This window comes from Hoplias malabaricus, chromosome 7 (assembly GCF_029633855.1).
Source record: "Hoplias malabaricus isolate fHopMal1 chromosome 7, fHopMal1.hap1, whole genome shotgun sequence".
In the NCBI taxonomy this organism is placed as follows: domain Eukaryota; kingdom Metazoa; phylum Chordata; class Actinopteri; order Characiformes; family Erythrinidae; genus Hoplias; species Hoplias malabaricus.
In genome coordinates, this window is record NC_089806.1 from 33,767,361 (window position 1) to 33,834,335 (window position 66,975).

The 66,975-nt window shown below is 40.1% G+C and overlaps 1 protein-coding gene across 3 annotated transcripts; it reads left to right on the forward strand.

Moving 5' to 3' along the window:
- The first annotated feature begins 14,762 nt into the window (after positions 1-14,762).
- Positions 14,763-57,714, forward strand: ptchd4 (patched domain containing 4). Of its 3 annotated transcripts, XR_010803915.1 has the most exons (4): positions 14,763-15,344; positions 18,666-19,146; positions 47,076-48,934; positions 56,390-57,714. XR_010803915.1 is itself a non-coding variant. In XM_066677459.1 (3 exons), exons 1-3 carry the CDS (start codon positions 14,793-14,795, stop codon positions 48,731-48,733), a joined length of 2,691 nt encoding a protein of 896 aa, XP_066533556.1. In that variant the 5' UTR covers positions 14,763-14,792; the 3' UTR covers positions 48,734-49,725. The 3 variants fall into 3 exon arrangements, 2 of the variants coding, with proteins under 2 accessions (XP_066533556.1, XP_066533557.1); XM_066677459.1 differs by lacking the exon at positions 56,390-57,714 and having other exon boundaries at positions 47,076-49,725; XM_066677460.1 differs by lacking the exons at positions 47,076-48,934; positions 56,390-57,714 and adding an exon at positions 29,020-29,086.
- The last annotated feature ends 9,261 nt before the right edge of the window (positions 57,715-66,975 follow it).

The window sequence follows — 66,975 nt, forward strand, 5'->3', positions numbered from 1 at the left end:
GGCGGAGACAAAGGAGGAGACAAGAACAAAACAAAACAAAGAGCCATGTGCTCCTTTAGCCCATGAAACGAAAAGAAAGCAGGAATATGCTAAACAGGGCAAAAATGCGACAGTCATAATAACATAATATTATAACATAATAACATAATAATTTTATATCACAAAAGAAAGGTGTATTTGAATAGAACTGCATATTTTACTGTTAAATAAATGGCTGTTACTTTTATAAGTTTTCCTCATTTGTATTTATATGCATCTAGATTACACCTGGGCGGCACGGTGGTGCAGCAGGTAGTGTCGCAGTCGCGGTTGTGGGTTCAAGTCCCGCTCCGGGTGACTGTCTTTGAGGAGTTTGGTGTGTTCTCCCTGTGTCTGCGTGGGTTTCCTCCAGGTGCTCCCGTTTCCTCCCACTGACCAAAAACACACATTGGTAGGTGAATTGGCGACTCAAAAGTCGTAGTTGTGACTATGTGTGTGTGTGTGTGTGTGTGTCGCCCTGTGAAGGCCTGGCGCCCCCTCCAGGGTGTATTCCTGCCTTGCGCCCAATGATTCCAGGTAGACTCTAGATCCACTGCGACCCTGAACTGGATAAGCAGTTACAGATAATGAATGAATGAATAGATTACACAAAATCAACAAGTATTCTGCAGTAATAACACATTTGTTTGTTCAGTAGCTTAACACATTTGGTGTGTAAAAGTGGATAACACATTTACTGTGTATTACTTGTGTATGTAGATGTGTTTCTGTGTCTCACACATTACCACCAGTTCACGGTTGTTTCTAGTTTTGTTCTCTTCAGTTTAGTCCAGCTCATGTTTAGTTTCATTGTTGGCTGTTGATTTCTGTTTGTATTAAATAAATCCATCCCTTGTGTTTACGTCCGCCTCTTCCGTCTCCCTGCAACCGTGACAAACTTAATGATTAAGTACTTAGCATAATTAAACTAAAACATAAAAGAACAATAGAATAAAACATCAGTATAGTTACCAGATTAGATGCAATTAAAATGAACAAGTCTCTTTGAAAAGATGAGTTTTATAATAGGATCCAGTATGTGGAAGTGTGGGTGGCACAGTGGTGCAGCAGGTAGTGTCGCAGTCACACAGATCCAAGGACCTGGAGTGAGTGTGTGTGTGTGTATCTGTGTGTATATATATATGTGTGTGTGTGTTGTCCCGTGAAGTATTGGTGCCCCCTCCAAGGTGTGTTCCTGCTTTGTGTCCCAATGATTCTGGGTAGGCTCCAGACCCACCGCAACCCTGAACTGGATAAGCGGTTACAGATGATGAATGAATGAATGTGGAGGTGTGTTCCAAAGCTTGGCTGAAGTATACGAGAAGGCCCTGGCACCCACTGTGCTTAGACTGATGGCTGGTAATGCCAAAAAAAAAAAACTGAGAATGAAGAGATGTGTGAAATAAACAGTAGAAAATTAAGAATAGCTTTAAATGTATCTCTACACACAATGTAGTGCACACTGTATGTCACAATATAATGGTTTCTGTACCGTGGGATTATAAAACCATTACTGAAACTTAAGTTGCTACATAGGGTGTGGGAAGACATTTAAGATTCAAGTCATGAGTTGGTTTTGGGGACATTTGTGATTGGCCATCATTATCTGGCTTTGATATTTAGCAGTGTTTTTCACACCTAATGTTTATATGGTTTTTCAAAGGTCCCTATTTTAAAATGTAAGTAGTTAAAACCATTCACTATCCATGGTCCTGCCTTCCACACTGTTATTAGGGGTAACCTCACACACTGTGACTCTCATCGGGATGAAGCAGTTAAGGAAATGATGAATAAAGACAGGAAGGAACATTTTACAGCAGTATCTTTCTGAATAGTCAAATGCATATTTGTGTTTAAAGACACTATTATTCTGGTATTGCTGGGGTATTTTATTTTATTTTATTAGCAGAGATAACCATATACTGTTGTCTGTAAACGATACCAGGAACCCATGACTTTAAGTGACTTTACGCGTTTAAAACATTAGCTTTACAGCTTTACTTCAGAACTAAAGTAACAATATTTGGACATCTAAAGCGTATTGGCTGATCCACTACATTTGGGGTAAACAGAAAACATTATGTGTGTTTGATTTTTCACCAAACGGTTCCTTTAAAGCGGTTCCAGGCTTTAGTTGCAACCCCTCTGTGAAACAGAGTGAGACATAAAGCACTATTTTTTTCGAGAAGCATATTTATTGGACTTGAATTTATTGGCAATCTGGACTCATCAAACATGCAGTGCTTCCCACAGTACGTCCAACATACTAATTGGTCCTACTGTCATTTCTATTGGACCCATTTTCTCTTGCAGGAAGTCTGGCAGATTGTAGCCTCTTACTCAGTGGAATTTATGTTTATTTACATTTCTCAAAGCTTTATGTCTGCTCATGTGTGTTTACATTCAGATCGTTGTGTGTGTGTGTGTGTGTGTGTGTGTGTGTGTGTGTGTGTATGTGTGTGTATTCACTGCCACCTTGAACTGGATAAGTGGTTACAGATAATGAATGAATATACGGTGTGTGTGTGTGTATAAATATATATATAATTTTATAATTAATTATTCATTCATTCATTGTCTGAAACCCCTTATCCAATTCAGGGTTGCGGTGGGTCCAGAGCCGACCCTGAATCACTGGCCGCAAGGTGGGAACACACCCTGGACAGGGCGCCAGTCCTTCACAGGGTGACATGAACACACACACACACTCACACCTACGGACACTTCTGAGTCGCCAATCCACCTACCAACGTGTGTTTTTTTTGGACTTTGGGAGGAAACCAGAGCACCCGGAGGAAACCCACGCAGACACAGGGAGAACACACCACACTCCTCACAGACAGTCACCCGGAGCGGGACTTGAACCCACAACCTCCAGGTCCCTCCAAGCGACACTACCTGCTTCGACTTTATTATTTATAATTATTAGTATTATTTTTACAAACTGTAGCGTTGTGTAATGTTCTGTCACAACAGTTTACAGCACTGTTTCTGTAACTCTTTTCTGAGTACAGTAAAGAGACTTTGAATATTTTTTTTTTTTTTTAAAGGACCAGTGGTCAGGAGTTTTCTTGGAATTACTATGAACCATGACAAATCATTCATTCAGTCATTGTCTGTGACCCTTTATCCAGTTCAGGATTGTGATTGGTCCAGAGCCTATCTGGAATCACTGGTCGAAAGGCAGGGACACACAGTAAAGGGGCATCAGTCCCGTCACAATTCAACATGTAGAAATGTTGCAAATATCTGTACTGCTCCTTTTAGCCATATAGGTAATAATTTTGTGGAAAGTTATCTGTTAAAAATGAAGAGTGTTTCAGGCCTGATGCCTCTTTGAATGAGACTCAATGCAGGGCAGCCAATCAAAATAGAGTTCTTAAATTGTAATGAGATTTTAAGAGAGTGTAAAGACCATTTAAGCGGATATTTATTGGTCCACCTATTAGAATGCTGTAGAATGATTGAAAATGGACATTCAGTGTTTTTCATTGGGTAGTGACAATCTGTCAGTCTTAAAGGCACAGTAACACAACTCTAATGGGAAAAGTCAGGCTGGAAATGCTCAGGTATTGGTCATATTTGTTACATAAACTCATAAAATGTTATAAGGGATATGATGTATGACCTCATGTCCAGACACCAAATAGGTGTGTGTGTGTGTGTGTGTGTGTGTGTGTCTCCCTTTCTCACGAGTGCAGCACCTGGCAAAGGCCACTGGCAAGGAATGCACATTAAGCTGTGACTGCAGGCCCCTATCCACTGAGACTGCATAAATCTGGGATTCCTCCCTGCCCCACTTTCTCTCTCTCTCTCTCTCTCTCTCTCTCTCTCTCTCTCTCTCTCTCTCTCTCTCTCTCATATTCCATATTCTTCAGCATCCAGTCACATTGCCTATGCAGAGCCTGTGAGCACCAGCCATTTAGCCATACTTATATAAAAGAAAACCTCCCGACCTATTGAATGCATGCTTTAAAATATAGTTTTTTATAGCCAAGTGAGCCAATGCTTCTATTTTAAACCCGAGGCTTAAAGGAGTACTTCAGCATTTCCAAACCTATCTGCTTTCTGCCATATCTGTAGCATACGATCAGTTACCATGGTCTATAACTTCAATATATTTTCATTTGCTCAACAAAGAGCAGGGAATTCATTGACTCCAAATGAGCTACCATAGATATCAATAGGTTTTTTTCTTTAGCACCTGCCCACTTTATTAATTATACATGTGCTATTATTTGATATTCAGTAGATAATGCCAGTGGAAGGTAAGTGTTGGACTCACGTCACCTGTCAATTGACTCCTGACTTGACACAACTTCAAGATTCACGAATGCCCTGTGTTTACAATGTTTTCCCCCCTCTTTCCTTTAAATGCTGCATTTATTGTATGTAGTACTGTAGTTCTGTCCCTCAGACTGAAGGCTGTTGTGTAAAGAAAGTTTAATGGTTTAAAGTAATTTCAACACGATTCATTTGAATCAATTGAATTTTTGTAGGTTTAATTCATCAATATGACAAAATAAAGCAACTAAAATCAAAATATCTATTAAGGAAACATTAGAATTATTTTCCCATGCCATTCCCTCACGTACTAAAGCCACCGTCCACTCATTTTCATACTTTTCTAACCATTATCTGGATGCTTAGGGGTAAAAGTGCTCTGAAGTGGTGCAGAGAGAATGATGCAGTGATTCTTCAGCAGTTTTCTTCTGCTGGATTGTAGCTGAGCAGGACTAAGTCTGACTCTTTGATGTTAGGTCTGCCAAAGAACCAATCAGAGTCACTTACACTTTAGGCTCTTAAGCCCTGTGGCGATTGGGTGAGTTGTAATGGCTGTTGGATGGTTGTAATGAAGCGTTTTATACGTCTCCTTACTGACAAAACCTATGCATCTGGGCTGTATTAAAATTGCTACAGGATGAGTGAGTTTCCCCAAATGCCATGAAAACCCCTAATCTTACGCCCAGAGTCTCGTCTGCATTTAAGCCTGTAGAAGCTGCACTAGGGCTCTCCTTGTCATTTTGTTCAACACAAAAATAACCTATAAATGAAGTAGTTAGAAAATGGCAAGTGAGAAGACGTTGAAGATGTTAGTGTTTTGAACATATTTTTAAAAATAAAATGACAATTTTATTTGAGACTCAGGGGACGGTCACCGTCACCTGAAAACTGATGTAATTATCTATCTACCCCAGTGATATGAGGTGTAGTCAAGGTTCTTTATCCATTTAAACATATTAGCAAAATGTTTCTATCTTGGTAACACCAGTTAGTTCCACTCAGGCTCTGTTTCTTTAAATGAGGAAAGGCCTTTAAATCCAAAGTTAGGAGTCACAGGAATAGACCACCATAACTGCTGTGAAGGTAACACATAGCTTAGCAGGAATACTGAGGAGAAGTCAGTCACCCTTTACCTGAATTGGTTTACTCAAAACTTGAAAGGCATGATGTGGATGTGTGGAATCATTTCACAAGGTAGAAATTACATAAGAGGCTGTTGAATTACTGTGTTCGGGTGCGTCAAATAAAAGAAAAGTGGGGCACTGACTTGGTCGGGGGGACTGGGAAGAGCGGCCAGGTACGAACAAGACACATTAATCACTAGCATACCCTCGTTAAGACACCATGGTAAGGGATTGGGAAGGGGGAGAGTTAAGGGAAGGGCAGGAGATGAATGTAGGTTTTTGCTGTGTCACCTTTACATCTGCGCCATTCATAAAGTCTACAGAGGAACCTTCAGAGATATGAGGAGCCAACAACATTGGAGGAATGAAGTCCTACATAGATTCTGTCAACTTCATTCCTTTGCAAGCCAGTTGATTGACAGTCCTCTTGCCCAATCAAAAAACCTTCTGTAGCCACAAGGGACCCATTGGATTGTAGGGTAATGACGAGTTGAGCTCCTAGTCAGGGCTCCAGAGGTTGTAAACCCAGTGGCCCTCCCATCCCTGTTGTGATGAATAGAGCTGATTAGCTAGTGGAGCTCTGCCTGGGCCATTGGAGCTGCCTTCCAGGATTACAGGCCATCGCTGGGGTGGTATGAGATCAGCCGTGCAGAAAATTACTTTCATGAGGGGGGGAATCCATTAAAATAATACACAAAGCACAAATAAGAAAAGATAAACAGAATGAGAGCCTGTCTTGGAGACAAGAAGAAAAGGTCAATATCTTACAGCAACTGAATAAATCCTATGCATGAAAGAATGGGTTTATAATGGGTTTATAATGTTGAAATAAGCATAGCAAAGACCAGGAGGCTACACAGAAAGCTGTGGTATTCAATAATAATATCAGGGGAATAACCTATACACTCTGTAAATCTTAGATACTTATATTTATTGTTTTCTATTGTTGTATATTTTCCTGTATACTGTATTTGACAAATTTTTACAATGTAATTACTAATTGATTACATAGTTATAAGCATAATGAAGTTATTTTGTATACTATTGACATTCTGCCCTTCTGTATTTTTGTTTGTGACTTTTCTTCATAGTCAAAAAGAAAAAAAAGACAAGAAACTGATTCTTTTGTAGATTTTGTGATGTACAGTTTCTAGATGTGGCCAATTCAAACAAGGTTTAATCCACAATCTAATGGATTCTTATCATGAACTAAAGCAAGTGGCTGTCACTAGTACACGACATAATGAACATAGCAATCGCCAATGAATGAAGGCTGGTTCATATGTTCGTCACATCATTAACCCTGAGAGCAAATCCCCATATCGCTCCCAAGGGATGCAAACTATATATTATAATTTAGTCAGCCCCTGCACCCTGGAGAAATAACCAACTTGTAATTAAAGAAAAGGACAAAGGTATTCATACAGCTTTAGGCCTGGATTAGGGTTGAGGGAATGTTCTGGCACCATGAAACATAACGGGTGATTCCATAAATGCCCTAACCAGATATTTATGGCTTCAATTCCTACCGGTTTCAGAGGATGACTCCTTCATGCTCCATTTTCCCATTTCACCTGCAAACTCCCATATTAGTTACTCTCTAAATATATAGTTGGACCCTGTGCTTGCCAGTCTGTCATGGGGCACAACTGTGCATCTAATAAAAATCGGGTTCAACATTAGATAGAATGATTTAACACTAAATTGGGTATTACTCTGTCATGGATGAGAAATGAAGGACAATTAACATAAAGAAAATTAATTAATTGCATTAATTTTGTTTATGTGCATGTCTCAGTTTTGCACCATTGTCAGATGTCAGCCACACTCTTTTATGTTTCTGTCCTGTTTTCCTGTATTTCTATCCATATGTGTTCTTTTGGTACATCCCAACTGTGCACTTAAAAATACTTCTAAGGGTAATGTGAAGCTTATATTGAATATAAATCATTTTATTAACAGACTGAAAAATGCACTTTTTTTAATGCAGAAACTGTTATGACCTACTCTGTGCACTGTGCAATGTGGAGGGAAATATTTGAGCTTCAGCCTCGAAACAATGGCACTGTTTCAGCTGCAGCTGACGTGTGTTGTCATAGCAACAGTTCATCAAATGTAGTTGCCAACTGAATGTAGTTTATGTAGTTAACAACCACATGTCAAGTCAAATTACATTTTCAATTACATTTCAGAAACATTTATTAATAATTATAAATAACAAATACTCTAAATAAAATATCCTTTTCTCGTTTTAGGTAAAATTTACAAATAAAAACAATTTAAACAAACTAATGACTTTTGTAGTTGCAGTTGACGTCACTGCTTTTCCATAACCAGCAATCTGATTGGCTCTTATTGCTGAAGGCTATTTTTCCTGTATGAAGCCCGGCTCTGTGTGTGTCACTCATTTGAGTCACAGCACTCATCATAATGCACAAATCTGATTGGCTGAGTAGCCTCACATGATATGCAGAAACGCACGTGATTAGTCAGGTAATTTCCTAGAGCACTAAACCTGAACCATGATGACTAGAAAAGTCATTCAAAATTAAAGTTCCCGTGAAGAAGTTCAAAATGAAACAGCTCTTAATAGTTTATCAGTTACTGGTCCAGGACCGGATAGTACAGCGTTTGGGTCCGGTCTGCCTATTCGTGATTCATAGAGTATTAGTTTGTAGCATACAATTCGGATAAAAAGCCCATGTGTTTTCTCTAGCCACGCCCCTCTTCCTTACATGTGACTCTCCCAGCTATTCCTTATTTGTTATAGTTTATAAACCCTACTCTCGGTCTCAGGGTTGTCAGTCATTCATGATTCGTGTTTTCAAGTTCAGTTTCTTTAATTAGTTAGTTCTGTTTGTTCCTCCATCTCTCTGTTGGGATGCTTGGGTGTCTGGTGTTCTCCCTGTCTGTTTAGGTTTTTACATAACATTACTAAAGACAAAGAAAGAATATAGAAACATGAACAAATACGAAAACAAATGTGAAAACCTAATCAGAATTTGTCCTATAGGTGTCTTTAGTTGTTCATTTCTTTCCTTTAGTGACATTGTTCATTCTGTTAACGTTTACTGTGTTGTTTTTGTTTTGCTCATCCTCAGGTTTAGTTACTCTCCTCGTCAGTGTGTTCAATCGCATTGAATCTCAGTCACAGTAGGTTTACTTCCACTTCTGCTCACACCTCTTTCCTTGTGCACCCCGGGTGACAACTGTTGGTGGACTTTTCTCAGTCAAGCAGTGACACTGAGGGCTTTAAAAACTTCAGCAGCACTGCTGTGTCTGATCCACTCATACTGGCACATCACACACACGTCAATGTCACTGCAGCGCTGAGAATGATCCAGCAACCAAAACATACCTGTTCTGTGGTGGTCCTGTGACGGTCCTGACCATTGAAGAACAGGGTAAAAGAGGGCAAACAATGTATACAGAGCAACATATGGGCTCCAGTCTGTAATTGTAGAACTACAAAATGATCCAGTGCACAGTGTAGCTGAGAGAATGTGTGTATATATATATGCTATATTATGCTTTTTTTCCATCTATTCAGCTGCTGTACACTCCTTAAAACAATAATAGAACATTCACCCATTTTGGAACTGCAAGTAAGTGAATAACAACAGCTATAAAGTGTAACACTGTGGAACCAGCTCAGCAAACAGTGATACTCTCAGAAAAAAGCAAACACATACTGTTAGAAAAGGCTACTATAAAATACTATACTGTACCTCAAGCCTTGCCTTATATAACACCCTGATTCTCCAGAGAGATCCCTTTCATCATGCTGCCATCCATATTTACTTTCTGATTTTGAATCTATGTAAATGATAGATATGCTTCCCCAGTTTTCATTAGAGGTCTTGTTTTTCTGCTTCGGTTGCTGGATGCACAATGATAATTAAATTCGTATTAAAGATGTCTCTCAGTATTTTCAGTTTAGCATTTCTCTTTAAAGCCATTAGGCCGTGTAGCTGTTTGTTCAATACTAACGTACCAAAGTGAGGCCTGCAAATATAGCACACTAATTAAGTAGGATACAGTATTACGGTTCATGTATTTTATACCTGGTCGTCTTTGTAACAAACCCAGTAAATTCACCAACTAAAGGTTTCCAAAGACTGTGGCATTCCTTCCTACTGAGTGGAATTGGATTCAGTTTAATTCTGTGGGAGTTAATCTAACGCTGCAGATTTTGCTGTGTAGCAAGAATCAATTATGGCAATTTAGGGAGCACTTTCAATACAGCTCCAAATGCGAAGGTAACGCCTCCTTGATTTTGGGTACTGCTAGTGTTTAAGCGCTCATGATAGCATATCCTAATTGAAACGCTGCCAAGATTGTTAATAATAATAATACAAATGCAGGATGCAGCCATTTTTTTAAGAAATATTAATTTACAGAATCCAAGGTTGAGGTTGAAGGAGCCCATTCATAAAAGTTAACTTAGGAGTTAAAAATCACAGTTAAACTGAGTAGAAAAGCTTTTCCAGATCCTTAAAAGGATGATTAGAACCTTGTGCTGTGGCTCAGTGGTAGAGTATAATATAAAGACCAGAGTATAACAATCTCTGTATGCACTGTAACACAATGAGAACAAGTAATGTCACTGTCACTCATGTCTTTGCCTTGTGATTGACAGGAGCCCTGTCCAGAGTATGTTTCTGACTTGCTCTCAGTGATCCTGTGTAGGGCCCAGACCCATCGCAACCCTCAGACCACACATCAGGGGTCAGAGGAAAAAAGCAGAGTGTGATAGATTTTTAATGTTTGTTTTAATAACATTTTACAGGGCAACAATTAGCGAAGTTGTTTATTTGATGTGTTTCTCAAACTTAGAGGGTGGCAGCGAGCAATGTTTGTTTACTGGATGTTTGTTAGTATAAGCTTTAGAAAGTAATGTTGAGCGATGTTTATATTTTTGTTCGTAAAAACGGTAGAGGGTGATGTTGAGCAACGTTTTTAGTTGAGTTCTGTTAGCAGAAGCTTTAGAGGGTGAAAGAACCTTTGGTTGATCTTTCTCTGCTAGAAGTTGATGTAGTGAATTTAAATAATCTCATCTACCCCTACTACAGACTCTAAACAGACATATCTACTTTGTACCTAATTCACAAGATTGAATTAATACTATTTAAAGAGATAAAGAGATATTTTGGGCCAAAAACTCCAAGAAAATTTGGCCTTGCCCTTTTAAGAGGGAATTCCTTGCACACATTACTGATATAAGATTCTTCCTGTTCCTCTGGGCTGAAAGGTTTCCCTGGCCAGAAGATTCCACCTTTTGAGTTTCCGAGTTCCAGGGGTTCCTCAGAGTCCTGGGGGCACAAGCAGACTAGTAAAACTGGATGAATATAATGAACAAAGAGGCATTTTAATTTTTCAACACAATAATTTATGGTAAAAAAAGTATGTTACAAGGTTTTGTTCCAACAGTGATGAATTATGAGTGAGTACACTGTGGCTACAGGCAACCTGAGCAATAATTGTACCTGGTAAATAATTGACCTCTCTACTTTAAAACACACAAAAAACAAAATCAATTAATTAACAATTAATCAACAACTCTTGTCACTGCACACTTGCTGTCACTGGGATCTTGTAGATGGTCCATAGATACGTCATACCCTGCCTTGAGCCCACCCTAACACAAAATTGCCAATCCACAAGCAACTGGGGTTTTAGCCCTTAATCTATTCACCTTTTAAAAAGCAGGCTCTTTATGGAGCACTTCATCTAGGTGACAATCTTGATTTTACAGGGTTTTTTTAATATGTCCATTTAAGTAATGTTGTGTACCAACCAAACCAAAAAAAACTAGCAACTTAACAGTGTAATGAATAAAACTATAACTAACAAAGAGCATCGTCAAGAATTTGTCAACAATTTTTACAACCCTATAAGATCTAGTGGTAGCTAAGATGATTTTAGGAGGCAGCTTAGGTATCCAAGATGGTGGCTAGTGTGTTGGTAAGTGGCCCCGATTGCATCCAAGGTGGTTGCTTGGGTGTTGCTAAGATGGTGGAGTTGGTGGTTATGGAATTCTAGTTAGTTCAAGGTAGTTCTAAATAGTCTATGGCTATTTGGTGTTTGCCGTTTTATGCTAATGTTTTGTCTTTAAACTAACATGAATGAATAACAGAAAGAAATATTAAACTGTTAAAAATGATTCTACCATTTTCTACTTCTTGATTTTTTTAATTTATCTTTTGTTGTAACAGTCAAATCAAGTGTTATTCACCACTGCAACTCACTCTAAACACTGTTTTACATGCTCTTAAAATATAGAGGTTCTTCAATGGGTTCTTGATCTCAGAGATGATCCTAGCAAAGTTCCAGTGGCTTTAACTGATATTGCAGATGGTTCTTCGCTCAGACCCTTCACAATGTTGTTGGCCTTCCATGCATTAACTCTTCATCCATTAGTAATCAAGTGCCAGCTCAAAGCTTTGCTCTCCACCAGACACCAGAACTCTCACTAGTCCCTCTTTTATACACTTCTTATAAAGGCAGGGTTCTTCAGGGTTCTTGATCTTTGTGTAGGTTACAATTCAGGAGAATTGCAATAGCTTTACACATCCACCAAACAAACCCCTCAATGAGGTCTTGGCATTTCTCCACTCTTGAGTCTCCACCTTTTATTCAGCCTGGCATACATTCTCAACCCTTCATGCATTGGTAATCGAGAGCCATCGAAGGAAAGTGTCATCCACAAGCACTGGCACACTCTCTGACTCTTGCAGGTTTTGCATAGGGTTCTTCGTCTGAATAAATATTCTGAAAATGTTCAGTAGACTGGAGGAACCAAAATATTCTAAATATAGATATCTTGTAGATATTTGCAACAGTACATTTGTGGCATTTGACCAATTTACTTGTCCGGAATTACTTTATAAGTCATGACAGAGCTACAGTAGACTAAAATATTAGGAGTATTGCCCGAGGACAGTGTGGTGTTCCAGCCTAGTTAGGATTAAAATCTTAGTCTGCTTTCCCGCTCCGGGTGACTGTCTGTGAGGTGTTCTCCCCGTGTCCGCGTGGGTTTCCTCCGGGTGCTCCGGTTTCCTCCCACAGTCCAAAAACACATGTTGTAGGTGGATTGGCGACTCGAAAGTGTCCGTAGGTGTGAGTGTGTGAGTGAATGTGTGTGTGTCTGTGTTGCCCTGTGAAGGACTGGCGTCCCCTCCAGGGTGTATTCCCGCCTTGCACCCAATGATTCCAGGTAGGCTCTGGACCCCCCGCGACCCTAAATTAGATAAGCAGTTACAGATAATGGATGGATGGATCTTAGTCTGCTGTTTGATGAGCATGAATGTTGCTCACTATGCTTTACCAATTAGCGGCCTATTTGTCCCGGTGTACAATAAAGACTAGTAGCATGGAAGAGATCCAGGCAATCCCAGATGTTGGTGGATGGCTTATTCTTGGACATCACTTCTAATAGAAAAGCAATTTTCAATGCTCCACATGCATTTAACAAAGAATTATGATTTTTCTGCCAGGAAACGTATAACATGGTTTTATCGCCATTGCCACCACAGCACCCTAGAAGCAGTTGTGATTAGGTGCCTTGCTCAAGGTCACTTCGGCTGTGGATGCTAAAGGAGGTGACAGCACTGTTCCTTCACAACCCCCTACTCTACATTTTGCCCTGAATGACAAAATTGACTTAAGGAGAGTTTGGCTACCTCAGCTCAGTCACAGGTCCACCTTATATGGGCCAGGTATATGGTGCATTGCAAACCAAATCTGGGCCAAATCAAAAACTGGGCCTTACAACACATGCTGTAACCCAGGTCAAGCCTGGATCACGACTGTTGGCACACATGGCCCACACAGCACTCATCCATGTTGTAACTAGTCCAGCACTGTGACTGGAGATGCTCACACACAGAGGTCAGAGAACTCTAAAGTGGGGTGGCCACTTCCATGACCCCAAAGATGAGAACATTATCCCAGAGATAACATAAAATATCTCAGTTTGGTGCAGCTCTGCCTTGAGAGTCAGAGCAGAGATTGGGCAGTACAATCACATAATGTTGTATCAACAAGTTCTGTAGTATTTGTACATCAAAATTACATCAAAATTAGTGTGATGCTTCATTGACTTGTAATAGGGAGTATAGAGCCTCTCTTGTTGCTGTTTCGGCTTAGCACTGCAGAAACTGAACTATGTAACTTTGGGAGATATGTAAGAAACTGTCCCCTCTTCCCCATACCCCCTTGGTTTCAGGACAGTACTGTAACTTAGACTCTGCAACTGTAGAGGGAGCCCAAGAGCAAAAATGTTAAATGTTACCTCTAAATTCAGTGTTTTTTCTGACATTTGTGTTTATAAAATGTGTGGAAATTTTAACTAATTTGCTCCAAAAAGGAGGACGGTGACGGACAGACATCTGGAGATGAATAACAGGACTGAGGTCTGGCAACACTGCTCTCAAGAGTCTGCACTTGACATAAGACACAGGTCCACATCAGAATGGCTTGTTTTATCTGATGTTTTGTGACATAGGCCAACCCCAAATGACTGGGTTGTCTTTTTCTAGTTTGTAGGCTGGTATAGGATTGTTGGTTAATGAGCTAATGCACTGAAAAAGTATTTATTTTTCATAAAATGTCCCCTTTAAGCCATGGAAGCCCCAAGTAAACGCACCACGTCAAAAGCAAAACAAGTTAAAGCCCCCTGCCACTCCAAGGCTAGAGAGAGTGCCCTGGTTGAGGGATGGGGGGAATGCAAAGTGAATTGTGTGAGATATGGTATGCAAATGGAGGGCGAGTTAAGTGTCATTCACCAACCACTGGGATTCTCGCCACAGAGCTTGCCCCAACAACCCCCCCACCCATCACACATTCACGCGCCCCCTCCCACCCCTTGCAGTGCTCGCGGTGCAGCTTCATTAAGCGAGGCGCCACCGCTTCGTGGAGTGCAGAATGAAGCACGCATGCACATCGGGAGGTGCTTTTGCTGCTCCCGCTGCTCTTGCGGCAGAACGAGTCTCGCACACATCGTTGAGAAACGTGGGGGCAGCTTGGAGGGGGGTGGGAGGGAGGGAGGGAGGGAAGCAAAGAAGAGGGGAAGGAAGGAGGGAAGATGAAACCAAACGGGGGCTGATCAACGCTGCGGTGCTGTAACAACAGGTATCGAACGGCTCTTTTTTATTTATTTCTTATCTCTCTTTTTCTTAAACGGACTAAGGGGGGCGGGGAGGGGGGCAAAAGAAATCAGAGCCACGTGTCACATGTGCTTGACAGCGAAGCGCGGGGCATCTGCAAGCCGGATCCAGAGGAGGAGGAGGAGTAGGGGAGAAGAGAAGCGAAGAGGAAGAGGAGAGAGACAGAAGAGCGAGGGACAGTAGGAGGAGGAGGAGGAGGATGCTGCGGCAGGCGATCCACCGCGGGCTGAAGGCGTCCTTCTACTGGCTCGGCCTGTTCGTGAGCCGCCACCCCGTCTTCTTCCTGACGGTCCCCGCCGTGCTGACGGTGGTGCTGGGCAGCGCGGCGCTCAGCCGCTTCCAGCCGGAGACCGAGCTCGAGGCGCTACTGGCGCCCGCGCACAGCCTCGCCAAGATCGAGCGCAGCCTCGCCAACAGCCTCTTCCCCATCGAGCGCTCCCGCCACAAGCTCTACTCGGACCTGCACACGCCGGGCCGCTACGGCCGCCTCATTCTGCTCGCGCGGGCCGGCCGCGGCAACATCCTCGAGCTCGCCGAGCAGGTGCTGCACGTGCACCGGCAGGTGCTGCAGCTGCGCGTCAGCCACCGCGGCTTCAACTACACCTTCGCGCACCTTTGCGTGCTGCGCCACCGCGACCGCCGCTGCGTGCTCGACGACATCCTCGCGGTGTTCGAGGATATCCGCGCCGCCGTGCTCAGCAACAGCACCTTCAACAAGGTGCCCGTCAGCTACCCCAACACCACGCTCAAGGTACGGGAAATACCCCCCACCACCACCACCCAGACACACACACACACACACAATCTCCCCCTCCCTAACACACGACACACGCTACATCATGCACGCCCCCCTTTTGTTGCCTCCTCACGCGCGCTGGAACTGTAACGTTACTTGGTCGAATGTTCAGTATGCTGCAGTTCCTCACAAGTTTCATGTAAGGTTACGTTCCCAGCGTAACGTTACGGCACCACAGCAGTTGCTTCAAGCCAGGACTGACTCTGAACATAGCGCTACACAGAACTCAAGGCCGCATATAAAATGGATGGAAACACTGAGGTCATTTCACGCTGAACATTCAAAAGTTTGGCTAGGTAATATTAGAGCAGCTTGACATCATTTTCCCGCCTCAAGCGCAGCAAGCATGTTCCGGAATATCCCAATATCCCTCTGTCTATTTCACCGTGCTTTATATTTAGCCTACTTCATATAAACGTGGTCGCTTAGGTTACACGCGAATTCAATATTCAGCGCGTTTACGTTTTACACGCTTTTTTTGCAGTAATTATAAGGCTATTTAATTAATATGGAATTACACATTTCACTCAAATATTTCAAGCACTGTTTTTAGCTGTTATTCGTGGTTTATTTTCTTCTCCAACGCCGTCTCCAAGCATTCTTGCTGCAGTTCCAACGTACGTTTTTCAAACATTCTCTATCCCTATGACACACACACACACACACGGTCTCCATCGAGTTGTAGGGAGCTGTTGAACCGAGCTCCATTGTAAATGGGGTGTAGAGGACACCGAGGAAATCCTGCACCTGCCCATGCTAGCTCACATTCATAAAAACACGCCACCGACTGATGTGCCTTGTTGGTAGCCTCGCTGCAAACGTTTAAAAACAAACACGCCAGAAACGTTCTAACGGTCAAATGAGGCGTTAGTTCCTTAGTGAGGATTCCTTAGTGATTTACCTCCCCATTCCTGTGGTATACACTAATTATGAAAACACTCCACTGCTACTGCGGCTCTCACTCTGTGTGTGTGTGTGTGTGTGTGTGTGTGTGCTGTTATGAATCAGCTGCAGCACTCGGGGAAAGCCGTGGAAACCACCGCCACATACACACACACGCACGTGAGTTTGTTTCCATGCATTATGGGGACATTACATAGGCTTACACTCATTTCGTAGATACTCACCCTAACCTGAGCCAAGTCTTCGCCGTAAAAAATAATGACTTACGTTATGGCCAGGTTGTGGTCCCCACCAGCAAGGCAATACCCCACAATGTGAGCGTGCGAAAATGTATTAGTACCCACAACGTGAGTGAAACCAGGTACACACACCTACCTAACACAGTGCGCAAACATCACTGCTAGAACACTGCTGCTAACCGATTAGTCCTGTTAGCATTGAGGCTGCTATTTAAACGTGTATTTTCCTTGGCTGCTGCTGTCTTTATCAATGTATTCCTGTAAAGGCTATATCCAAATCCACCTCATTCCCACCAGGTTGAGAAGCATCAATATTTGTAGAACGTAAACGTTTGGACTTTGTATTTTTCAAACAACGTGAGCATGTGCTATTTCAGGCTTGATTTGTTACAGGATTGGTACAGATTCTTATATTTCAACACCAAGCAATTTCTGCTAATGGCAGCCCAATATCAATACAACTCAGGATCAATACGTCCTTACATTTTAAGGGTTTATTCTCCCATACATTTTTAAAATTGTCTTTATCGATAAGCAGCTGCAGCAGTAAAGCCAATGAAAGAGACGTGTAATAACATACACCACTGAACAAAAGAGTCACTTGGCTTCTGAGAAACAAAAATGGGAGCTGAGTTACCTGAACATCTTGAGGCTGTTTTCCTGCATTAAAAAGTTTCACAGTTTACAGTGGCACTTCTAACACTGCAGTCTTTTTCCATTTGTTAAAGATGAGGTGTTGTGAATGATAGCTGGGTTTTTCAGGCCTTCCACTGTAAGAGCATTTTGCAGTTTGTCTTGAGGGCCTGGTTTACGTGGCCTCTATGTGGACACAGATAAATGTCTGACAAACAGTGTGGTCTTTGGGCTTTTTCATGGGATTCTGTGAGTGTGGTGATCAGTTTTATTAGTGTGAAAATTGTAATGAAAATTATCAGTGAAAGTTCATTAAAAATAATTATTGTGATAATAATACTAACATTTAGTAGCAATGTTCTTTTTCATTGATTTTGTTTTTCAGTTTCTGGCCTCCTAATTCCTGCAATGTGCTATTTCCAGTTGCGCTGTGGGTGAAAGTGGGGTGCCTGTCATTTTTTTTTTTCATTTTCATGATGTGCCAAAAAGCAGTTGCTTCGTTTGTCCAAGGCAACAATTTCTTTTTTTTTTTAACCTGAGGTCTGGCAACTCACGTCATACATCTCAGCTTGAAATATCTGTCATCTATCTTTGGCAGACCTCAGATGTGTCTCGAGTGAAAAATAATTTAACACTATGGTAGTTTCTGCTGTAAAACTTTATATTTTAAGTATACAATGACTTACCAAATGCATAGTGCATGTTACACCTTTCAAACAGACTTTAAAATGCATGTATTAAAGAAATATCTGAGCTAAGCTGTGCTAAATGAGAAGCAGTGTAAATCAGTTCTGGATGATGGAGTATCAGGGGGTAGTTTGGGATGAGTTAGAGTGAAATTTGTTTTAATGCAAAATTAAACATCATTAAATCAAAATTAAATTCATAGTGTCACTTTTGAAGTTTAACTCTTATAATTTTATATATATATATAATTATTATTATTATTATATATGTAACATAATATATATAATTCCTTGTGGATACTTGTGTGAATTAACACATTCACACAGTCACAACACCGACACTCCATATTTAAATGGACACTACCTAATATTTTATATTTTTGCTCCTGTGCTCCCCCTAGAGTTAATTTATTCCTTCATTCATTGTCTGTAGCTGTTTAACCAGTTCAGGGTCACGATGGGTCCAGAGCCTAGCTAATGGATTTTGATGTAAAAATACTACCCAGTGTTTCTTTGGCGAGTTACACAATGAAATATGTGTAACAGAACAAACAACAACAATTACATATCACGAAATTCAAATAATAATCTAATCTTCTAGTTCTTAATAGAAATGCTTGACTTAAAGTTTAAAATGTATATTTCTGAATTTAGTAAAAAATAATTAAATATTTGGGTACAGAACCAAATTAATACAATAATTCATATTAAAAAAATATTATCTACAATTATAAATAAAGATTCCATATATGACCCCTATATTAGCCATTAGGGCTAATCGACTGACGTTCTTATCTGGTCTGTTTTATCTCCAGGATGGACGAGTGGCCTTCATTGGCCACCAGCTGGGCAGCGTGGTCCTGGCCCCACACAGCCGAGACCAGCAGGTCAAGTCGGCTCGTGCTGTCCAGATCACCTACTACCTCCGCAATCTGCGGCCAGTGGTGCAGGACGCCATTGCCGAGAAGTGGGAGAACGAGTTCTGCAAGCTGGCCCACCGCCTGGCCACGTCCAGCCAGGACCTGTACATTCAGTCGCTCACCTCCTTCAGCCTATGGAGGGACTTTCACAAGACAGGCGTTCTGGCCAAGAGTGAGGTGCTGGTCAGCCTAGTGCTTGTGCTGCTGGCCGCCACCATCTCCAGCTCTATGCGTGACTGCCTGCGGGGCAAGCCCTTCCTGGGCCTGCTGGGCGTGCTGACCATCTGCATCGCCAACGTGACGGCAGCCGGCATTTTCTTCATCTCCGATGGCAAGTTTAACTCCACGCTGCTCGGGATCCCCTTCTTCGCCATGGGTAGGTGCACTGTATGATTGTTGTCTTCCATTGCTGTGCTGGATTACGTTAATTGCGAGAAGGAAGAGGGGAGAGGGAGGTAGGGAGGGGGCGCATAATTGTTCTGTGCCTTTCACACCATGGACTTTTGTGTTTTTGCCTGGGAAGTAAACAAACAAGTGAATAAAATTGAGCTGATGATGATTAGCGTCACATTTCTGCAGCGAGATAAATCAAACATGTTTTCCTCAAAACTGCATAATGATTGTAATTGGCTTTCGGTATACATGCTCCTAGAGAGGAGACAACTAGCAGATTTCAGGAAAAATTCTGGTGACATTTTATTGTATGTAATCACATACATAAGAATTAATGACAGCTGAACATGAACCTAACTTGACACTTAAACCTACATGAACATCTATTAGCTGTACAAATGTGTTTTTTTGTTTAATTGTAATTCCAAATTCAAATATGCTCCTGCTCCTTTATCATTTTATGGTAACTCTTGCATAGTATTAAAACTGACAGTTGTTGTTTCATTAAATAAATAAATAAATAAACAAATAAACTAAAAATTAAATAGTTTGAAAATGGCAAGTGAGAATTCTTTCGTCACTGCATTTGTTATGAGTTTCATCAAGGAAAAGTGCTGCTAAAAGCATTGATTTGTTCTGTTCTTGGGGATAATATTGTATCCAAAGTATGTGTGAGTTTGGTGTGACGATTTAAAGATGGTGATGTTCAATATTAACAACTGAACATAGCACATTTATACATAAATTTATTTGTATTTTTAAAAGCAAAATAAAAATGGTCATTTTAATATTACAAAGCACTTAAGATAAGAAAAACATAGGGTGAATGATTTACAAATGCTTTTGCTGAAATGCCACAGGGATCAAACAACACAGTGCTTTTCCGATTGAGAATGAGCCTCTGTTTACTCCAAATATTTTACTTTAACATTTAATTTACCCATATATATTCTTTATATATATTTATATATGTGTGTGTATATATTAGGGCTGCTTTAAAATAATGTAAAAATCAATATTGTGATAATTACATCATGCAGGTTATTATTATAAAGTAAAAACATATTTCATTTAATATAATTACTATTTATATAACGTTTATTTAGTTGCAATAGTGTGTTCTTGAAACTAATAAAACTATTTTTCAGTGTTTTGCCATATCATCAAGAATATCGTACACAGTTTAAATCAATTTATGGTTTATGATGCACTTAATGATCTATAACTCATATAAAGGCTCATTTACAAAAGCTGCTTTAGACAGTTTCACTCTGAAAATTATTATGAATACTACCACTTGCTGGAATACGCATTTAGAAAGGTTTATATAGGTATATGTCAGTTGTTATGGTATTTCATATAGCTTTATGGAGAAACACCTACAGTAGAGTGTTAACCAGTTCTTACAAGTCTTACAAAATTTTATTTTTGCGTTTTGAGATGGTCACTAACACTGAAGTTGATGCAAAACACATGAATAATGAGTAATATGAAGTTTAATTTTTGTGAAGTTGTCATTTTTCTGGGCTGTAGCCAGTTTAACTGAGGTTCAGTTGCTGTAGAGCAGATAAACAGGGTTTTTTTGTTTGTTTGTTTTATGTTTTTTTGATGTGCTGTGTCTAAAATCTGACGCTGTAATCTAATACATCCCTATAATATACATCTTAACATAAGCAGTGTTTTCTAGAGGCATTTTTGCCCGCTACTCCCTCAGCCAGTCCAGTGCAGTTCAGCAGCCACATGTCAATAACAAACTCATGTTAGTTAACTGTTGGTATAAATATAAATATGAGTAAGCATGGTGCTTGTATAAAGTTAGATATAATCACAGTAAATACAAAAAAATAATAATATAAAACAAACAAATATAATATAACCTTTTTTCTATAAAGTCGTAGGTGAGAGTGAGTTTGAAGAACAATGTTTTGTTTCTCCTTGATTGCATGAATTTGTTAAATCAACAGCAGACGTTATTTAAAATCATTATTTATTAACCGCTAAAACTAGATATTGGATGATAACCTCAAATAATACGGAGAGATTTGGAAAAAGTTAAACCAACACATTCACACAGAGAATATAATACTTACCGGAATAAAGTTATTTGGTTTTATTCTAATGTTGGCCATGAACATGTTTGTTTTTTAGCAAAGAAACACTTACTGCTCAGATAAATAGCTTCTTAAATCTCATAATCCCTAAAACCTTTGCACAGTACTGTGTAAAATAAAGGAATATATATGTATAAAATACATAAATATATAACAAGAGAACAATGTAAAAATGACTAAATTCCTCGGCTCCTCACTCCTGGGCTCTCATGCTTGGAGTAAACAGAGGCTCATTCTCAACAAGAAAAGCACTGTGTTATTTGATCCCTGTGGTATTTCGACCAAAACATGTCACAGACATTTCATTAGTCCCCAAGGAGCTGTGTTAATTTGTGGAAAAAGAGGTTTATATTGTTTAAAGTTCATGCCTCTTGCACACTTATCCAGCTGTCTCAAAACCTGCAGATTAAGGTCAATCAGCAGCTCAGAAAAAGACCGAGCTCAGAATTATATAACTGGGGGAAAGAGTCATGAAATGTAAGAGCTTCACACAGATTTTAGTAGGCCGTCATTATCCCATCTCTCAGTAATTACCCACTGCACTTATTTGGTTTTACATTATATTTAAGTTACAGAAGACTACGACCATCGAAAACTCAGTTGGTTCTCGCGCTGAACATTAATCTTACGCAGCATAACGCAGTCAGACAGATATGAAAACAGAGCGTGTTTGACATTCTCACAGGCTTAGCAGATGTCCACCAACATCCTGTCACGACAAGGTAACAGGACAGTAAATCAAACACGGAGCGCAGTCCTATTCTATTTCTCCTGTGGTGGTGTCCAGTTGATTAGAGGCCTGTCACTACCTTCTCTGACAAGACTTGCACAAATGCAGATGCCACATGCTAGACCTGTGTTGGTTTTATACACAAGAAAAGTCAGCCTGAAGAGAAAGTACTATAAATACTCTTCTTCTAATTAGACCCTGTTCGGTTCCATGGGACGCCCCCTGGCATTATCCGTGTGAACACTCAAATCTGTTGGGCCAATTAGGATCGGATGTGATGCCATATTGTTGTCGCTTTTCCCTCTCTGACATTTGTTTTTAAACAAAGCTTGTACCTTCACTAGTAGCAGAGTAAGGGTTCAATGTGTGTAAAGACATTATATACATTCATTCATTCATTCATTATCTGTAACCCTTATCCAGTTCAGGGTTGCGGTGGGTCCAGAGCCTACCTGGAATCATTGGGCGCAAGGCGGGAATACACCCTGGAGGGGGGCCAGTCCTTCACAGGGCAACACAATCACACATTCACTCACATCTACGGACACTTTTTGAGTTGCCAATCCACCTGCCAACGTGTGTTTTTGGACTGTGGGAGGAAACCGGAGCACCCGGAGGAAACTCATGCGGACACGGGGAGAACACACCAACTCCTCACAGACAGTCACCCGGAGCAGGAGTCGAATCCACAATCTCCAGGTCCCTGGAGCGGTGTGACTGAGACACTACCTGATGCGCCACCATGCTGCCCACGTTATATACAATGTGTGTTTTGATTTTTTTGGTTGGCAGAATGAATTCTCTCAGCACTACTAACCATACAGGAGCTCTTTTTAGCTCTACAATTACAGACTGTAGATGACTTGTTGCTCTGCACGCATTGTTCGCCCAGATTCCCCCTGTTCTTCAATGGTCAGGACCCCCACTGGACCACCACAGAGCAGGTAAGATTTGGGTGCTGGATCATTCTCAGTGCTGCAGTGACACTGACGTCATTATGGTGTGTCAGTGTGTTTTGCATTTGTACAAGTGGATCAGACACAGCAGTGCTGCTGGAATTTTTAAACAGTGTCCAATCATTGTCCACTCTTTTAGACACACCTACATCGCTGGTCCACCATGCAGATGTAAAGTCGGAGACACCAGCTCTTCTGTTGCTGCACAGTTTGTGTTGGCCATCCTCTAGTCCTTCATCAGTGGACACAGGACACCGCTGTTGGCTGGATATTTTTGGTTGGTGGACTACTCTCAGTCCAGCATGACACAGAGGGCTTTAAAAACTCTAGCAGCACAGCTGTGTCTGATCCACTCATACCAGTACAAAACACAACAACACACAACCACCACGTCAATATCACTGCTACGTTAAGAATGATCCACCACCCAAATCATACCAGCTCTGTGGTGGACATGTAAGGGTCCTGACCGTTGAAGAGCAGGGTGAAAGGGAGAAAACAAACTGTGCAGAGTCAAAAAAATGGACTACACTTTGTAACTGTAGAACTACAAAATGTTACTATATGGTCAGTGGGGTTTAGAGAAGGGACTGTGAGTGTAGAAACAAGCAGGTGGTCATAATGTTATGGCTGATTGTTGTGTATGCATATATATATATATATATAAATAAATACATTTTTAAACATAGAAAATCAACAAAGCATTCAGTCTGAGTGCTGCCCAGATTTGGGTATGACTGTACACATAAAGACACAGTGAACTTGAAATGGAACCACTCCTTCAGAGAAAAGGCTGACTGATAAATGACTGATAAAGTAATGGTGTTGTAAAATCCAGGTTAAGGGTATAAACCTGGTCAAGGTTACAGTGTCCGGCTCTTTGTAGAATCTCTGACCTCATACCCATGCCCATTGTGTCTCGAATGATCTGAGCTCCTTGGACGCTCAGTGTTAAATCGAGGCCAGTCCAGCGTGGAAGATTAATTGCAGCCTGACCGCTGGATTTTTTTGAGCCTTTAACCGAATGGCAGGGAGCCCTGATTTACGGAGCTGTCGCGTTGGGGCCGTACATGGGGGAACAATCTGGTGGGATAGATTTTGTCCCGCTGGGGAAGATGGATGTTGACACTTTACACTGCTGGCCACTGGCGTCCGGTGACGTGGCAAGGCGTCCCAGGAGATACGGCATGACTCTGATGGGCTGAGGAATTGAAGAAGTGAGGCAGCCACAGGGCTGATTGAATACTGATGAATGAAGTGGGGACGGTCCGATGCGTCTGTTCACATCTTGTCCACAGCAGATGTTTCTAGTAACTTGCAGAATTTACAGCAGTTTATAGGATTTAGGAAACATTACTTAAAGTGTGTTAGAAGTTTCCTTTCTGAAGAACTTACTGATGATATTTATTTATTTATTTCAATATTTGTGTTTTATTGTGTTATATTTCCAGGTGAATGGATCAACAGAAATTGATCAAAATACAACTTTAACTTCCATTTAAATTGTAAAATACAATGCCTTATCCCAATAAAATATGCAGAATGGTGCTTTTTTTATAGAAAAAAATAGCAAGACTATATTTCAGCAAGCATTTCTGTATGTTCTAGTCATATATCCGGTGAAAGAATTTAGTTCCATTAACAGATTATTTAGTCTTTTTCCTGAAATGATGAAGAATAAAGGTTATTTTGCTTGTTTGAAGAAAAGTTGCATGCACATAATGTGCCAATCAACAAAGCAATGCATAAAATGAAATGAATTAAATCAATTAAGGCATGCTGAAATATAGAATAATCTTATGATGTTTCTACAACAGTCTTACAAAGATCAAGTCATACTGTTGTGTTATTTATTTATTTATTATTTATTTATTTATTCATCGTTTAAATACAGCAGCTATCCTTTACATGGTGTGAAAAGCGTAGATGATTGGTTCAGCACAAATACAAATAAATTATTTCTATCTTTTTCCCTTCTCATGGAAAGGCACAGCATAATAGCACTGTCAGCAGTGATATTTAAGCCATGAATATACAAAGTAGTCTGTAAGAACTTGAACAGTGACTATAAAGAATTTCAGCTCAGGTTTTATAGCAATATGCCATTTTGTGATATATTGCAGTGGAATATTTTAGACTGTAAATAATTCTTCCAAACACTTTGTTCACTTCAGATTATTGAAGCAAAATGGGACTGTGAAGTCCTTCTTTGGCTTCCACTCACACCCTATATCCTTATCTCTGTTCACAGAGATGGCATGCTTACAGGTTATTTTCAAATATAAACACTCTAAAATCTCAAAAGTGAATTAAGTGTAATTCTGCACTTTTTTATATACACTTAGTACATGGAGATCTATGAATATTCAATGAATCCCAGCTTCTATCTCCACCCAACCTTCTGCAGACTGTGTGCAGCTCAAAAGCCTCAACCCACAGAATGACAGGATTGGTTCCTTAGGTTTGTGATGTCATAAGCCCTGGTTGTCTGAGTTTGCTCTTTTGAGACACTAAAACATTACCAGGTTATCACAACACTGCAGTTTTATAGCAAATATGCTCTGCCATGGCAGTGACAACAGGGTTTCCCTGGAGGGGGTACTTAAAGAAATGTTCTTATTCAGAGCAACTTATAGAGGCAGGGGGATATATCTATATGAATCTCAATCAATGATTCTTATGTCATATTATTGTGAAATTTTGATTGTTTCAATGTCAGTAATGTTGATAGAATATTCAATGGAAATGTGCATGATTCACAAAACAAAAGCCTATTCAACTACTTGTGTACACAGGGAAGTCAGCACTTCTTTTGTGTTCATATATTATCACATTTTATGACAGTGAAACACAGTTTGTGGTTTATTTTTAAAGCACAGATATCAGACCAATTTCGTCTTTCACTGTTCACTTGCAGCTCATAATATTTTATACACAATGAGCCCACAATGTTCAAGTTAATATAATAAGTGTTACCAAAATATATTATTTTGTGTACACTTTTTACAAATATCAGTCAATTTCCAAAAGGCCAATATGAGGAGGTGTTTAGATGGCGAAGGGACATCCAAACATTGAAAAGCATGAAGTGTGATGTGGATATTGCTCTATTCCTGCTCTATAGGTGGGTAATATTGTGTTATTATAATATAATATTGACTTATTTTTGCTGTTTTGGATTACTTAAAGTGGAGCCTACTCTAAATTGGGGAGAGTGCTTACTGAATGAAAGAAAACATAAACTGAAAATGCTACAAAACTAAACAACTTGAGTTACAAATGAGTTTCTGTGGTAATTCATACAGTGAATAAAACTTGGCGACAAGTTAAACTTTAGCCATGTACAAACAACAGTTTTTTTTTTATCCTCAAACGGTACCGTTCCAACTTAGAAGACGTTAAGCTTATGAATATAAACAAACCAGAGAGAACAGCAGCTCCCCACAATTGTAGATATTGCCTTTAAAAACAATAAATAAATGAATGGTGGTCTCTGACTTTTGCGCAATTGACCTATGTCAAAACCTGCTTGATGAAAAAACACTGGTGAACTTAACTCTAGCAAACAACATTGCAGACAAAGCCAGGCAAGCTGCGTACAACACACTTTTCTGAAACAATGGATGAGAAGACCTGGAGTAATATTGAAGTTATTTTCATTCAGACGCATGCGGAGGACCTATTTTTAGATCCACACAGAGGCTGTATCACTTCTTGGCAGCAGAAGCATGGATGTACTGTCTTGAATGGACAAATAACAGGATGGTGAATCAATGACACATTACCTATTCACCCCTTGATCCTAGTCTAAGCAAAATGTTTAGAAATATATTCTCATTTTAATCAGTATGAATCATCCCCAGATTCTTCCGGAAGAGAACACCATAGCTCAAAAGTTGCTCACTGAATGCTCAGGCATTTTTCTCAAATCAGTTTTCACATTATTAAACAGCCATTATACTGGCACCCATTTGTGTTTGGGGTTTATTATATAGGTGGATAAAATCTAGCCGGGTTTCCCACTATCACATGAAGCCAACAATAAATGTGCTCTTTTCAAACTGCCTCTAACCCAAGTGCACACACATAGCAGGCATCCCAATTTGGCACAGCCATGTTTAACATATGTTTAGTATACAGCCTCTGATACATCCAGGTCACTAGGTGTCAGTTTAATGGCTAGTTCATCACATGAAGAAGAATCATAGGAGAAAATGGCAGAAAATATGAAAAGTTTTCTTTGTCTATTCATATAGTCATTTTCTCTAAGTATTCTTCATACCGCGACCCTGACTCGGATAAAGGATTACAGACAATGAATAAGTTTTTTTGAAATACCTCGGAAACTCCTTTGTAACTCGAGTTGTTTAATTTGTAGCACTTTAAGTCTGTGTTTACTTTCATGCAGTTAGCAGTCTCCCCAATTTAATCAGTTCCACCATAAGTAATCTGAAACAGCAAAAATAAGTCAATATTACCCACCTATGGAGCAGGAATAGAGCAACATCCTCATCTGTGTTCATGTTTTTCAATGTTTGGAGGTCTCTTTGCCATCTAAAACACTCCAGATGCCATTTCTCTGTTGTAAACTGGGGCTTCATAAACACATTAGACAGAGTAAACTGAGTGCTTTTCAACAATGGAAGTCAATTCACTGTGTACTAAACCCATTTTAAAATCGTGGCTGTCCAAACTGGGAGACCTGCTATAGAAAATAAATTGGTTTACTCATGGACTTGATAGAAACGTTGTAAAAAATAATAATCAAACAGTTTCATAAATATGTTTACTAGTTTTTGGTTCCAAAGTCAGTTCTTTGATATCTGTCAGAGTAGCACTTCCCTTTGTTTGAGTACAACCGTTTCTTTTATGTTTCTTTAGGATGCAGGTTGTATGCTGACAAAGGCTGTTTTTAAGTTCTTCTCAAAGGAACTAGGTCATCAGGCACTGCTAAAGTAAAACTGCAGAGCCAATCATTCTGCCTCATTAGCGTGCCAACATTGTGGTGTCACAGCAAGTCAATTCTCATTCTAGAGTTGCGCAACCAAGAGTCAGTTGTTCCACCAGGGTTAAGAGGTTAACAGTTTGCATGTGCATTCCCATGGTAATATGAAACCATTTTGGTTCAGGATATCTCTGGTCTCAATGAAGAAAAGCTGTAATTGATGTTATTTTAGTTTGCAGTAATAAACTTGAATTTTCATGCTTATCTTTACAATGGAAACATAGGTGAAGGCATGTTTTAAAGTCAGGGTTAGTGTTAGACTTAGTGATACTGTAATGGCACATTTATGTAGGTAAATGAATACATCCATTTTAAACATTGTAACTGTCACTGCGGGCGGCATGGTGGCACAGCAGGTAGTGTCGCAGTCACAGAGCTCCAGGGACCTGGAGGTTGTGGGTTCGATTCCCGCTTCCAGGTGACTGTCTGTGAGGAGTTAGTGTGTTCTGCCCGTGTCCGCGTGGGTTTCCTCCTGGTGCTCAGGTTTTCTCCCACAGTCCAAAAACACACATTGGTAGGTGGATTGGCGACTCAAAAAAAAAAAAGAAATGTGAGTGAATGTGTGGGTGTGTGTCGCCTTGTAAAGGACTGGCGCCCCCTCCAGGGTGTATTCCTGCTTTGCGCCCAATGATTCCACGTAGGCTCTGGACCCACCGCGACCCTGAACTGGATATTCTATTTTTCTATGCATTTTTACGTCAACATTGATGTTAACAAATACATCCACTAGAGGGCAGTTCAGAGTCATGTGTTTCTGACGACAAATTCAAACAGGGCAACAGTGGAGAAGGGGCTGATAATGTAATGTTACTTACTACAAAAAATGACGAATGAAGCAGGGGTGTAAATCAGCAGTGGCCTGGGAGGCTGTTAAACACTTCCCCACTTGTGCATTGAGAATTCCTTTTCACTTATTTTACCAATGGGCATGTTTCATTTGACCTATCAGCTACACTACCTCCATGGTCTCCAGTGTTAATGCAACTACTCACCACATTGCACTACAGTCACGTTATATATATATATATATAACAGCATTTTTTTTGTTTTTTAGAAAACGAAGGGCTCCCCTAGACTTTGAAAAGCACGAACCCTCATGAGGATATTGCTCTATTCCTGCTCCATGTGGGTAATATTGACTTATTTTTGCTGTAGATGGAACTGACACTAAAGTCAGGAAAGTGCTAACTGCATTAAAGTAAATAGCAAAAGTGTTGAAAAAATAAACAGCTTGAGTTACAAATGAGATTCTGTGGTAATTCAAATTGTGAATAAAAACTTACAGACAAGTTCACCTTCAGCCACGTTCAAACCACCGTTGTTTTTTTTCCCTCAAACATACCATTCCACATTAAAAGACACAGAGCTTCTGAGCCTAAACAAACCAGACATACCCCACAGTGTATCCCCACAACCAAGGATCAGTGTTAATGAAAGGTAGATGTTCACAGGAATAATGAAAGCCTATATAAAATCCCCAACATGTAATTGTATAAATTTTGTGTATATGTGTCTGCATGTGTGTGTGTGTGTGTCTATGTATCTGTGTGCCTGTGTGTGTCTGTGCCTCTGGAACAGGGTGTGTATCTATGTGCGCATCTGTGCCAGTTCTTGTGTGTGTGTGTGGGTGGGTGTGTGTGTGTGTGTGTGTCCGTCTCTCCAGCTCAGCACGTCACTCTCATTGATGGAGCTCATTAAGGGCCACAGACTGTGGAGCAGCTTGTGCCCGCCTCTCTTTTGCCATTCTCTCCACGTGGGGCGATGGAATGTGCCTGGTCATGACTAACATGCTCAAGGTGCTCGTGATAAGCAGCATCCAACAAATATCGCCGCAGCATCCACTCCACTGCTCACCCAGCTGCCCGCCAGGGGTGCTGTCCTGTACAAAATATGGTGCAGAGCTATAGCTCGAGGATGGAAAGCTCCATTCAGGGAGCAGGGTTATTATTGATCAGCTGCTGAGCTCCGAGTCTGGGAGAGGGAGGGCCTTGGGAAGAGATTAGAGCAGAGCTGCTTAGCATGAACATCCTCAAGCATTACATATTATATGCCATTAAGCCAGTGGCTGTGTCGTTTAACACTGCCAGAGCAGAGGAAGTCAAGAGATTTCAGGCATTGTATGCAGCACAGGTCAGTTAACATTGGCTACGGCAGGTTTAGTAAAATAAAGGAAGCTCAAGGCATAGGATAGACCAGTTAATTGTTACATCTTCATTCTAGGTATGATTTGATGTCACAATACTTGCTGTTACGTTAGTAGAGTTAATGTAGTGTAGTGGGTAAATGCTCATTAATACATCTTTTTTTAAATGATGTAACACTCATTGCCCACATACTTCTTCAATGCCTCCTTTATTTTGGCATTGATGTTAAACAATACATCCATTAGAGTTAAAAGTGTCTGGCAACAAACATGACGATCATGAAGCAGATGCAGATTTTCTGAACAGCAATATAAATACCACCCCCCCTTATATTTGCAGAAGATCAGAAGCCCTAAAAGTGGTATTCAGGACAGCCCTAAATGAGAGCTTCTGGTTTGCTTTTCACTGCTGCTCACTTAGGGTCGTGGTAAACTGTGTGTGGCTCATTGTTTTTTAAAGGAACACGTTAAACTGGCTATTCAGAATTCTTTTATTACTGTGTGGAGAACACACCACACTCCTCACAGACAGTCACCCGGAGGAAACCCACGCAGACACAGGGAGAACACACCACACTCCTCACAGACAGGGACTCTGAGCGGGACTTGAAACCACAACCTCCAGATCCCTGGAGCTGTGTGACTGTGACACTACCAGCTTGTCACAAACATTTCATTAGGACTAGCGTCCTAGCACTGTGTTAATTTGTGTGAAATATTAATATGGACATTGAAAACAAAGTTTTATACACCTGATAAGCTTTTAATGTATCTTGTTCTCACACAAAATTTCATTTGTATTTGATTTAACACAGTTCTTATTAGCACATATGAATGTTTTTGTGTAGGTCTAAGTTATATTCAACTGACAGCTCTTCACAGTTGTACTTTATGCTGACAAAATATCTGATAGTTTCATCATCAGTGGCTAGTGTCTCAGAAGAAGGAGGTATCATTTTGAATATTTTCTGTTACAGTTTATATGATCTTAACCGCATGACGCTTTGGGGGAAGGACAAAAAAGAATAAGAAAAAAAACGGCCAAACTAGATAGCACTACAAACACCAATGCTTTTTTTGTAGGTATGCCTCACTTCTTTGTGTTCTTGTACTTGGATTCTCTCACTCTCTCACTCTCTCTCTCTCTCTCTCTCTCTCTCTCTCTCTCTCTCACACACACACACACACACCTGCCTCCAGTCTCACTTTTTTCCTCTCTGGGTTTCTGTGAAGGAAGCGAACTGCATACTGATGAATGAAGCGCAGAATGAACAAATCATCCCTGTCAGACACACTACATTCTCAGACCTAGTCTCTCTTTGGTCCCTTTGGGAACAAATAGGGAAATATATATATATATATATATATATATGTTTAGCAGATCAGTTCATGCATTTTTATATTTATTATCTTTAAGGTACATGCCTATAAATCAGGAAGTTTTGATAACGCTAAGCAGAGATCTGTACTAATATATTTGGGTGATTGTTTTTATTTTAGATTACGGTACACAATTTAAAATAACATGTTGGTAGGCGGATCAAATATTACCCTACCCTACTGTGAAAAAAGTGTCCATAGATGTTAATATGTGAGCATGCGATGCAATGTGATGGACTGGAGCCCTGTCCTGGGGGTGTCCTGACCCTGAAAATAATGAAGCAGTTATAGAAGACAAATGAATGAATCAATGAAAATCAATAGTGTATAAATATTTTCATTAAAACATAGATGACCCAGTCATCTACTTGTATGTGTTGACACCCCTAACAGAAGTGAAATAAGTAGAATGACTTTGTACATGTTTCAACACGTGTATTTTGTAAATGCCCAGAAGTTTCCAGCCTCCGTTTAAAGTGAATGAATGCTGTTGTCATTGTGACCTCACTAATTCTCTTGTGGCTTAGTACAATCAAATCCTCACATCATTTTCTAACAGCTATTATAAAGCCTTCCCAGATGAGTAGACACTCTTATTACTGCAAAGGGGGGCCTATCCTTGCCATGCTGGATGAGCAGATGTTCACAGATGTTTGGCCATACACAATCCTGTTCTTTCCCTGATATCTAGAGTTTCCATTCTATACTATATTGTCAGAAGTATTTGCTTGTCTGCAGTTGCATGCATGTAAACTTGAGTGACATCCAATTCTGAATCCATAGGGTTTAATATGTCAGCCCACCCTTTGAAGCTTATCCGCTCAAAATGTCTACTTATCTGCTCAAATTCATCCCAAAGGTGTTCTAATGGGTTGATGTCAGGACTGTGCAGGCCAGTCAAGTTCTTCCACACCCAACTCACTCTTGTCTTTATGAAACTTGCTTTGTGCACTGGGGCACAGTCATGTAGGAACAGGTTGAGACCATTCCCCAAATGGCTTCCACAAAGTTGGGAGCATGAAATTGTCCAAAATATCTTGGTATGATAAAGCATTAAGAGTTCCTTTCATTGGAACTATGGGGCCAAGCCCAACTCCTGAAAAACGAGCCCACACTATAATACCCCATCCACCAAACCTTATACTAGGCACAATGCAGTCAGCAAAGCACTATTTGTCACTCCAGAAAACAGCTATAGAGTCCAGTGGCGGTGTGCATTAAACCACTGCATCTGACACTTTGCATTGGGCTCTGTGATGTAAGGCTTGGATGCAGCTGCTTAGCCATTGAAACCTATTCCATTAAGCTCTCTACATACTAATCTGAAGACCACATGAATTTTGGAGGCCTGTAGTGATTGACTCTGCAGAAAGTTGGCGACCTCTACAAACTGTGCATCTCAGCATCCGATGACCCCACTTTGTCATTTTAGGTGACCTACCACTTAGTGGCTGAGTTGCTGTAGTTCCCAATCACTTCCACTTTGTTGTAATGCCATTGAAATTTGAGAGTGGAATATTTAGTAGTGAAAAAATTTCACGATTAGACTTGCTGCCCTGGTGGCATACCATCAGTACCACACAGAAATTCACTGAGCTCCAGAGAGCGACCCATTCTTTCACAAATATTTTTAGAAGCGGTCTACATGCCTAGGTGCTGTCGCCATGGAGGTGACTGGAACACCTGAATTCAATTATTTGGATGGTTGAGTGTATACCTTTGGCAATATAGTGTATATCAGTTGTGATTCGACTGAGAAAAAACGTGAGTTACCGCCAGGATTTGCATCAATTTTATTCATGTTAATTGAAATATAAATAAATAACATAATGGCAAGATATATTTTTTTAAAATTGTGATGTTGAAATGTGTCCCTCTTGTCCATTTGTAGCCTATTTTTATCATGTTTCCATAGGCCTGAGATCCTTGCCACCCTTGTGGAATAAAGCATTCTGTCGCAAGACAACACTGGGAATGGATATTGATATCTGTTATAGTGACTTCTGGTGTTTACACTAATAACCAATAGATCATTAAGTGTGATGAAGGTCTTCTGCATGTCCAGGCCCTGGCCTTTCTCAGAGCACAGGGGGCCACAGGGGCTTTATAGTGTGGTGCATTCTACAAGACAAAAAAACTCTTTCATCTGTTCATATCTGCTACAGTAGTGTGACCCAGAGCACTGTCTTTGTCCAGTATAAACTCACAGGTATCACTACTGCTCTAGGCAATAAAGAATAGCATGAGCTCTCTACAAAATTAGCTTTCACAAGCCTGCACTGTGTATTGCAGCTCTTTGGTGTGGGTGGGTGTGTGTGAGTATGCGTGTGTGGTTGTATTGCATTGCTTTGGGTTTTGTTGTGGTCTCTTGATGTGCTCTACTTATAAACTGAAGATTTGTGGGTGATTTGGAGCTGAAGAACAGACCTAGGATTAGCTTTGATATGGATAACACCGGTTCACAGCATGTTACTTGTTTTAGTTTTGTTTTTCATTCATCAAATTTGTGTCTGGTAAAATCTGATAGTAAAAGAATATTTCACTGACTGTTTTTTTATTAATCATTTTCATTGTAAGCATAACTCTACAACTAAACTTATATCTGTTACAAGTGCATGTCAATTTGAATGTAGCATTGTAACTACAGTTTGCCATTTAATTTTTTAATTAAATAATCAAAAATATTAACATTATCTATGATAAAAAATTATAATAAATATAGAAACCCTGCACCTTCCCCATGTTCTGTTTAAAAACATATTACATGTGTACTTTTTTATATGACTGATACCACCTAAAAAACTACAGATAAACACCCATGCAAATATTGCAGTTTATCATGCTAAAGTGTATTATTTTAGGAAAATAATCAATACACAATCATATAATTTTATAATAAATTTAAAAGTTTATTTTGCATTTTCCAGTCATTGTAATTTTAACACTATGAAGTTGAGTCAGAAGAGCAACAATACTTGACTCAAACTCTACTCTACAGGCATTTACTCCTGAGCATCTGAATTCCAACATTTCATTGGCTCACCACTGAAACATCTGCATGAATGGTGTGCTTCATGTAAATTATATGTAAATGGAGCACAGGCTGGCGGCACTTGAGTTCATTCACTGAATCTGATTCATCAAGTGCATCCAAATCTCCACTTCATTCCACATTGTACAATGGCTTCATGAATCAGGTGATTAATAATTTGTATGTTATTCTGTGTAGTGAGATCTGCACTTGTTTTTATTCAGCTTTGATAAAAAAAAATTTGGCTTTGGCTAAGCATTGTTTCAGTAGTCAATGTTACCTGGTGAAACTTGGTTAATATGATAGTTACATCTGCACTAATGGGTCAGCAACAGAAATCTTGCTAGATTTATAGATGGAGGGAGGGCTAAGGGAGGCTTAGCTGGCAGCAACATCAACAAAGTTATATTTGCAATTTATCCTGGTGTTACACAGTAACATGTAATTTACAATCATTCATTCATTGTCTGTTGTGCCGGTCCTTTATGTAATTTACAGTAAAATTTAATTAAATCTATTTAATGTCATTTTACTGCTGTTCAACACAGCTAAAACACCTAATAACCACCTACTGTGGGAAGCTCACCTTGTCTTGTATATTCCTCTGCATTAGAAAAGAAAGAGGTGTCTGCTCTTTCTTCCTCAGACACTGTGGCTGCTCCTGGAACTAAAAACGTGAATTCTATATGGTAGTTGCAGGGCTAAGGCTAAACCTGTCAAGTTATGACAGCAGAAACACAGTGTTGTACTACAAAATGGCTACTGAACGTAATGGAAATCTTGTGCTTTTGGCCATTAGCTTGTCCATCAGGTGACAGCACATACAGTGAGTTAGCTAGCTAGCTTTCTACACTACAGCATGCGTACTGTCTGGGACACTTCAAGATCACCTCTGGTCTGAGGAAAAAAAGTCAGAAGTTGCCAACAACTCCTCCCCCCCCCCCCCCCAATACCTAATTGGACTATTAATATCCAAATACAGGATGATTATATACCCCTCCTACAACTGGTCTAATCTAATGATGACACTGGTTAGCAGTCTAAAGTGGTGTAACTAGTGGATGCTTTTCCTGAATCCCTACCCTAGGGAGCTGCACAGAGTAGAGTTTTATGTGGTTTAAAGGATGTATGATTTGGGTGGTGGATCTTTCTCAGTGCTGCAGTGACACCGAGGTTGTGATGGTGTGTTAGTGCATGTTGCCCTGTTACAAGTGGATCAGTCACAGCTGTGCTGCTGGAGTTTTTAAACACAGCGCCCCCTCATCAGAGGGTCCACTTTCTAGATGTAAAATCAGAGACAGTAGCTCATCTCTTGCTGCATAATTTGTGTTAGTCATCCTCTGGTGCTTGCAGGATGCTGCCCACATGACACTATAGTGAGTACATGACACTATTTGCTGGACATATTTGGGTCCTCCGCTATTCTCAGTCCAGCAGTGACAGAGAGATGTTTAAAAACTCCAGAAGCACTGCTGTGTCTGATCCACACGTATGAGAGTGATCCTCAAATCACACCTGCTCAGTGGTGGTTCTTTGGGGGTCCTGACAACTGATGAACAGGTGGAAACATGGCAATGAAGAGCAACAGATTTACAGAATACAATATTTAATTGTAAATCTTCATAGTGCTCCAAAGTTCATTAACGTTTTTTTTGGGGGTGATCGTACATTCAGACGTCCAGAACACCCCATGGATTCCCATGGATCTCTTTTCCTAGGCAATTTTTCTTGAGCTTTTATCAGTTATGGACACAAAATAATGTGTGTTTGTTCAGACTAGCCTGGGTTTTTTTGGGCTTGGATCAGATTCGGTTTTATAGACTGAAATGGACAGAGAGACTGGAACAAACAGTTTGGTCCTGATCTTTTGCTGTTGTGTTGTGCTGCATTATGGTGTGTTTTTGTGCTTAGATGTGTTGTGTCGTAGCGCATTGTGTTGAGCTGGGTTTTATGCATCCAGCTTACCTAATCCACCACAAGGGGATTAGCTGTGAGGGTCTACAGCGTGTGTAACGTCAAGATAACAGGACATTTACTGTAAATATGACATACATGCACAAGGGTAATACAGAGCACAAGCTTCTGCTGTTTCAGGGCTTTTTTCAAATCAAAAGCATTTGTTCGCTTCATTCCTGACCAGACAGCAAGGGAGGCTGTGAAGGAAGGCTTTACAGCAGCACTATTTTATCTCTTGACTACATGCATACACTATGAAAATGATCATCGCTTTTCAAAATGACCCCTTGTTTACTTTTAATGTAAACTGAAGGAGTAATGATCATCCACACCACCTCAAAGGAGCAAACAATATTTTGGAAAATTATTTATTTATTTATTATGTAACGTTTTAGGAGTGTAGGAAACCCCCCAACCAACCCTTCCCATTGTTTTCAGTATAGTGCTGTAAATATGAATTACACTAGGGGGAGCCCCAGCAGCGCAATAAATAAATAAATAAATAAATAAATCTTACCTAGTGTTTAACAAAAAAAATGTATGTCTTAAAACCATGAAAAACAATTAATGGGAGAAAATAGCAGATTTTTATTTTAATACAAATTTTGGAGCTTCTCCATTGGTTCATTGGTTTTTGAAGGTTCAGCCAAATGCCAAGAACATCTTCTGAGGTTAATTCCACCGAAGTGTTTGTTTTGGGAGTTTTTTGCATATTTTTGCATACGTCATTAAAAATAATTCTAATTATAATGACATTTAATAATTTTGAAGACTGAGATAAATATATTACACTTTTAAATGCACACAATCAATACACACGTGTGAAAAGGCAGAGAAAGCTACTTAAGCCAGTGACTGTTGAAAAAGACTGACACTAGCACAGAAAAAAATCACCTGTCACAAACAGATATGCTTTATGGGCTATATATTAAGACCTCATCCTGGTGGGTTTTCTCCCGGCTGATGGATGTGTTTGCCTCCTGCACTGTTCTGAAGTTTCAGAGCAGTAATTCTGTTTAATGACTCTCGGACGCTGGGGGAGTTTGTCCACACGAGGTGAGGTGGGTGTGAGCAGAAATTAACTGGTTATATAATGGTGGATAGAATGAGAGGTGGGAAATATGGGAAATGTTCGTTCATTCTTCTGTAACCACTTCAACCTGGTTTCAAATGTATGCAGTTCTTACATCCGAACAATGATTTTATATATTTTACATTTTCTGTATATTTTACATTTTTGTATTCTCTAGTAGTTTAACATTCTAAATGGGGGTCATGTTGTTGACAGATTGTTGACTGGCTTGAAATTTATCCACCTATATGGTAAACCCTAAACTTGAATGTGTGCATCCTGATACATCCTGACCCATAGGTGTCAGTATAATGAATGGAAGAAGAATAAATTGATTGGCTGACTACTTGTTTTAAAGGAACACTAGGTAGCATGTTTACCTTAAAATTACAGCTTCAAAGTCATTGTGATGTTCCACTGAGCTGTAAAAGGGAGAATAGAGCCTTTGTTATTGCTACTCCAGGCTCAGCACTGCTGAACGTGCACTATGTAAACTTGATTTCAGAACAGTCTTTTATATGTGAATTACACTTTGCAACTGTAGGGAGCCCAGGAGAGAAATGACCAAATCTTACCAAATGTCCTTTTAAGTGTCTTAGTCACAAGTCACAATAGAAAATGACTGGAATTTTATTTTTCTGTCACAATATTGGTAAACATTAGTTACATACATTAACCTAATTGTTCAGCCCTGCGTTAAACACTTCCTGAGTGTTTTCTGACTTTATTGAAGGATGACTATTGGCATGTCCTTAAAACTTTCTCACCTAGTACCAGTCACAGGAGCCTTTTGACGATGTGCTTCTTTGTCTGAAGCTCCATCCCATTTTGTACCTTTTCAGCAGCCACACAGCAACATGAGCTAGAGTCATTCATTCACCCAGTTGCTCCTGGAGACCTGGCACAGGGACATTCCTGTACAGGTTCCTGTCCCCAGGTGTCCTCTGACAAGGGAAAAAAATGGTAGGAGTAAGAATATCTATGGTGGGCATGTTCATACCGTTTTGATAATGCCAGAGGATGACAGCACAAAGAGGCTTCCCTGGCTCCAGCTGGCTCTCTCTCTCTCTCTCTCTCTCTCTCTCTCCTTATATTATAACCTTATAATAATATTGTTTAGTAGTTGATTATTTAAAATGTTAATAATTTAGAAATGCTCAAAATATTGGCCACAGAATATTGCCACCATTCAATCATCGTCTCCATCCAGATCAGGGTCACAGTGGGTCCAGAGCCTAAGGCTTTAAAATAGATGAGAATAAATGCTTTAAAACTGGTCAGAATTACAGACAAGTGTCAAATTAAAACTTAAACTAAGGCTTAATGGTGCAATCAGTCACTGTTTTCCACGGATCGCTCTTCACATTGACATTGACACCTAGTGGCCTGGATATGTCACATCTCTGAAACCTAGCCTAATTAGGGCTGCACCCATTTGGGGAACCCAACCCACTCTATGAAGTATAAACAAATGTAAACAATACGATTCCTCGTGCCACGTGAATTGTACGTTACAGAAAAAAAGAAAGATTTAAGAATCATTTTAATCACTATTGTTTACTATTTAGTGTTGGTAAAATGATTATTGCGCTTTACATTTCAGATTTCACCCGGACCTTCCTACTCATCATGTGATTTCTCCTGTTGTGTACGCTTTTTGCACTCTGTAAAACCGTGTGATTTTGGAGCAGTGTTCACAGCTCAGACGGCGATGGTGGGATCTGAGCTCTTGGTTTAGTGCTGTCATTTTTCTGCTTTGTGGTATTAATAAAGTTATGCTCTCCCCCTGTGCTCCCTCTGCTCATTTACATTCTTGAAGGGAAGAAAAAGCTTTGACAGAGGTGGTTTAGATGCGAAATCTCTGTCAGAAGAGCTATTTAAAGAACACACCCTCGCTCTGAATTTGCATATTGTTATTTTTTCCTCCCTTAATCTTTAGTTCACCTCCAGCCTGCCTATCAGGGTCAATGACAGCTCCTTCTCTGTGTGAAGCTCTGATGCTGCACATTTTTGTATTTTTGGATTATTAAAATCAGGCAGAGAATAAAGAAGGATGAACAAAGAGTGAGAGATGAACAATGTCGCAAAGTAGAATAATTAAAATAGACAGTCTTTCACAGCACAAAATGATACGTTAGCAAGTGAAGTCATCTTGAAAGAAAAGTCTGTCGTTTTTATCACTGAAATGTAGCAAACATGATTTAATTTGCGATTATTTGTTTATTTATTTTTTATAAAGTGCAGTTGAAAGCACATTACACAAAGAACCAACTTGTTTTGCAGTCCCTTAATGAACCAGTTTAAACTCCATAGAGTGGATCCTCCATACGGAGGTAGCCATTTTCTACACAGGTTAACCTCAGAATTTCTGGCCACTAGGCGTCAGTATAAAGGCTGTGTCATAACATGAAATAGAATAATCTGAGAAAATGTATTCATTCATTCATTCATTCATTCCCAGAACAATTGAGAACAACTCTCTGGACAAGGTGCAAGTCCATCACAGCTAGGGTGTCACACACTCACCCAGTCACTCACACACACCTTCTCTCCTACAGCTGACATCACCTATGTGTTTTTGCAATGAGGGAGAAAATTGGGACATTTCTCCTTTAAATCTTGTCAATCTCTAATTATGAGATTGATATAAAATATTGTACGTTTAGACCACAGCTAATTCCGACCCATCAATGTGATTGGCTGATGCCTCTTTACACATGAACAATGGAGAACTTCTAAAGAAAGTATCAGGTCTCGAGATGGAGTAGTCATTCACAGCAGGAGATTTTCTGCATCAGACATGCTCTCGCAGCGGGACATGAAACGTACATGAAAGCGTGTGCAGGAGAAACTCCGGAACATTTCCCTCTCTGTTCTCACATGTGCTGATTTCACCCAGAGTCTTTACTAGGGCATGAAGATGATAAGGTCTAAGTAAGGTGTGGGACGAATATTGTGGGTGGTCTTGTTCACACATACCTCCTCGGGGTAAACTCTGGAACATTTCTGGTTTACTGTGTATGTGTGAAAGGGCCATAAGAGACATTCTAGAATTGCCAGTATTACATAATGGCACTTGGAACAAAGCTCTTTAAGTATTATTCTGGCACAAATTCACATGACCTAAAAATGATGCCAGTTCTTACAAGACAACAGTGGAACAGCTCCCAACTGGAACCAAAAAATAGTAGGTTCTTCAGCATCAATCATGATGATGTATCTTGGCGTGAGATGAGATGGCAGAAATAAAATAATTCCGGCACAGAGGATCCGTTATCTCATTTCTGATTTTCCGGACCACCATTAGCCAGAGGTGTTTCTGGCATTTAAAAAACAGGAAAGCCCAAAATACATACGCTGTACGTGTTTCATCTCATTGTCTTTGTTTACATGTGGTTTTAATTTTGTACATCCAATTTTGTGGATTGTACAGAAAATATGGAGCGCAGGACTAATGAACGCAGAAATGTAAAAAGGAGCACAAAGTTTTGTTTGTAATATATAGCACCGGCTTCAGTGTTTTTTTTTTTCATTTTATTTAAAAAATATATACTAGATGATCTACCACTGAAGACCAAGAACATTTTGTTGATTTTAAGAATTATAATTACTTATTTCTATAAGCAATAAGGAGTTTTATAAATAAACAAAACGCCACAAAATGTCTCCTCACTACTTCCCTTTACAATATTTCAGGCAAGTACACACACTCACATGAAATAAGGTGAATAAAGCAGACCTCCTCTGTCTGTGAGATATAATACATGTGTAAATGTTCCAGAGTTCAGAGCCGTCCTGCTGAGCTTGTAAACTAACCAACCCCGAGCTGAGGCTCTGGCCAACTCGCATGATGTCGCGCCAAATACAGCCCCAGAAACACACACAAATGGAGCGTGTTCCTGTCATATTCGCACTGAAGAACCTACTGTTCTTCGATTCCAGCTGGGAACTAATTTTTCTGGTTTAGAAACCAGTTAATGTTGGTGGAAATGCGCAGAAAATTTCCAAATTTAGTTCATGAACTGGAATGTTAAATATGGCAGACGGTGTATTTCTCTCAGTTCTAACAGTTCATACTCGCGTATGCGTGTTTCAACGTTAGGAATCAGTCAGTAAGTGAAAAATGCCTCTTCTAGGCCAGCCCAGTAGGTGGTCTAAAAATAAAAGGAAGTCATAAGGAAATAAAAACAGGAATGTGCTTTCTCTGTCTCTTTTCTGAAGCTGTGGTCAGTGTGAGTCGAGGCACATTCTTTTACTTATCTCCTCTGCTCTGGTTCACAAGCTCAGCAGGACGGCTGTGGAGCAATACTCCAAAATACACACTTTATTTACATGCATATCTTATATCATCATGATCTGATCCCACTGTAAAAAGTGGATAAACCATGACTATATCCTGAATCTGTCCATTTATCTATGACTTTGGCACTTTCCTGATTAATGTTCTGTGATTAATGTTCAGCCTTGATTCCCATTAAAACTGGTGGAAATGAGGACCGTTTTGCTGAACAACACCCAGGTATAAAAATTCCTGAATGGAACATGTTGAAGAACCAGAATTAAGTTTGTTGATAAGGAATAGAAGGAATATACGAAGGAATGGAAAGAATTTACCTTATGGAATGATGATTACAAGCAAACCATTTTTCCCTGTCCTGTCTATCTTAAAATCTAACAATAAAAGTTGATAACAGAACTGTAGTTTAATCACAATAATACACTCGAGGTTTGTGCTATAATGTGAGGCATTGGCACTGATGTACTGATTAAAACCTATGACTGCAGTACACCAGTGACAGTCTCTTAGACATAAAGGTGCTGCAAATGGTTCTTTGACATTTCTGGTTCCATAAAGAAACATTTTTGCTAATAAAATTTAAATATGCAAAAAAGATTTTTTTTAATAAAAAAAATGAATTAATAAAATTATCTATCGTTACACTTATCTAGATACCCAAGGACGCTTTACAATCCACACTGCTCAGAACGTTTAGAACACTCAATCCACACACTGGTGAGAAGCGGCAGCCAAACGCGCACAGCGTACTCTCGACCAGTAACGATCGTCCACCTGGAGGACTGCATCGGGCACTAGGAAGCCAATTCACCTACCCTCCATGTTTTTGGACTGTGGAAGGAAAACCGGAGACCCCGGAGAAAACCCATGCAGACAACATGGAAACTCCACCCAGATGGGACTTGAACCCAAGATCTCAGCACTGAGAGGCAAACATGCTAACCACTAAGCCACCGTGCTGGTTTACAGCACTACTGGTTTACAGCAACTTCTGAATCACGGGGCAGAGGACTCTTGCAAGAAATACGTAACACTTTATGGGACAAATCTCCTAGCTACAATCTAGGAGGAATCTAGCTTGGTACTCCCAGTACTGACGTTATGTGGCAAAGAGGAAAGATAGAGCGAGAGCGGCCATACAAGTTTTAATACTGGACTGAATTTACACTGACTTAGCTGAAACAGACATAAGGACACAAGTTGGACTAGAAAGTATTTGTTGCCCTTTTTGCATGTGTTGCACACTTTTGTTGATGAAAGTGTTATTATCCGTCCAATCAGAAGATTTTAGGCTACTTCACCACACCCCCTTCTCACTCAAGCGAACCAATCGGAGTAGGGGAGGGCGGGACTAGTTTGTGAACGAAACGCTTCTCGAAGTTCTATGTAAGCGCTAGAAAAACAACATCCCGGACGTTTGTGAAATTCCGCCCGGACATTTTTTTAAGTCTAAAAAAGATGTCTGGGTAAAAGAAGACGTCTGGTCACCCTACAGACAGGGAGAGTATGTGTTAGTATAACCCCAGAGAGCCGGTTGTGTTTGAGTGAGCGAGCGAGGGAGAGAGAGATGTGTATGAGACAACAGTACTATAAACATGAATTACACTCAGCAGCAGGTAGGGGGTGCTCAGGAGACAAAAAATCCAATTCTTACATTGTATTCCTTTAAAACAAGTAAAATTGTCTCGAAATTGGTTGTGCAATCTTGTAGTCTTCCAAAAGTTCCTAAGGCAGGCTCATAAAGAGCAATATTACATATCTTCAGTAGATTTAAGACCCCTGCTAAGATAGTGTGATTAAATATACTTTTGGATCCAAGCTGTTGTCCATTGTATGGTTTCGTGCAGTTGTCACTTCACAAGGGACTTTTATGAATTAAGTACCACTTTTCTAGCATTCATGAGATTCATAAATAAGGCAAAACAAGCAGCTTCAAGCAGGGAGTTTTGCCCACTTAAGATTCCGTTTGTATCCTCTGTGTCACCGCCATATTACCTCAACTCTGGGAATTCCCTTGTCCATTCTTTCTTAATGAACGCTATGCCAAATTAGCACCAGAAAAGATGGTGACATATTTTTCAGAGACGCTGACTGCCACATGTGACAATTTCAAAGCTCAACTGTCATCTTTGTGTTTCTGTAATGCTTAAATCATTAATTTATCAGTGTTTAATAATGAAGAATGAGATGAACAAGAACTGGATGTGAGAGAATTGTGTATGACATTTCCTACAATTGCACAATGCATAAACAACAATCACATGATTAAGAATAGGCATTGTCTAATTCTCTGTGCTGCCCCCCCATTTAAACTAAGACTTGATGTCTGAGGATGTTTTCTGAGCAACAATATTGCATTATGTTGCATTTTGTTTTTATTTAGGGTGACCAGACGTCCTCTTTTACCGGGACATGTCCATTTTAGACTTAAAAAAGTCCGGGCGGAATTTCACAAACTTTTGTTTTTCTAGACCTTACATAGAAATTCGAAAAGCATTTAGTTTACAAACTAGTCCCGCTCTCCCATACTCCGTTTGGTTCTCTTGAGTGAGAAGGGGGCGTGGTGAAGTAACCTAAAATCTTCTGATTGGACGGTCTGACTGTAGAGCTACTGTTATTGGTCGATAACCTTCTCTGTATACATTTAATTGGTCAGCCTGCACGTCAGTAGTCGTCCACCCCCCCCCCCCTTTTTTTTTTTTTACCATCTCAGATCTGGTCACCCTATTTTATATGTTCACCGCTAAAACATATGAATAAATATAAGCATAAACATTATGATTCAAATGATTGGGGGGGACTTTTTTCAGTTCTTGTGGCTTATATGAATCTCCACAGTGAAGGTGAAGTGCAGGCACATGCACAGACATTTTTGGGGGCAGGTGCTCAAGCCAAAAAAAGGGCACCCATTGCCAAATTTTCAGTGGGTGTAACACCTAAATGCCCCCCCCCCCCCCCCTTTTTTTTTAAAGGAAACTTTGGGCCATGTAATGTTTTCAGCCGCACTATAATGTAAAGTGTTATGTTTCATTTTGCAACAAACACTGTCATTAACGTGTGAAGCAGCGGTTCTGCTAGAACACAGAATATATAAAGACTGGCCAACATATTTTGTAGATGTGGTTCCACCCCTGAATTATAGATAAATATTTTATGAATCTGTGCATTATTATAAACAGTGTACAGCCAAGGTATGTGGACACCTGCTCTTCTGAAATGAAGGAAATTAATAGCGTTTATCTCCTCTTAGCTGCAGTAATAGTCTCTAGTGTTCTGGGAATTCTTTAGACTCAATGCTAGAAAATCTCTGTGGAAGTTTGGATTGCATTTAGAAAGAAAAGACTAACAAACTTTTATGGCACTTTTGCATTTTTCTGCTGAAAGTTTCAATAGATAAATTTGGTACCTGTTACCTAGAACCATGTACTTTAGGTTAGAACCTAACCACTTGTTGTCCCAAATGAGCTGAATATGGACTAAACCTTTCCGAGCTTTTATTGGCCATCAAGACTTGTTCATTTCACAAAGAAATGCAGACATCCGGCACAAACTAGCCATTTGTAAAATCTCCAATCTACAGTAGAAATCACACTTGTTTTTATCCTACTCACAATGGCAGCTCATAAAATTATGCCATGGTCTTTTGAAAAGATTCAAACGCTCCTTGGATTGGTGGCTGACAAAAAAATATCAAGTGAGAGCTTGATGATGCAACAAGGAATGAAAAAAACTACTGATCTGTCTGAACTAATGCGCAATTAAAGTGTGTTCGGTCCCAGAAATCAACAACAACTTGTGAATGCACAAGTAAACAACATTTAAATATTATTAATGGTGTTTTCATGGGCTGCAATTCAGGAGGTAGCCAGGGAGCAAAATAAATGAATAGAGTTGAAAAGGGTAGATATTGGAAAAATGCCATCAGTGAGGTGAAATACTCATGTTGGGCACTAAGCTTAAAATCATAATGTCACAACAGTATGCAGTTACACTGCTCCACAGCCCAATGCTGGTGGGCTTAATACAATGCTGGTTAACAATTTTAACCTTATGTGCAGCTGCTCTAGGGTTTCCAATTTCATTCCATGCTTTTCTATGAAGATTTAACAAGCTGTATGTACAACTTGTCTGAGCCCACAGTTGTTGCTACATAAAGTAGCTGAATTCAGTAATTATAAGAGGTGCTCATAAACTTTTGGCCACATAGGGTACCTTTACTGAAAAGGTGAGCATTGTAATGCAGCTTTCTCCTTTGCCTTTGAAACTAATTCACACAAACTAATCAACGCCTCCAGCTGCTTAATAAAACTAAAAGCGAGGAAAGTCAATCCATCTGGCTCATTATATTGGCATAATCCTTTATACTTAATTAGCTTTGTCTCCTCTGTGTCAGGAAAAAAAGAGAACTGTATGATGTTGTAGAGCGTGGTAACGGGGTAGGTTTCCTATTCTCAGCAGTAAGAAGCAACATGGAGATGAGCTGAGGCCTCAGCACCCAGTGAAATATTTAGTAGATGCATGAGTGTAAAATTTATTCAAATGTTCAAAGGTAATGATATTCACTGTGTCTCAGAAGCTCTACTGCTGTCCATCACAAAGCCACAGAGCTATGTCAGCCTGGGTGCTGAGAATAGCATCCATCTGTGGTAGCAGAGCATTGTGGAAATTAATGTGAATGGTCATTTTTTACTTTAATACAGAGGTCATTTGATATATAACGTCGCTTTTCCACTGCATGGTACCTTTAGTACTTTACTCGGCTCGGCTCTACAAGCCAAACATCATCATCAGACAGATTATTAAAGTCTTATTGTTCCATGTTGCACTGTCCAGCTCTTGCTTAATGTTTCATAGGCCACCAGTTCATGGAGTGTTTTAAATCTTTTTAAAAAGTGCCAAGGTGTAATTATACAAGCTGCCATTGTGAGTCAAATATAAACAAATGCAGTCGTGGAGATTTTGCAAACAGCTAATTTGTGCTGGATGTCTGCATTTTGTCAAGATTGACAAGATTTTTCTGGCCAGTCACTGCTCTGCAATGTTTACATTTCACCTTTAATCCCTACTCTGCTTTTTTGGAACCATTAGCAAGTAGGGACAGAGGGATATAGACAAGCCATGTTAAGTAGGTACCATGCAGTAGAAAAGTCCCACAAGTCTCTTGTCATGAGTGATTCTTAAACTTAACAAAGTCAATCTAAAATGAGACTTACCTTGGTGTCTCTTTGCAGGGCACGGAACCAAAGGTGTGTTTGAGCTCCTGGCTGGCTGGAGAAGAACCCGGGAGAACTTGCCCTTCAAAGAACGTGTGGCAGATGCCTTCGCCGATGTGATGGTGTGCTACACCATGACCAGCTCACTGTACATCATCACCTTCGGCATGGGAGCCAGCCCTTTCACCAACATTGAGTCTGTGAAGGTGTTCTGCCAGAGCATGTGCGTGGCCATCTTGGTGAATTACTTCTACGTTTTCTCCTTCTACGGCTCCTGCCTGGTGTTTGCTGGCCAACTGGAGCAGAACCGCTACCACAGTGTGTTCTGCTGTAAGATCCCATCCCTGGAGTATCTGGAGCGCCAGCCCACATGGTTCAAGGCCATGATGAGCGATGGCCACGATCTGTCCACACACCATGACAGTGTGCCCTACCAGAACCACTTCATCCAGCACTTCCTAAGGGAGCATTACACAGAGTGGATTACCAACACCTATGTCAAGCCCTTCGTGGTAATCCTCTACCTTATTTATGCTTCTTTTTCGTTCATGGGATGTTTACAAATCAGTGATGGCTACAACATAGTAAACTTGTTAGCCAGCAATTCCCCCAGTGTGTCATTTGCCCTGACACAGCAGAAACTTTTCAGCAACTACAGCCCCGTGATTGGGTTCTACATCTATGAGCCTATAGAATACTGGAACTCTACAGTGCAGGAGCACCTCAAGACACTAGGGCAGGGCTTCAACAAGATTTCATGGATCGATAACTACTTTAACTATCTGAAGGTTGCCAATGTCAGCGCTTCAACCAAAAGTGATTTTATAAACATCCTCAAAAATTCTTTCCTGAAGAGTCCGGAGTATCAGCACTTCACAGAGGACATAATTTTCTCAAAAAATGGGGATGAGTATGACATCATTGCCTCCAGGATGTACCTGGTTGCCCGGACTACTGAAAAGACTAGGGAGGAGGTGGTGGAACTGCTGGAAAGACTCAGACCGCTCTCCCTGATAAACAGCATCAAGTTCATTGTCTTCAACCCCACCTTCGTGTTCATGGACCGCTACAGTTCCTCGGTGGTCTCGCCGATCCTGACATCGGGTTTCAGTGTCCTGACCATTCTCATCCTCACCTTCTTCCTCGTCATCAACCCACTGGGGAACTTCTGGTTGATCTTGACCGTGACCTCTGTGGAGCTGGGCGTCTTAGGCCTCATGACGCTGTGGAATGTAGACATGGACAGCATCTCTATCCTGTGCCTTATTTATACTCTCAACTTCGCCATGGATCACTGTGCCCCCCACCTATACACCTTTGTACTGGCCACTGAGCACACCAGGACTCAGTGCATCAAGATCTCACTCGAGGAGCATGGGGCGGCCATCTTGCAGAACACCTCGTGCTTCGTGATCGGGATAATGCCCCTGCTTTTTGTGCCTTCCAACCTGACCTACACACTGTTCAAGTGCTCGCTCCTCACCACCGGCTGCACAGTCTTGCACTGTTTTGTCATCCTCCCTGTCTTCTTGACTTTCTTCCCGCCCTCCAAGAAGAGGCACAAGAAGAAGAAACGGGCAAAGAGAAAAGAGAGGGAGAGGGAGAGGGAGCGGGAGAGGGAGGAGATCGAGTGCATCGAGGTCAGGGAGAACCCAGACCATGTGACCAGCGTCTGAGTCGTAGGGGTGCATCCGGCCATGTGGTTAAAACAGGGAGAGCATGTCCTGTCCAGTGGGGGGGCAATGTCATGTAGCACTTCACAGGTCCAGGAGGGTCCGAGTGAAGGCGCCCCCTCTACCTTTCTCTCTCTTTCTCTCCAGAGTGGGATGACCTTCAACAGCTCCAGCAATCAGCAGTCTTGATGTCTAGCATAGGAGGTATTTATAAAGTGCACCCTTCGTCCAGAGCAGTGTATAACATCTGCAGCTATTTGCTTCTGTTGCCAGTTCACCAGAGAAAGCTGCCAAAGCCCTTGGGGTAAGAAAACAATTATATCAAATGCACCAGGAAACCTGTAACAGATTCCACAATTGTTCAGTGCAGCATGAACCAAACTTTTTTTTTCCACAGTTATTATTAAAGCAGTTTATTAGGGGTTGCATACTGATGTGTTGATATTTTACCTTTTACTTACCCATTTAAAACATGGCTAAAAACCTTGAAATTGGTTAAATTGGTTATTCCAAACCACTGGTTATGTACTTTTACCAGATGGCACAATAACACTTTTTCTTTTCTGACACCAATAATAATAATATTATTTCTTTAATAGTTCTATAGATCTGTCCCAACTCAAAATTTTATTCACAGGCCATGGTTCTGGTTTTAAAACCCAAACACATGTGTGAAAGAACATGAGCATGTGCTTATAAATGTTGTGAGTCAGCTGAGGCAGATGTTATACACTGTTCCTGCAGCACAAATGAATAGGATTATAGATAGATTTCTCAAGCTGCATTTCAGTGGAAAAATGTGTTCTTTGTACTGTTATAAAAAATGTCTCTTCCCATACCACTAGCTGCATATCAGAGATGTAATACATGAGGCAGCAATCATGTGTTAGCAAAAGGAACAATTATCCTAGTGCTAAATCATGGGTAATTTCAATATATGTGTCCAAAATTGTTTGCAGACATGCTGGCCCACCATGAAATACAGCACTTACATCCAGGGATAAATCTCCCAAAAAAACATAGCAAAGGGTTATCGAAAGTGCTCAAGGGTGTGAAAATTAGATTTCAAGACAAGCTGAACTCACTTGTGGATTGTTGGAACAATACATGCAACAGCTGACTGGTTATAGTGTGTTGACTTTTTAACTGAGCTTCTGAAAGAGTTTCGCCAATTGAAGGCTTGTTACAGTTAGTGGCACACACAGGAATCTGCTATCAATTGTTTATTCAGCTGTCTAATTTGATTATGTCATCAAACATATTTGGCAGATTAGATAAAAGAATGGAATCTGTGTGGAATCAATGTAATACATCATAACAGACACAGGCATAACGAGTTGGATTTGCTATTTGTCCTACCCTAACCTTAATACACTGTTCATTTTCAACAGCATATATTTTGAAAGGAAAGTTCCATCTCAGATAGTGGTGCTCACACCTTAAGATGACTGAGCTCTTTAGTTGTAGTTGAATTGTAGAACAGCATTCAATGAGTCAATTTTTTTTTAAACATTTTAATTTATTTTTCAGTCCATGGCTACTCTCAATACTGGTGGAACATATCCTTTTTTTTTTTTACAGTACCCTTGCTCTGTTAATTGTATCCACTGCTTACATGTGTGCTTTTACTAGCTGGTCAAGGGTAGCATCCCAGTAAACCATTAGCCGTTGATTCAACGTTGAAATAACGTAATGACTGCCGTCTAATCAACATTGATGGCAAGGTTGAAAATGAAATTTGAAAAGACGTCCAAACACAGACATTGAATAGACGACTATTAGACGTATTTTGGACGTCCATTGACGTTATTAATTGGTTCCGAAATAAATTACTTGTATAAAACCCATTTTGGAAGTCCACTGACTTTATCGATTGGTCACCACATAACTAACTTATTAAGATGGATTTTGGACGTCCATTGACGTTTTTTTTAAATATGTCCTTGACGGACAGACTACTTTTAGACCTATTTTGAACGTCCAGGGACGTTCCTTGTTTACTGGGGTGTGTGCTTAGAAAGGAATTGGCCAGTGTTACATTCATTTGACCTTACTGGTCCAGTACAGGCACTTGATGTCCCTGTAGAGTCATTCCAAAGGCAAGTGGTCCCTCTACATGTAGGAGACCCACATTGGTCAGAGTTGACAAGGCACATGGGAGTTATTTGGACCAAATGGATGGTACAGAGCTTGAATGAATAGAGATTCTAAAAGAAGAAAAATGTTATGGAAATAGATCACAGATTTAACATTTCTGTTGCAGGTTCTTGATATTAGATGCTTCACAGTAAATTATACTAAAGTCCATTTGTTTAATGGAGCTTGCATTATGCCATGCGGTGGTTTAGATATTCAGTGAGACAAAGGCCCAGTGATTTTTACCACGAGTGAGACATAGTGAATCTTCTGTAAATGTCCACCATGTCCATTTAACCAGTGGTTGGAGACGATATAAAATGCAACATATAAAAAAAAAAACTCAGCAAGAAAACAGAGACCTCATGACTAGCACTCAGTTATTCATCACTCAGTGTCTACCACTGATGGCATCACCATGTTTTGGGAGCCATAAAATATTTGTGATAGGAAGAGGGCATGAAAATTTAATAGGCTATATAAAAAACTGCATACTAAAAAATCATATACTTCCCAAAAAAGACTGTCTACCGCATGTAATGTATGTATGCATGTGTTTAGTTAATGTGCATTTTACTTTTGGATTCATAATTTGAGAAATGTTGCTACAGTATGTTCTTTGGGTTTTTTGTTTACTGACTTTTATGCATAATTGATATCATCTTGTCTGTAACTTAAAGAGCTATCTGTTTTATTTTGGTTGTTATTTTTATTTTTTTTTTGTGCTACCAACCAGAAAAAAGACACGCACACACACACACACACAAATATATATATGAATTGTATAATATATTGTACAGAATTTTATAGTTTTTTAGAAAAAAAATTAAACGTGAAAGAATTTTTTAAATTCAGAAATTCTTATTATAAAACTCAATAAAGTACAAAAATAAAGAAACACTAAGCCGAGTAGGCCAGTAATAAATTATGGAATGTCAACTGCATACTAAACAGATCAGTTCTTTCCACACAGAGAATGTTTGATGTTAAATAGATCCTATAGTGTTTGGTAAGTAAGCCACAGTTGCAAGTCATTCACTTAAAGCTGTTGTTAGCATAAATGACACTGAATAGCGATACATAACCAAAAAACTAAACGTTTAAAAATCCTTTAGGCAATTTATAAGATAGAAATAGACAAATATACAAATGCTCATTGCTACATAGTACTATGAAATGCCAAATTATGATATCATCAGGAGAAAAAAAAAGAAATACAACAGCTGAAACCCATATTAGCTAATATTATGAATTATTAGGACAGTCTTTAAAGTTACTTCTGGTAGACCAGAGGTTATATTGTATTATTAGGAGAGTATGTTACCCACAGCATGCTCTGCATTTACAAGTCTGTCTGGAACAATGTATTGTCTTGGACAAGGCCATTAATCTGTCATACTGCACTGCTTATCATACTGCTTATTATCTGATTTATTTACATTTGACATTTTTTGCACAAATTAAAGTTACCTGTTCTAAACTACTGACATAAAACATTTTTCTACACAGATCCATATTCCTTGGCCAGCAAATCAAAATATGCACTTTAATGGTCGTTTTCCTGTTACGTTTCTTCAAATAGACTGAATGCTAACATCATTATTTACATTTTCTTTTCTACTCTGAAGTTCAGATCCAGCTAGACATTTGAAGGTCGCGTAACTTTGCAAAATGTCTCAGCAAGCTTAGACTTAAAAAAAATTCTCAATTTTAGTACAGTTAGCAGGCTAACGTAACCATGGACAGCTAAAATGCAAAAGGACACAAAACTACTTTTAATAATTTAAGTTTTTAGTGGGCCAAAGTGCTAAACACCCAGTTGTAGCAAGACAGGGTCGCTAATTGCGATGGTTGTTGGTATCAGGTTTAATTTTGTTGTGCTGCTCTGAGCTAAGAATGGTAGCATCACATTTATTAAGCTGGCCAAGTAACCTTCTGTAAACAGCAGCAACATAAGATTAATAAAAATAATACAGTATATTAACTAAGTTAGTGCAGCCTCTCTTTTGTGATTATTTATAGCCAGTAGAGAAAAAATAAATGCTTAAATGTTCAGGCTTAGACTCAGCTTAGGCTTTTCCTCAAGTCCAGATCTTCAGTAGTGCAATATCATGAAGCAACACAACCAAAGCTACAGTTTTATTGGTCAAAGATGTAAAGCATGTTGTAGTTCACCAGAGTTCACCAGAGGCACAAAACGTCAAATATGAAGTTACATTTAACAAATAAGAGCTATTTGACTATAATCTGTAAATGACCAGTGTCCAATTATAATATTGTCAATATTTTTGTAAATCTTTCTGTATGAATTTTATTGACCAATTGATTGGCTATATTATTCATATTCATAAAAGGGAACGTCTACAATTGCGGAAAAACACAGTTTGGATTGTTTACATTCAGAAGCACTGAGTCTTTTAAGGTGGAATGTTATGTTTGAGGGAGAAAAACGACTGAACCTTAAACTAACACTGAAAGTCAAAGTCTACCATTGTGGGGTACACTGTTCTCTGATTCCTTTACACTCTGAAACTCTGCGTCTTATAAGGTGGAATGGTACATTGGAGGGCAAAAAATGACTGGTGTTTGAACATGGCTGAAGTTTTTATTCACTGTTTGAATTACCACAGAACCTATTTGTAACTCGATTGTTGTTTAGTTTTGTAGCAACTTTTGTAATGCAGTTAGCTGTTTCACGAATTTGGAGACATTTCCACCTTAAGTGATAAAAAACGTCAAAAATATGTCAGTATGACCAACCTATGGAGCAGGTATAAAGCGATATCCTCATCTCAGTTCATGCTTTTCAACGTTTGGAGTTCACTCCATTGTGTAAAATGCCGTTGCCATAAGCAGAGAGAGAGAGAGAGAGAGAGAGAGAGAGAGAGAGAGAGAGAGAGAGAGAGAGAAGCACTAGCATACCAGACCAAGACTTAATTTACAGACACTTTGTAAACATTAGGCTAATTTTAATAATGCAAACTGCATGCTGGGGAGAAGCAAATTTTGATTAAATATCTTCTGAATTTTATACAAAGTGTTTTTTTGATTACAATTGTTAACATCTCCTTTAAGTCTTTAAGTTCATCATATACTGTAATTGGTTAAAAGTAATTAATACAATTGAAGATCTAGATACATGTGTTGTGCTGGGATGATCTTACTTCTGAATTGAGAATAATCCACCAACCAAAATTACCAAGTCAAAACAGATATTGATGTAAGAAATGAACATCTATAGAGGTCTGTAATGATCTATAATAGCATATATTACATTATGCATATCATGTCTTCCTAGAAAGTCATCTACTTTGCTTGGTTCTAACCTAGCTTGATACTGATAACATGATAGGATTTAATTTGTTTATAATATCATCTTACTTTTTTAGATATGGTCAAAACAAAAGGTACCACAGTTTGAGAAATACAGATCTGTAAAGAATATCTAGAACTATGATCTATAAAGAATATCCAGGAATATCCCGAGACAAAATCCTTGTGGCATGTAAAATCTCCAGATAGGCTACTGTACCATAGGCACTTGTGCCAGTGAAGTGTATTGTGGTTTACATGTGGATTAGGGTTAGTGGTGATCCTATAAAGGGCCACAAGGTCCACCTCTAATAACCAAATTTAGGTGAGCTTTAGTAAGGCATGGGTGCATCCTACGATAAGTTTGAACCTTATTTGTTCCATATACATTATACAGCAAAAGTGATTAACAAGAATAAAAGCCAACATTGTCAATAGGGAAAACAATTTTGAGACTTCTCTGTTTATATAATCAGATATTTAAGTTTTATTTTGCAGATTGGATAAATGTGCTGGTCAAGATGTAAGCTCAATATGTAACACATAAATATTTGCAGCATACTTCATGGCTGGTGCTATCTGCTATGGGGGAGGAATTGAGCCATTTTAAATTAGTAGTTAAACAAGTACCCCTATCTAAATTACACTGTCCAACAGTGTGTAGACATCACTTCATCTCTGGAGTTCTGCTATTTTAAGGTTCATTCACTGTGGATGCAGAAGTTTGTGTACACACTGCTTTTAATAACTCCATAGACATGTACAAAGTAGGGTGCTCTGGAGCAGCTGCACATGAGCTTAAGGACATCATGCCCAATGTCAAGCGTCAGCTAGTTGAATACGAAGCCCCATCTTTGCTTACCCAACCATACAGGCCTGAAAAGCAGGGGAAATATGTTCTCTAAAATGGTAGAGAACCACCTGGTGCCTTTTGGCCATATAGTGCACATTGTGAAGTTTGTTTGTTCTTCATCTGACCTGTTTGAACACAGGTGTTGTGTCTGAATGCTGAAACGTTGTAGCCAAGGGTAATTTCAATGCAATACATTAAGATCATTGTGGAAATATTATCATCACACATCCAATTATCCTGAGAGTAGAAAACTGTGTAAATCTGTACAAACAACACACACCAGCATAATTTTTTCATGATCAGGTCATGTACACTACAGAGCAATAATATGAAACACTTCTGTTCTGTCTTCAGTTTCTTCCCATTCTGCAGCTAGACCGAGTTTAAAGGTCACTGCATGTGAAAACTGCATGTTACTTCTCTTTTCAGAATCTAAACATCACAGCTTTTAGTTAATTAAAGATAGTTCTAAAAAAATTAGACACTTATTTCCTCAAGGCGGAATAACTAGTAAAATGAGGTCATCATTGCTCTTGCATATTTGTTATGCCACGTTGTGTATATGTGTGTTTTGGTCTGCCACCGAACAATGGTGCGCATATCCCACCTTGCCCAAAAAGCATTTAAAGGTTTAGAACCTTTCTGAGTAAAGGCTTAAGTCTCATCAAATATCTCTAAAGAAGCGCTACTGTTTATACTGACCTGTAGAAAATGTGTTTGTTTGTGTACACATAAGTGCTTATTAGTATAAGTGAGTCATAATGAGTACCTTGACTAGGAGGTCGATGTTTGTTTTCTTAAAACACTCAAATTTGTCCTAACTGAAGTAAAGCCTACAGTATATGGATAGTTAGCTTGGATGTAGGTAAATCTATCACATCAAACATCCTCAGGACACTGTGTTTTAGAGCAATGGTCAAAACAGGCAAAAAATAATGACGTTTTAATGTTGCGTTGTGTTTACATGCATACAAATAATACAGTCCTTTTGGCAGTAATATGATAGGTCAAATAGATATCTTATGTAAGATGTTAATCGTTATGGGAATACAAAACAAAATTTATGAAGGCAAATTAATGCAGGAATTTGTGTTAATTAAAAACAAAATAACAGCAATTAAAAAAATGTAACTGAAGGTTTAAAACGGTTTTGAAAAATACAGCACTTTAAGAAAATATGTATTGATTTTTTTCAGTTTAAATATAATTTTAGGTTAAATTCTGGGATACTTTTGAATAAGTTATTTTCATTTTATATAAATATGTTGTTATTTGAGCTTTTTTTTTTGCAGACTTTATATTTTCAGATTCTAATCAAATATTTTACAGTTTCAAATCTTATTTTTTTTCACTTTCAGACTTGCAGCCTTGATCTGACATGGGCATGGCATCAGCTGAGAGGGGTGTGGATTAATGAGTGAAAGCATTACAAAGAAGGCTGAGGACATTTTCTTCAAACACGGCCTTCAAGAAACACTTAGAACTTTTCTAAATACAGTACTTACCTGACTGACCGTGACAAAGGAAGAAAGCTGTTTAAACTCTGTCTGGTTGTGCAGCTTAACAGCCACAATTTAAAGATGGTCTTTTCCCGTTTCCACAGCTCTGTGAATGCAGCATCTACTGACCAGTGACAGAGCTCTGAGAACGAAGCATGTACTGACCAGTTTGAAATGAAGTTTAGGCAATTTCCTAAGCAATGATGAAGGAACACCTTGATTTTAGAAAGAAATCAGATTACTTGGTGACTCATGTAGACTCTGAGGTTTCTCATTATTAGATTACTACAGTGCTTATAAAACTGTTGAATGGATTATTGCCAAAATCAGATTTTCTGAAGTCATCAGATGATTGTGTGCATGTAAACACTCTCAGTAATATTTGGTATTAACTAGTCGTGCTGAGACTGAATCTGCTCCAGGTCAGCGTCTGCTATACACACGATCTTGCATTTGGTTGTACCATGTTCTTTACAATATGTAGTACTTGAAAATCATAATTGTGTTTTATGGTAATATAAACATGTTGAATATTGTATTGCACTGGTTAATCTAAATATTTAGTAAATTAAGTGTTAAGTGTTTCATTTCAGAAGAACTTTCATGTCCCCACTTTGTGTTTTTTCAAATGGCATCAGATTTACCGTTGCCTCATGAGGGGTGAATTTGAATGTGTATTTGTTTTTGTGTTTGGGCACCAAAGCATGGTGGAGTGGTTGGTTGTGGAACACTGTGATGATGAGTAGTTTTTTCAGATTTGGTAGCTTTGGTGAGGGATCAAAGCCATTGATTTTAAATGTTGCTAATAATCCTAGTGAGACGGGTTCAGTGTCTACTACATCTAGCAGGTCTCCTTACTGTAATTGATTCCACTGGACCACTTATGTAACATTAACATATATGATCAGGAGATAAAGTTCAAGACCCGGTGATGCCACAGTTAGGGATAGGCAGTATCTTCATTTCTGGAGGGGCTTACTTTCAAATCTATCATTCAATAAATGTTAAACCTTCAGTCTGAACACAACTCGGTGAAACTGCAATTCTTACCAACGGCTGAGCAACCGATGTGTGTTCACGATAAAAAGTAGTAAGAGAGAGTGGCTTGTGCTAGACTAACAGAAAGATAGAAATGAGGCAGATTCTGCCATGTTTGGAACCTTAGCTGGCCAGCTAGGCTTAGATATGTGCAAACACCACAGCACAGACCGTGTTCCAGCGAACTGCGGCTTACACCACGTTTTTAGTGTCAACTGAAGAGTCTCTGAATTATCTTTTCAGTCATCTTCCACAGCAAAGTCAAACTGGTAAATCTGTTCCCCACCTGTTTTCAGAGCATGGTATCACCAATCCATGAGCTCCCACAGCACCCCCTCCCAGTGACACTGTTAAATGCACATGAATGAGCTAATTTGGCAATGTACTGATTATATAGACACAGAACAGGATCTGGATGCACCAGACACATGATCATTTTGAATAGTGCCCTCATTTTAAGATGCCATTCACATTTTTATATACTGTGGTATATGGTATTACAGTTACACAGCCCAAGAATAGCCACTGCCATTTGTGGCTTGAAGTCCCATCTCTCTGGGTAGCTCGGACGGGCCTTTATCTCCCTGTTCACTCAGTATTAAGACCAATTTATGCTTCTACACCGTAAGCATCGCATAGATAGTGTGTAACCACATACCTTATGCCATACGACATAGCCTTATGCACACATCCCCAAAAAGGTGACTATGCATCAGACCTCAACAAACGTGATTGGCCCGCAGTTTGACTTTGAGGAGAATTTAATGGAAGATGTCTGGAAATTGCAAAAATTGCATGACAACAAATTCAAGGTGAGAGATTTTGGTTTGGATGTCATGGAATGTATAATGAGGTGGAAGCCCTACTCCCTACATAAATGTACTTCACAGATTATAAAACTAATACTACTACACCCAGACAGTGCACTAAATGTTAGACAGAGAGGCGTGAAACTGAAAGCCCAATATGAATGGTTGAATTATCCGACGTACATTACACTGTTTGAATGCATGGACCATAATTTTATGACTTACCTTGTGCATTACATAGGGTGGAGGAAGATATTTGTGATTCAGCCCTAGTGTGCAGAGCAATATAAACACATCAATGCAAGTATAAACACTAACAAGTACATAGGGCACATGCGCAGGTTACACCGTAGACTCATTGCAGAAACATAAATTGAACTATAGGCTACTATATGTGGGGATCCATTAACTGATGTAACATTCAGCAGTTGATGTCCATATCCAAGCATTTTGAGTTGTCCAGTACTGTTGTGTTCAGCCTTGGTAGCATCATGTGATGAAGGAGACCTAGCAAATGGGTGAGAAATAGTAATGAATAAAAGTTGGGTAAAAATCATATATATTTCAGGACCAATCCAATCAGAGGCAGACATTTGATCAAAGTAAGATGCCAAATATTGTTTAAGAAGCTGAAATGGGACAATACTTGTAGACAGGTCTTTGTGAGACTGCTAGAGTTTTTCAGGGCTATTTTTGGCTCTACCTTCTTCAGTAATTCTGCCTCTGTTCTTGTTCTTGTGGCTTGTTTCTGAAACACTTCCTCCAACTCTGCTTCCTTCTTCTCTTCCACTGTTGTTTTCTTCTTTCTCCTCCTGTTCTCTGCCCTCTTTCCTCTGTTCCTCTACTTCATTCCTGTTTTCACCTTCATCCTCCTGTTTTCTGTTAACTCTCCATCTCTGTTTCCTTTTCCAGTAGTTATCCCTCCACGTGTTTCCTCCTATTTTTCTGTTTTTCTTTGATCTCTGTTCTCTTTCCTCTCCACCTCTTCTCCCCTGCTGTTTTCATCTGTTTTATCTTCTACCAACCTTTTCCCACTTTTAACCTTCTCATCTTGTCTTCCTGTTTTCTTCTTCCTACTCCACCTGTGTTTTTCTTCCTCATGTTTTTAAGTTCTCAACCTCCTTCTCCACCTTCCCCCTCCTCTCCCGACTCTCCACTTCTGTGTTCTATTTCTCATTTCCCCCCCTTCTTTTATCATGGGTTTCTCATTCTCTCTCCATTTCTGGGGTCTCCTTCTTTCTTACACCGCTTTCTGTTTCCTCCTCCACCTCTGTGTTTTTTCTGCTTGTCACTGGTTGCTGTGCAGACGCTCAGTCATTGCAGGTTGTTAATTCAATGAACTGCCTCTATTGGGTTACATAACTTATCTGCAGTGGGTCTGTTTTTTTCCCCCTTGCTCTGGGCTGCTTCAGTGCTCTTCAAAGGCTGCTGTGAGAAAAAGAGTGTAAGACAAAACCAAAGAAAACAGGAGGGAAAAAAATAAAAAAAAAAGGTCCGCCGCTTACCCGGAGCGTGCCAGATGAGCTGTACACAAAATCTGTTTATGTGCTCGCTGTGGTCGCTGAACAGGAGAGAGAGAGAGAGAGAGAGAGAGAACAAAAGAGAAAAAGAACTAGCAAAGCAAACAAACAAGCAGAACTGAGAGAAGGTTCTCCAGTAATATTGCATTTGTTGTATATTTCTCATGTTTATTTATTTATTTGGTTATTCGTGGAGCACATGCTATGGATCTCTTTGTCGCTGAAGGAACGTCTAATTTAAAAAAGCCCAACAGCAGAGGCATTACTCTGATAACTAGCATGTTAAAAGAGAACATAAAAAAGTACCACACTACAAACGGCCATAAAAAGAATCCAACACAAACAAACACGTCTTCCAATAACGCAACGTTTATTGCGACATGCAGCGAAGGAATCCCACCACACTGTCCATCTCTTTATTAATGGTCAGTTATGCAGCTTCAGACCGAATACAAACCCATCTCTGGAACAACTCTTGTAGCGTGCAACAATTTTAACTCATACTGGGGTGGTTTCCCAGACAAGGATTAAGCCTAGTCCTGGACAATCCCTGCCTGGGAAACCACCCCATAGTCGTAAGAAATACATAAAGGAAATGATAAATATATATAAATATAATCAAACAATTTAATTTATACTACTACTAATTATAATAGAAATAAATATCAATAATAATAACAACAACAATATGACCATGGAGACCAGTGAATTGATTCTGTAAAGGAATGTTTAAGTCTGACTTTATTAGAGGTATGCATTTGAATGCTATGAATATTTTCATTGTACACTATTTTCTACTGCCTGCTATGTTGAAAGCTATAAATATTATGACAATGTACATTCTTCTTTTTTATATGAAAACAGGTTCAATTTTCATTAAAAAGAAAACCTTTGTCTAAAAAAATGGCGTCTGGGTGTTTTATTTTCCTTAGAGATTGCAGCTGTTCAGTGTGAATTTCTCAGTGTTCTCTATGTTAGCCTTAATTAGCACAGAAAATATGCGCATAATAAATATGTAGCGTGTAAGACTGTCACATCTGATACAATGTAATGCATTACTTTTGCTTGCTTCTTTATTCCTGTTTTTTTCTTTGTTTATTGCATTGCTTTGCATGTTTTTGTTAATATATAAAAGCAGAAGTCTTGCTTGGTAATGAACACACACTGGTGAAATATGCACTGAAACTGCTGAGTGACTGTTTAAGTCTCAGTGGGGTGAGACCAATTGACAGATTTCTGAAATGGTGGCACTACAGATTGCATATATCCGTATATTAAATGGCAAATCATTATTCAATAATTGCAATTGTGCCATATTTTTAAATAATACTGTGCAGTAATAATTGTGCTGATGTTATGGGGTATTAGTGCTGCAAATTCTTGTAAAGTGCTGCAAATTCTTGTAAATTATTCAGTTACTGAATTATTATTTATTTACAACTACAGAACTGGGCGGCACACGGCTCCAGGGTCTTGGAGGTTGTGGGTTCAAGTCCCGCTCCGGGTGACTGTCTGTGAGGAGTGTGGTGTGTTCTCCCCGTGTCTGCGTGGGTTTCCTCCGGGTGACTGTCTGTAAGGAGTTTGGTGTGTTCTCCCCGTATCTGCGTGGGTTTCCTCCGGGTGACTGTCTGTGAGGAGTGTGGTGTGTTCTCCCCGTGTCTGCGTGGGTTTCCTCTGGGTGACTGTCTGTAAGGAGTTTGGTGTGTTCTCCCCGTGTCTGCGTGGGTTTCCTCTGGGTGACTGTCTGTGAGGAGTTTGGTGTGTTCTCCCCGTGTCTGCGTGGGTTTCCTCCGGGTGACTGTCTGTAAGGAGTTTGGTGTGTTCTCCCTGTATCTGCGTGGGTTTCCTCCGGGTGACTGTCTGTGAGGAGTGTGGTGTGTTCTCCCTGTGTCTGCGTGGGTTTCCTCCGGGTGACGGTCTGTAAGGAGTTTGGTGTGTTCTCCCTGTGTCTGCGTGGGTTTCCTCCAGGTGACTGTCTGTGAGGAGTGTGGTGTGTTCTCCCTGTGTCTGCGTGGGTTTCCTCCGGGTGACTGTATGTGAGGAGTGTGGTGTGTTCTCCCTGTGTCTGCGTGGGTTTCCTCTGGGTGACTGTCTGTAAGGAGTTTTGTGTGTTCTCTCTGTGTCTCTATGTGGGTTTCCTCCGGGTGACTGTAAGGAGTGTGGTGTGTTCTCCCTGTGTCTGTTTGGGTTTCCTCCTGGTGACTATCTGTGAGGAGTGTGGTGTGTTCTCCCTGTGTCTGCGTGGGTTTCCGCCGGGTGACTGTCTGTGAGGAGTGTGGTGTGTTCTCCATGTGTCTGTGTGGGTTTCCACCTGGTGACTGACTGTGAGGAGTGTGGTGTGTTCTCCCTGTGTCTGTGTGGGTTTCCTCCGGGTGCTCTGGTTTCCTCCCATGGTCCTAAAACACATGTTGGTAGGTGGATTAGCAACGCAGAGGTGTGTGTGTGTGTGTGTGTGTGTGTGTGTGTGTGTTGCCCTGTGAAGGACTGGCGCCCCCTTCCAGGGTGTGTTCCTGCATTGCACCTAATGATTCCGGGTGGGCTTCGGACCCATTGTGAACCTGAATTGAATAAGCGGTTACAGACAATGAAATCATTAATAAATAAACTATAGATCTTACATTATGCTAGTGCAGACCACGCCCGTAAAGGCTGAACGGGGAGGTGAGCTCAGAAGTCTTTGAGGAGGAGCTCAGAGTGGCTTATGAATGTGTTTGAAGCCAGAACCCACGGATGGATAGATGAATACAAGAAAAGGGTAGAGACAGGGTGAAGGTGGGAGTAAGTATGTCTGACATGGAAATGACAAGAGTTTGCAGGGTATATATCGGGCTGAGAGGAGGCGTTTGGGTGTGGTCCTACTGCCAAAATTATGTTATTACATAACTTCAATTAATTTAACGTGTAATACTGCTTATGTCCATACATTAATATCAGAAATATAAGAAAATGTAAAGGTTTTGTGCAGCTGGCTTTCATTAGAATGAAATTGTTTCTAAGAATGTTTAGACGTGTTAAGTACTGTCCCTGGGAGCATGGGCTGGGGGAGGTTACAGAATACTGCGTACTGATGTTGCTGAATGACGCATTTGTGCTTCATTGCCTTCCAAAAGGAGCAGATTAGTCTTATGTTTCACCTAAGTGTCATCTTAGTCTGAGCGGTGTGTGTGTGTAGGGGTGTGTGTGCATGCCAGTGCAGAAATGAAAGCACAGGCTGTTAAAGAAGAGTGGAGGGATGATGTTAAAATCCTTCTGCTGAGGAAGATGAAAGCACAGTGAAACTCAGAGTTGATCTTCTCCCTCCTCGCCTCACAAAGACTCCTCTGCAGAGACTCGGCTTCAAGATCTTCGCCTGTGTACTTACAAGCTTTGCCTAAGGGGCGAATATTTATGCTCTTCGTTTAAAGCCATATGGCACCCAAGAAGAAGCTACAAGACTTCTATTCACGTCATTACTCTTTAAAGGGGAACGTTTCATTTCTCAGGTCGGTTTTGTCACAGCCAGGTTCTACTTGTATTTTATGGTCTTAATCCATAATTGATTATTGGATGTGTGTGTTGTTTTTGGTACCAAAATTAGTCCTAATTCACTCTGACGCTGCCATTTTCCAACCCCTTTAAGGGTATGTTCAGACGTGTCATTCGGGTCCCATGGTCCAGACCTCCTGGTTTCACACTGACATTTACAGTTAAATCATAGTAATAAAAAAATGTGACTTTTATATTGAGAGACATATGTGAGTTGTCAGCTGGGCTTCACTTCCTACAGTGACTGTGGGTTGCTAAAGCAGGAAAGACATGATTAAGTTTGTTTACCAATTGTCTGTAACCGCTTATCCAGTTCAGGGTTGCGGTGGGTCCGGAGCCTACCCGGAATCACTAAGCACAAGGCAGGAACACACCCTGGAGGGGGCGGCAGCCCCCCGCAGGGTGACACACACTCACACACACACACACACCTATGGACACTTCTCAGTCGCCAATCCACCTACCAATGTGTGTTTTTTGATTGTGGGAAGAAACTGGAGCACCCGGAGGAAACCCACGCGAACACTGGGAGAACACACCAAACTCCTCACAGACAGTCCTCCAGAGCGGGGACTCGAATCCCCAACCCCAGATCCCATGACCAACAAGTACCAACAAAATGGATGCTGAGCCAGAGACCACTGAGTCGGTTTAGCACCCACCTGCTGAATTCACCTGATAGTTGGGTCGGATCGAGGTTGGATTATGTTGTCACCAGAAACAAACCACACCAGAGTTCATCAGGGACCCAATCGAGACCATTTCCTCTAAAGGATCTCAGTATATTTGTTTTCTTCTGGATCTGAGTGTGATTACTATTTTTTACACCTGCCATAAGCAACCGGTGCCAAGGATGAAAACAGTGCAGGTGTGAAAACACTATTACTCTAATAAACCTCGCTAACGTGTCTCATAGCTCCAGGGTCTCGTGGTCATGGGTTCAGCCCTCACCGCATTTCACTGTCTGTGAGAGGTTGGCTGTGTTCTCCTTGTGTCTGCATGGGTTTCCTCCAGCTGCGCTGGTTTAAAAACTGATGGACTGTTATAAAGAACCATTGGCTAATAACATTAAAAATGATAAAGCACCTTTAAAGCAAGTGAAGCTTTTTTAACCTTTAAAAGGTGTTCCACATTCACCTTTTAACAAACAAGGTTCTTTATGGAAACAAAAGTGATTCTTCTATGGTATCGCTCAGAGAACCCTTTGAAGCACCTTGATTTTTAAGAGTGTACTACAGCCCATAACCTCGTGTAACAGATGCTCTGACCTTCGTACTTCACGTGCCATAGTGAACAAAGTGTTACCTCTGTTGGGTACTCATCAGTGCTGAGAACACAGCACTTCTTTCAAACCAGAGGCAAGTGGAACTTGGAAAGGGCGCATTTGCCATAATTGGAGGCTTTACCAGATTGTGTCGGCTCGGATCCTGGTGTGGGCGGACGGTGCTGGGTATTTGCGTCTCGTCTGTGTGTGTCCCTGTGTGTTTGTGCTGTGCCTGGCAGAATGTTGCAGCTTCCACAGCCCTATACCCAGCGCTTGAGGAGAATCAAATATTCATGGAAGACCTGGATTTTCTGTTACTTCCATCTCCCCCAAGTGGCTCCTGTTTATTTCAGGAGGACGGCACTATCGGCAGGGCACCTCTACATCTCCTGACTAATTAAAATTGCATCTCGCCAAATGGACGACAGTGACCTCAAACATCCGAAATGGGAATCGTTATGGGCCGTTAATAACCTGAGGCACTCACTGCAATACCAGTGAAATCAGTCCTCCTGCATTGTTACATGGCTGCTGTGGTCCAGGCTAGCCTCATATACATCCGTCAACCAAAACATTCTGCGCACACTGTCCATTCTCTCCACTCCACTGACCATAGAGGAGCACGTTGTAGTTCTACAAGTACAGAATATTCTGCCGGTTGCTCTGCATACTTTACTAGCCCAGGACCATTGCACTGACATGGTGGAGGTGTGTTAGTGTGTGCTGCGCTGGTGCAAGTGGATCATTTACGAGTGTAAACACTGTGTCCACTCATTGTCCACTCTGTTAGAGACTCCTACCTCATTGGTCCAGCTAATAAAGTCACAAAATGTGTCGCTGCACAGTGTGTACTGGTTGTCCCCTAGTTCTTCATCTGTGGACTCAGGACACTGTTAGCTGGATGTTTTTGGTTGGTTGACTGTTATTAGACCAACAGTGGCACTGAGGGCTTTAAAAACTCCAGCAGCACTGATGTGTCTGATCCACCACCCAAATCATACCTGCTCTGTGGAGGTCCTGAGCCTTTCAGGACAAGGTGAAAGGGGGTACACCAGGTATGCAGAGCAACAACTATGTTACAATCTGTGGATGTAAGATGAGTGGAGCTGATCAAATGGACAATGAGATTTTTCTTTAAGAAAGGTAAAATGCTTTATAATGTTTCATACAATGCATTGTATGTTTTAATTACCTTACTTTTTTTTTTACAAAAACACTTGGAGACTTAAGACCTGTACCACTGCAGCTTTGAAAGCTGAGTTGTTTACCTTTCTTTTATTGTAGCTGCACAGCTGGGCCTACAGTTTTCTCCTTGACCTTTGAATACCTATATTCCCTGAATTTTATATTGTAAGCCCTGCAACCAACAAGCAATAAAGTCCCAGTCTCTAATACAAAGCCGCTTTGCGTATGCCTGAAAATTGTATTTATTTATTAATTTATTTAGTTCTTTTAACCATAAATGTAGGTGTTGTTTGTACTCACTGACACACTGAAACTAAGCATAAGATTAGTCTACTGCTATTATCTGATGTCAGTGACACCTTTTATAAAAATGAACATGGTCCCAAAAAATAGTTAATTCATCTGTGACTTCCGAAAGTAACACCTAAAAGCTGATTTATGCGTCTGTGTTAACTCAAAGCAGAGCCTACACTGTTCCCTGCACAAGTCCCCTACACCATTGTGAGCGTTTATACTTGTGCGCTGCCTGAGTCACTCTGCAGTAACACCATCACACCACTAGGGTGAATCACAAATATCTTTCCCAATATATCAGTAATATTTTATAAATCTGTAAAGTGCAGTATTTAGGGAGCAGAGCGTAGGTTACAGGTGTTGCCAGGAAAGCAACTTATACAAAGTCTGCACCTTATTTCCCGCCTTTTTTATTCGTTTCATGACATCCAAACTAATGCCTGAGGAAGTGTCTCTCCATGAGTGTGCTGTTGTCTGCAGTCTCTGTAGTGTGGAGTAGAAAATGTTTCTGAACATCTCTCCTCAGCTTGCTCCATGTTCCTCTGACTGCGGACCAATCACTGTTGTTGCAGTCTGTATCAACACAATGCATAGTTACATTTCTGGGGTGGTGCACAGAAAGCTACGGTGTATGGTAGGGCATAGGGATTGCATCAGCATGGGAAGCATAAACTGACTTTATGGTCTTCGGTCCAGCTCCTGAAGTCCTAAGTAATTTTCCTCTTTACTGCCTTTAGAAGGCTCAGATAAAAACATGATTCAAAACCCTGCTACTTCTGTTCTGAGTATTCTGATGTTTTTCCAGCTCAA

Coding starts and splice junctions, on each gene's coding strand:
- ptchd4 (XM_066677459.1), top strand. CDS start 14,793: ATGCTGCGGCAGGCGATCCACCGCGGGCTGAAGGCGTCCTTCTACTGG. Junction 15,345..18,665: donor ACCCCAACACCACGCTCAAG/GTACGGGAAATA, acceptor TTTTATCTCCAG/GATGGACGAGTGGCCTTCAT. Junction 19,147..47,075: donor GATCCCCTTCTTCGCCATGG/GTAGGTGCACTG, acceptor GTCTCTTTGCAG/GGCACGGAACCAAAGGTGTG.